Below are 72,089 nucleotides of genomic sequence, written 5' to 3' on the forward strand. Positions count from 1 at the left end.
CCACCTCCTCTAACATAAGTGTCACAACTTCATCTAGATACATGTATATATATGTATGTCTTTTACTGGTACATACATCTGTATCTAAATAAAGTTACGATAGTTAATTTGAAACGGATGGGTAGGATCTTTTTCTTGTGAAAAATAGAGAAATACAGATGAAATTAGCATATTTCACCCTCCGAGTCAAACTCAACTTTATCTACCTTGGGATTTGGAACTATATTCCATGCAAATGCATATTTCTTGCTCCCGTTGAGTCGACATCCACTCTTTAAAAATAATGGAAGTTTTGTTCCCCCGCCAAACGGGAATGCACAAAGATAAATATGGGTACCTGATTTGCTGCAAGACTTAAAGGAATAAGAAAAGGGGTAAACAACAGAAGACTTATACACACTACAAAAAGCCATTCACCAGCAGAAACTCAATTCGGCACATAGGAGCATATGCTCCTGCCACCCAAAAATATCTTGTAATGTTAAAAAAAAATTGAACAAAAATTTCCGCGCTTATGTACCAAAGTAAAATTTAAAAACCGGGAGCATATACTCCCGGATGCCAAAACACCACTCCCATACGCACAAGTGTTTCCATTTTCCCTGCAAGCAAGCAAACTCAGCCTTCTAATACCACAATTTTCTTCACCTTGTACTTGTTGTGCTTCTCTGTGTTCTTGCATTTTCTTGGTGTCCCATTGTCGGCAGTAGTGGCCACCATGGTGACCAGCAGACCACTTGTCAAAGCCGTTTTTTTCTCTCTTCATCACATTTCACGTTTCTAGTTATTAAAATTTACTTTGGGATTACATGTAAGAAATAAACTCAACTTTTGCAATTATAAACTATTACAGGATCTGAAAATAAATTCACTTGTCACATTATAAATTCCATGGTTTATTCCGCCACCGCCCCAGCTCTCTAGGTTCGACCCTCTCCCGATTGGCAACGGAGCAGGCGGGAGGCCACGCCGCCTCTCCGGGCCTTTTCCGGCACCAACGAGTAGCAGGACCCTCACCGGCAACCAAGCAACACGAGGTCACCACCGAAAATCCAGCAGCACGAGCTCACCACCGGAAACCGAGCAGAAGGGGCAGCTCAGTGGCACTGCGCAGCGGAGTAGGAGGGACTCGACCTTTCGGCGACGGATCCTTTCACCGGCGACGTCTCCTCTCGTCGGCGGCGCGCGCATGAGTAGCTCAGCCTTCTTTCCAGGGACCTGATTTTTTTTGTTTTGTATGCAGGGACCTGATTGCTTTTCAGTTTTGTATTCAGGGACCGGATTGCATTTTTATTTTTGTATGGCATGACTCAAGGCATACAGGACACCAAACAGGATCTCAGCACAGCTCAGCTCATACAACCTACCAAACACAACACAAAAAGGACATTTGTATGTGGTCAATTTAGCTGGGCTCATCTTGTATAACATGAGATGGGCCAGCCGAGCTACCAAACACACCCTTAGTCTTTCCTCCTACATGTGCATATCTTATATGGAACTGTCAAGAGTTTCCGACCGCAATAAAGTTGGGAAATGCACTTTGGCTCATAGGAGCATATGCTTCCATTATGTGAATCTACATTTCAAAGTGTCAAAAAATTCTAAACTAAATTTTTACATGTACATCTAGATATTTTATGTTGGTACACAAGTTTTCAAAAAAAACTAAAATCAATTGTGGCTCCTGTAAAAAAGATAAGTTTTGATGCTATAACACGACTACGTACAGGATATTTTTTTGTCTTTTTTGTACACGACATATAAAATGTTGTTTCTCCACGAAAATTTGTGCACTAACATAGAATGTCAAGATGTACACCAACAAATTTATATCAGAATTTTTTAACATTCTTAAAATTGTTTTTTAATTATTTTATATAATGAGAGCATTTGCTCCTATGAGCCAAATTGCCACCTCCAATAAAGTTCCCCCTTTTATTTGTATTCAGCAACCATATTTTCCAACTTGTACCGTATTGTGTATCATTAAATACTCATGTGAGATATTTCAATTACTTAGGACGATGCAGAATCAGATTTTTTTTTGACTATTTGCTGTAGAGAAAAATCAGATCTTGCTCACACATTGTGCATATGTCAAGGAATACTTATCTTGTGTCTCCAATTTTTTGTTGAAACATGAACTAGATGAAAGCAAAGATGAAGTATGGGAGGGTGATACACATGATGTGAAGTTATGATGACTAATTTCTCAAAAATGATGGCGATGACACCATTTGTGGAGGAACAGTTTTGTGATATACTCATGCAATTTAGACTTTATTATCCTCTACGCACCTCCCGTCCATTCGTCCTCATGCTTATATGTATGTATTACTATTCATTGGTTCAAGGACAAAAGCTTCTATATATATCCCCAACTGAATGGGAGAATTGGATCCATACCATTAAAAGATTCCATCTTTAGAAAAATACCACTGAAACATTGTGCATTAGAAAAATACCATTGAAAACTAGCTCCGTTATTGCTTTCTACCACTGCCGTGATCTTTACATGAATTGGACCTTTTGTAGCGTCTGGGAGCCATCGCGCTGCCGCCACCGGCCACCGTTGCTCCGGCCATGGCGCCGCACGGGCAAGATACACCAGGGGGCGGCGCGGGCAAGCTCCGCCGTGGCCGGCATGGGCGACCATGGCCAGGTGCCGGTGCAGACGATCTCTGCGACGGGCAGCGCGGGCAAGATCCTCGAGGGGCGGCGTGGGCGAGCTCGGCCATGGAGCGGAGCGGGCGAGCTCGGCCATGGAGCGGAGCGGGCGAGCTCGGCCAAGGCCGACGCCGGAGAGGTCCTCTAGGGGGCGGCGTGGTCGACCACGGCGAGGTGCCGGCGCCGACGAGCTCCGCGACAGGGTGGCGCGGGCGAGCTCAACCAAGGCCGGCGCGGGAGAGGTCCTCCAGGGGCGGCGCGGGCGACCACGGCGAGGTGCTGACGCCGACTCGCTCCGGGACGGGGCGGCGCAGGGGGGAGCTCCTTGAGGGGCGGCGAGGGCGAGCTCAGCTGGGGCAAGCTCCGGCTCAGGGGCGGCCGCGGGTACAGGCAGTTCCCTCCGGCCATCAGGCCATGGCGTGTGCCGTGCGCGTGCGTGCCTGTGTCTTGCGTTCAGGCCCCTGGGTTTGTGTCTGATTGATTTTTTTTGACGGGAGAGTCTGATCGATTAGTCTCAGTTAACGTCCAGTTTCACGGTAGTGGTAGAAATCAGTAACGGATCTAGCTTTCAATGGTATTTTTCTAAACCATAATGTTTCAGTGGTATTTTTCTAAAGATGGGATCTTTTAATGGTATGGATCCAATTCTCCCCAACTGAATCCATTCGCTACTTGATTGTATGTCACGGAGATTTAGCTACCAACTATTTCTTTTTTGCTTAGTTATTGTCCTCCATGTTATTATTCGGTTCTACCAGTATATTATCAATGCTGAGGTGAGAAATTGGAGGAAACCAAAATGACAGAAGGGAGACACTACATACAGAACAAGGAGTTTGGATTCCTCTCCATTCAGCAGATCAGATCCACGACAACAGCTACACAAATAACGCCTGCGTGAGTGGCATTGTTGCGAGGGACTTCGGTTACGCTACCGTAGATGTCCTCGAGGCATGGGAGACCATGCCGTTCGTGTTGCCCTGGAACAACAAACGTCCCCTGATGCGTGTGTGGCGGTGCAGCCGATGGTGGTTGCCCTATACAGAACACCTAGTTCAGAGAGCATATACACGACATCTTTAGAGGATCCTTCCAAGGGCTTCTTAACCACCAATCTACTGTTATGGGCTGCGGGATCACCCTATAAGATTTTTCGATAAAGGGAATATATTAATATCAAGAAGATACCAATTACACCCAGCCTCTGCAACAACGCACCACCCTAATGGCACTACGGATGCACACAGCCAAAAAACAAGAAAAGAAAACTAAGAAATAAAAGTCCCGCTACAGTATCTCGGGCCTAACAACAGCAATACATCCACCGCCAAGACAACACTTGAATTACAGATTCTCCAAAAACGACGCCTCCAACAAGGGAACAGTGCTCAAACACCATCGTCGTCCGATCAAAGATCTTAGGTTTTCACCCTGAAGATAGTCCCCGCTCTCAAAACAATGCCTCCAACAAGGTCATTGCCAGGCACAACCAATTAAGGCCAGACCTTGGGTTTTCACCCTGAAAGGTAGGACTCTGCACTTCACATGTGTTGTCGCCCCCACTTTCATACCGCTGTTGTGAAGCCCGGAACACCAAGCAAGTCCCTCAAGAGCGCAGAGACTTGAACCTCCCTTAGCTAGTCCTCCCCTCCGGCCTTCATGAAATTCTCTTCTTCCGACTTTCATCATGGATCCATAGTCACTTGATGTCAACACAGAAAAAAGAGCTTCTCGCCGCTCCCTCCAGAACCAATCGGTCGGAATAAAAACATGGATGCGCATGACCGAATACCTCCGATCCAGCAAACTCCAGGCAAAAGCATTGTTACATTCGCTGGCGGAGCCTTCCGGAACTCAACACTCCGGCCAGATCACGAGTCCAGGCCTCCGGTAAGTCCTCCTCTTCACGCAAGAGAGGCCCTAGGACCGCCGTCTTTATTCAGGTCGGACCCCCACGTCGGCGACCATCCTGGGCTGGCCACTCCAACCCTCCACCGACGACACCATCGCCGGCTTCCAAGCTCCTCCATCTCGCCGCCGGAACGCGGTGATAGATCAAAAGATCCACCACCACCAACCGCAGGTCGATCCTCTCCGGCGAAGAAGAGGGTCACCTCCACCGTCAAACCCAAGGCTGCTGCCCCGGGCGTCCTCGTATCGCGGGAGAAGCCCAAGATCATCGCCCCTCACCGGCGAGAGGCGGAGGAAAAGGCGATGTCCGCCTCCACCAGCCACCACCGCCGGCATGCCGCCGATGGGAGGCGGGGAGGCTGCAGCCCGCAGCTGGATCGTCCCCGGGAGGACCGCCGCCGCCCCTCCATCCTCGTCCGACCGCCGCCGCCGCGGGAGGCGGAAGGGCCGCCGCCGCCCCTCCATCCTCGTCCGACCGCCGCCGCCGCGGGAGGCGGAAGGACCGCCGCCGCGTGAGAGACTCCTTGGTCGCTGTTCCCGACGCGTCACGAGGGAAGCCCCCCGCCGCCGCCACGCCCCGAGATCTTTGCCCCGGCGGCGCTACCGGCGGCGGCGGCGGCGGCGGGAGGGTTGGGAGGCTGGGTGCGGGAGGCTAGGGTTGGGAGGCTGGGTGCCGGCACTGTTTGGTCATCTCAACATCGCGACATCAACGTCGTGCTTGTACTTGTCACCCTATAAGATGAAATCTTCGGAGATCCACAAGAGTTTGATTTATGGTCGTGAAAAATTCGTGGGATGCAGACTTCTCCGAGCAAAGTTACAGTAGAATTGAGAGGGGAAACAACATTCGTAGACTGGTTTATGGGAGTCGACAAAGGCGTAGCCTGCTTTAGGCGCGCCGTGCCATACCAGGTGTATCTGACTGAGTTGTTCGAGTCTGTTGCTCGTGGTGCATAGGTACTGAGAGCGTGTGTACATGCTTGTATACGTGAGATTGTAAACCAGGTTGTAAAGGAGACACATTGGTGCGACCGAGTTTGGGCAAAACCCAACGACTAAATGTTAATCTCCCAGGAATATACTGAACCGATGCCTGATTCGCTGCAGGCCGTTCGTTATTCAATCGTGCCGGCCGTTGTACTTCCGGTTTCTTCACTTGCTCGCCCACGCTGCAGGGCCATCATCGTCGTCCAGAGCATTTCAATCCGCACGAGACCGACCTACCACCCTGCGAGTGAGTGAGCGCGAGGCCATGGCGGGGGAGGCGTACATGCGGCAGCTCCGCGCGCACCCGCTCCTCACCAAGGCAGTCACCTCCGGCGTGCTCGCCGGATGCAGCGATGCCATCGCCCAGACGATCGCCGGCGCTAAGAAGCTCCAGCTCAGGAGGCTCCTTCTCATAACGGTACCTGCTACGGCTACTACCACCTTGTTCGCTCTACCGGCTTAATTTCTAGCTTACTTTAGTTTACGGATCGATCCATGCTAGAGCAGTAGAGCACCTAGGGTTATTTGCACGAATCAAGATTAACCAACATACAAATCTTGTATTTTCAGTTAACATAAATGTACTAATTACTTACGCAAAGTTCAGATATGTTCGGAAACAAGAATCACAGAAAAACCGACACAGAATAAAATTACGACAAATTTTTGGCAGTTCCTAAAATATAAATTCATTGAAATTTTTTGGATTAGAATCTCATGAAAAATATAATTTGGTTAAAAATAATTTAAACATGATGAAACTCGGATGACATCAGTCCGAAGTTTTAAAAAATCCAGTGTTCAGAACGTTTTTTAAATATTATTTATGTTTTGTTTATTTTCACAAATGTTATAGTATGTTTTTTTTGAAAATATTAAACCATTGGGTTAGCCTAACCCGGCTAGTATCTTTCGTGCTAGACGAACCCGACCGGTCCCTTTCGGGATTTCCGAACCTGACGGTGTAATATTTTTGAAAAAAAATAAAATGTGAAATATTTGTTGAACTAAATAAAAAATAGAAAACAATTCGCGTGTTCAGGTGGGTCTTGAAATTTCGTTCAAACCATTACTCAAAACCCCAAACTCCAGCCCCATCGTCAATATACGTTTTCTGATCTTTTTAAAAATGCAAAAAAATCATACATGTGAATATGCTATATTACAAGCACTTGAAAGAAATCATAGAAATGTACCGAAACCCTAAAATGGATCCCAAGCTCCATGGAGCCCTTGAAAGTAATATTATCTAAATTTGAGAAGAACATTTTGAAGTTGTTTTTAATGTTGTACTTTTGCAGCATCCGAGATCCTAGATGTAGATAATGTTGTACTTTAGCAGCATGCAAAATCTCAACTCAAAATACCTTATATTTGGAGCTATACAAACATAACAAAATATGATAGATTTTGACAGGTTTGAAATTTTGCAATGTTCAGTACATTAGATGTCAGATTTTTTGCGATTTTTTTAAATAATATTTTTTCCGTTAATTTTATAAATAATACTCGATTTTGAACTTTTTCAAAAATAATACACCGTCGGGTTAGTGTTTCCCGATTAGTACTAATCGGATTCGGAACCCGATTAGTACTAATCGGGAAACACTAACCCGATTAGCACCAAGCACATGCATGCATGCACATGCATCCTAGGGGCAGTCGGGTTCATCTACCCCGACTAGTACTAATCGGGTTAGTTTCCCTAATCCGACGGTGTATTATTTTTGAAAAAAATAAAATCGAGTATTATTTGTAGAATTAATAAGAAAAAAGTATTATTTAAAAAAAGTCGTAGTTTTTTTAGTTCTATGTAGCCCTGAATATAATAAATTTTGAGTTGAGATTTTTCATGTTGGCAAAGTACAACATTATCAACATCTAGGAATTTTCTTTTCATATTTGTTTTGATCTTTTTTCAAAAGGGTCCATGGAGACTGAGCTCCATTTGTCCACACCCAACAAAGTATGATGACTTTTGAAGGAGATATGCCCTAGAGGCAATAATAAAGTGGTTATTATTTATATCTTTATGTTTATGATAAATGTTTATATATCATGCTAGAATTGTATTAACCGAAACATTAGTACATGTGTGATATGTAGACAAACAAGAAGTCCCTAGTATGCCTCTTAAACTAGCTTGTTGATTAATGGATGATTAGTTTCATAATCATGAACATTGGATGTTATTAATAACAAGGTTATGTCATTGTGTGAATGATATAATGGACACACCCAATTAAGCGTAGCATAAGATCTCGTCATTAAGTTATTTGCTATAAGCTTTCGATACATAGTTACCCAGTCCTTATGACCATGAGATCATGTAAATCACTTATACCGGAAAGGTACTTTGATTACACCAAACACCACTGCGTAAATGGGTGGCTATAAAGGTGGGATTAAGTATCCGGAAAGTATGAGTTGAGGCATATGGATCAACGAGTGGGATTTGTCCATCCCGATGACGGATAGATATACTCCGGGCCCTCTCGGTGGAATGTCGTCTAATGTCTTGCAAGCATATGAATGAGTTCATAAGAGACCACATACCACGGTACGAGTAAAGAGTACTTGTCGGGAGACGAGGTTGAACAAGGTATAGAGTGATACCGAAGATCAAACCTCGGACAAGTAAAATATCGCGAGACAAAGGGAATTGGTAATATATGTGTATGGTTCATTCGATCACTAAAGTCATCGTTGAATATGTGGGAGCCATTATGGATCTCCAGATCCCGCTATTGGTTATTGGTCGGAGTGAGTACTCAACCATGTCCGCATAGTTCTCGAACCGTAGGGTGACACACTTAAAGTTGGATGTTGAAATGGTAGCACTTGAATTATGGAATGGAGTTCGAATGTTTGTTCGGAGTCCCGGATGAGATCCCGGACATCACGAGGAGTTCCGGAATGGTCCGGAGAATAAGATTCATATATAGGATGTCATTTTATGTGAAATAAAATGTCGCGGAAGGTTCTATGGAAGGTTCTAGAAGGTTCTAGAAAAGTCCGGAAGAAACCACCAAGGAAGGTGGAGTCCACAAGGGACTCCACCTCCATGGCCGGCCAGCCCTAGATGGGGTGGAGTCCCAAGTGGACTCCACCATAGGGGGCCGGCCACCCCCCACATGGGAGGTGGGAATCCCACCTTTGGGTGGGAGTCCTAGTTGGGCTAGGTTTCCCCTCCTATGGAAGGTTTTGGTTTCGGGTCTTATTCGAAGACTTGGACACCAACACTTGGGATCCACCTATATAATGAGGGGCCAAGGGAGGGGGCCGGCCACCCCAAGACCATAAGCTGGCCGCCCCCCATAGAGTGGCCGGCCACCCCTCCCAAACCCTAGCCAAGCTCCTCCACTCCATATTGCCCGCATTGCTTAGCGAAGCTCCGCCGGACTTCTACACCGCCACCGACACCACGCCGTCGTGCTTGTCGGATTCAAGAGGAGCTACTACTTCCGCTGCCCGCCGGAACGGGGAGGTGGACGTCGTCTTCATCAACAACCGAACGTGTGACCGAGTACGGAGGTGCTTGCCCGTTCGTGGCGCCGGAACCGATCGTGATCAAGATCTTCTACGCGCTTTTGCAAGCGGCAAGTGATCGTCTACCGCAGCAACAAGAGCCTCATCTTGTAGGCTTTGGAATCTCTTCAAGGGTGAGACTCGATACCCCCTCGTTGCTACCGTCTTCTAGATTGCATCTTGGCTTGGATTGCGTGTTCGCCGTAGGAAAATTTTTGTTTTCTATGCAACGTTATCCTACGAGTGGTATCGGAGCCGTGTCTATGCATAGATGGTTGCACGAGTAGAACACAATGGTTTGTGGGCGTTGATGCTCTTGTTATCTTTAGTTTGAGTACTTTGCATCTTTATGGCATAGTGGGATGAAGCGGCTCGGACTAACTTTACATGACCGCGTTCATGAGACTTGTTCCTCGTTCGACATGCAACTTGTATTGCATAAGAGGCTTTGCGGGTGTCTCGTCTCTCCTACTATAGTAAAGATTCAATTTACTCTTCTATTGAAAACATTAGTATCAACGTTGTGGTTCATGTTCGTAGGTAGATTAGATCTCTCTCGAAAACCCTAAACCACGTAAAATATGCAAACCAAATTAGAGACGTCTAACTTGTTTTTGCAGGGTTTGGTGATGTGATATGGCCATAATGTGATGATGAATATGTATGAGATGATCATTATTGTATTGTGGCAACCGGCGGGAGCCTTATGGTTGTCTTTAAATTTCATGTTGAGTAGTATTTCAAAGTAGTTGTAATAGTTGCTACATGGAGGACAATCATGAAGACGGCGCCATTGACCTTGACGCTACGCCGACGATGATGGAGATCATGCCCGAAGATGATGGAGATCATATCCGTGCTTTGGAGATGAAGATCAAAGGCGCAAGAACAAAAGGGCCATATCATATCACATATGAACTGCATGTGATGTTAATCCTTTTATGCATCTTATTTTGCTTAGATCGCGACGGTAGCATTATAAGATGATCCCTCACTAAAATCTCAAGATAATAAAGTGTTCATCCTTAGTAGCACCGTTGCCAAGTCTTGTCGTTTCGAAGCACCTCGTGATGATCGGGTGTGATAGATTCAATAAGTACATATAACGGGTGCAAGACGGTTTTGCACATGCGGATACTAAGGTGGCCTTGACGAGCCTAGCATGTACAGACATGGTCTCGGAACACGTGATACCGAAAGGTAGAGCATGAATCATATGGTTGATATGATGAACACTTTGAGTGTTCGCCATTGAAATCACACCGTTTCTCGTGATGATCGGGTTTAGGTGCGGTGGATTTGGTTCGTGTGATCACTAAGACAATGCGAGGGATATTGTTTTGAGTGGGAGTTCACTTAGGTTTTTAATTATGTTGAATTAAAATTTGAACTCAATTTGTCATAAACTTAGTCTAAACTATTGCAAATATATGTTGTAGAGATGGCGTCCCCAATCAATTTTAATCGGTTCCTAGAGAAAGAGAAACTTAAGAGCAACGGTAGCAACTTCACCGACTGGTTCCGTCATGTGAGGATCTTCCTCTCGGCGGAAATCTGCAATTTGTGCTTGATGCACCGCTAGGTGACCCTCCTGCGAGAAGATGAATCCGATGAAGTAAAAGCTGTTTACGCGACTCGGAAAACTCGGTACTCTCAAGTTCGGTGTGCCATCCTGTGCGGTCCGGAATCCGATCTTCAAAAACGTTTTGAGCACCATGATCCTCATGAGTTGATGAATGAGCTGAAAGCTATATTCGAGACTCATGCGGCGATGGAATGCTATGAAGCATCGAAACATTTCTTCAGCTGTATGATGGAAGAAGGCAGCTCCGTTAGTGAGCACATGCTCGCCATGACCGGGCATGCGAAGAAACTCGGTGACTTGGGAATAGTGATTCCTAACAGACTGGGGATTAATCGTGTCCTTCAATCACTGCCACCAAGTTACAAGAACTTTGTGATGAACTACAATATGCAAAACATGAACAAGGAGTTACCTGAACTTTTTGGCATGCTAAAAGCTGCTGAGATTGAGATCAAGAAAGAGCACCAAGTGTTGATGGTCAACAAGACCACCGAGTTTCAAGAAACAGGGCAAGTCTAAGGGAAAATTCAAGAAGGGTGGCAAGAAAGCTGCCACGCCTCCTATGAAACCTAAGAACGGCCCTAAGCCCGATGCTGAGTGCTATTATCGCAAGGAGAAGGGACACTGGAAGCGTAATTGCTCCAAGTATCCGGCTGATCCGAAGAGCGGCCTTGTCAAGAAGAAGAAAGAAGGTATATTTGATATACATGTTATAGATGTTCATTTCATCGGTTCTCGTTCTAGTACCTGGGTATTTGATACTCGGTTCGGTTGCTCATATTTGTAACTCGAAACAGGAACTAAAGAATAAACGACAAGCTGCTGAAAGATGAAGTGACGATGCGCGTTGGAAACGGATCCAAGGTCAATGTGATCGCAGTCGGCACACTTCCTCTACATCTACCTTAGGGATTAGTTTTAAGCCTAAATAATTGCTATTATGTACCTGCGTTGAGCATGAACATTATATCTGGATCTTGTTTAATGCAAGACGGTTATTCATTCAAGTCTGAGAATAATGGTTGTTCTATTTTTATGAATAATATCTTTTATGGTCGAGCACCACAAAAGAATGGCTTATTTCTATTAGATCTCGATAGTAGTGATACGCATATACATAACATTGATGCTAAGCGAATTAAACTTAATGATAATTCTACTTATATGTGGCATCTGTCGTCTTGGTCATATTGGAGTGAAACGCATGAAGAAACTCCATACTCGATGGATTACTTGAATCACTTGACTTTGAGTCACTTGATAGATGCGAAGCATGTCTAATGGGTAAAATGACAAAGACTCCATTTTCTCGGTATGATGGAGCGAGCTACCGACTTATTGGAAATCATACATACGAGATGTATGTGGACCAATGAGCGTAGCATCGCGCGGTGGTTATCGTTATGTTCTAACCTTCACGAGATGATCCGAGTAGATATGGGTATATCTATTTCATGAAACATAAATCCGAAACTTTCGAGAAGTTTAAGGAATTTCAAAGTGAAGTAGAAAATCAACGTAACAAGAAGATCAAATTTCTACGATCCGATCGTGGAGGTGAATATCTGAGTTATGAGTTTGGCATGCATTTAAAGAAATGCGGAATACTTTCACAATTGACACCGCCGGGAACACCTCAACGAAACGGTGTGTCCGAACGTCGTAATCGAACTCTCTTAGATATGGTTCGTAGTATGATGTCTCTTACTGATTTGTCGTTATCATTTTGGAGTTATGCATTAGAGACAGCCGCATTCACTTTAAATAGAGCACCATCAAAATCCGTAGAAACGACACCGTATGAATTATGGTTTAATAAGAAACCTAAGCTGTCGTTCCTGAAAGTTTGGGGTTGCGAAGCCTATGTAAAGAAGTTACAACCGGACAAGCTAGAACCCAAAGCGGAGAAATGCGTCTTCATAGGATACCCTAAGGAAACTATAGGGTACACTTTCTATCACAAATCCGAAGGCAAAATCTTTGTTGCTAAGAACGGAACCTTTCTTGAGAAAGAATTTCTCACTAAAGAAGTGACTGGAAGAAAAGTAGAACTCGATGAGATTGATGAATCTATACTCGTTGATCGGAGTAGCGCGAGTACCGGAAGTTGTACCTGTACCGCCTACACCGGCAACGAGAGGAAGCTAATGATAATGATCATGAAACTTCGAACGAGGAAACTATCGAACCTCGCAGATCGACAAGGGAACGTGCCACTCCTGATTGGTATGATCCTTGTCTAAATGTCATGATTGTAGATAACAATGATGAGGACCCTGCGACGTATGAAGAAGCGATGATGAGCCCGGATTCCAACAAATGGCAAGAAGCCATGAAATCCGAAATGGGATCCATGTATGATAACAAAGTATGGACTTTGGTAGACTTACTCGATAGCCGAAAGGCTGTCGAGAATAAATGGATCTTCAAGAGAAAAACAGATGCTGATGGTAATATTACTGTCTATAAAGCTCGACTTGTCGCAAAGGGTTTCCGACAAATTCAAGGAGTTGACTACGATGAGACTTTCTCACTCGTAGCGAAGCTAAAATCTGTGAGGATTTTGTTAGCAATAGCTGCATTTTTCGATTATGAGATTTGGCGAGATGGATGTCAAAACGGCGTTCCTTAATGGAGATATTGAGGAAGAGTTGTATATGGTACAACCCAAAGGTTTTGTCGATCCTAAAAATGTCGACAAAGTATGCAAACTTCAGCGTTCAATCTATGGACTGAAGCAAGCATCAAGAAGTTGGAACCGACGCTTTGATAAGGTGATCAAAGACTTCGGGTTTATACGAGTGTCATGGAGAGGCTCGTATTTACAAGAAAGTGAGTGGGAGCTACGTAGCATTCCCGATATTATATGTAGATGACATATTATTGATCGGGAATGATATAGAACTATTAAGCAGTGTTAAGGGTTATTTGAATAATAGTTTTTCAATGAAAGACCTTGGTGAAGCATCGTATATATTAGGCATCAAGATTTATAGAGATAGATCAAGACGCCTAATAGGGCTATCACAGAGTACATATCTGGACAAGATTCTAAAGAAGTTTAGAATGGACGAAAGTAAGAAAGGGTTCTTACCTATGTTACCGGGCAAGGTATTGAGTAAAACTCAAGGACCGGCTACGGCAGAAGAAAGAGAAAGGATGTGTAACATCCCCTATGCCTCGGCGAGTAGGATCTATCATGTATGCCATGCTATGTACTAGACCGGATATAGCACATGCTCGTTAGTTTGACTAGCAGATATCAAAGTGATCCGGGAATGGAACACTGGACAGCGGTCAAGAATATCCTGAAGTACTTGAAAAGAACTAAGGATATGTTTCTTTGTTATGGAGGTGACCAAGAGCTCGTTGTAAACGGTTACACCGATGCAAGTTGGAACACTGATCCTGATGACTCTAAGTCACAATCTGGGTACGTGTTTATATTGAATGGTGCTGCAAGATAGGTCGGGCAAGCTCGAAGCGGTGCACGGTGGCGAAGTCTTCAACGGAATCGAGTACATAGCGGCTTCGGAGGCTTCATCGAAGCGGTATGGATGAAGAGGTTCATTGTAGAGCTCGGTGTGGTTCCTAGTGCATTGGACCCATTAATCATTTACTCGTGATAACATGGGTGCCATCGCCAATGCACAAGAGCCAAGGTCACACAAGAGGCTGAAGCATATCAAGCTGCGTTACCACTCGATTCGCGAGTACATCGAAGATGGAGAAGTAAAGATTTGCAAAGTACACACTGATCCGAATGTAGCAGATCCGTTGACTAAAGCTCTCCCTAGGGCAAAGCATGACCAACACCAGAATGCCATGGGTGTTAGGTATATTACAATGTAATCTAGATTATTGACTCTAGTGCAAGTGGGAGACTGAAGGAGATATGCCCTAGAGGCAATAATAAAGTGGTTATTATTTATATCTTTATGTTTATGATAAATGTTTATATATCATGCTAGAATTGTATTAACCGAAACATTAGTACATGTGTGATATGTAGACAAACAAGAAGTCCCTAGTATGCCTCTTAAACTAGCTTGTTGATTAATGGATGATTAGTTTCATAATCATGAACATTGGATGTTATTAATAACAAGGTTATGTCATTGTGTGAATGATATAATGGACACACCCAATTAAGCGTAGCATAAGATCTCGTCATTAAGTTATTTGCTATAAGCTTTCGATACATAGTTACCTAGTCCTTATGACCATGAGATCATGTAAATCACTTATACCGGAAAGGTACTTTGATTACACCAAACACCACTGCGTAAATGGGTGGCTATAAAGGTGGGATTAAGTATCCGGAAAGTATGAGTTGAGGCATATGGATCAACAGTGGGATTTGTCCATCCCGATGACGGATAGATATACTCCGGGCCCTCTCGGTGGAATGTCGTCTAATGTCTTGCAAGCATATGAATGAGTTCATAAGAGACCACATACCACGGTACGAGTAAAGAGTACTTGTCAGAGACGAGGTTGAACAAGGTATAGAGTGATACCGAAGATCAAACCTCGGACAAGTAAAATATCGCGAGACAAAGGGAATTGGTAATATATGTGTATGGTTCATTCGATCACTAAAGTCATCGTTGAATATGTGGGAGCCATTATGGATCTCCAGATCCCGCTATTGGTTATTGGTCGGAGTGAGTACTCAACCATGTCCGCATAGTTCTCGAACCGTAGGGTGACACACTTAAAGTTGGATGTTGAAATGGTAGCACTTGAATTATGGAATGGAGTTCGAATATTTGTTCGGAGTCCCGGATGAGATCCCGGACATCACGAGGAGTTCCGGAATGGTCCGGAGAATAAGATTCATATATAGGATGTCATTTTATGTGAAATAAAATGTCGCGGAAGGTTCTATGGAAGGTTCTAGAAGGTTCTAGAAAAGTCCGGAAGAAACCACCAAGGAAGGTGGAGTCCACAAGGGACTCCACCTCCATGGCCGGCCAGCCCTAGATGGGGTGGAGTCCCAAGTGGACTCCACCATAGGGGGCCGGCCACCCCCACATGGGAGGTGGGAATCCCACCTTTGGGTGGGAGTCCTAGTTGGGCTAGGTTTGCCCCTCCTATGGAAGGTTTTGGTTTCGGGTCTTATTCGAAGACTTGGACACCAACACTTGGGATCCACCTATATAATGAGGGGCCAAGGGAGGGGGCCGGCCACCCCAAGACCATAAGCTGGCCGCCCCCATAGAGTGGCCGGCCACCCCTCCCAAACCCTAGCCAAGCTCCTCCACTCCATATTGCCCGCATTGCTTAGCGAAGCTCCGCCGGACTTCTACACCGCCACCGACACCACGCCGTCGTGCCGTCGGATTCAAGAGGAGCTACTACTTCCGCTGCCCGCTGGAACGGGGAGGTGGACGTCGTCTTCATCAACAACCGAACGTGTGACCGAGTACGGAGGTGCTGCCCGTTCGTGGCGCCGGAACCGATCGTGATCAAGATCTTCTACGCGCTTTTGCAAGCGGCAAGTGATCGTCTACCGCAGCAACAAGAGCCTCATCTTGTAGGCTTTGGAATCTCTTCAAGGGTGAGACTCGATACCCCCTCGTTGCTACCGTCTTCTAGATTGCATCTTGGCTTGGATTGCGTGTTCGCCGTAGGAAAATTTTTGTTTTCTATGCAACGTTATCCTACAACTTTTTCATACTAATCCTTCTCTTGTCTTCTTTAATACATAAAAGGTCATATTTTGCACAAATTTTGAGTTGAGATTTTTCATGTTGGCAAAGTACAACATTATCAACATCTAGGAATTTATTTTCATATTTGTTTTGATCTTTTTTCAAAAGGGCCCATGGAGACTGAGCTCCATTTGTCCACACCCAACAAAGTATGATGACTTTGTCATACTAATCCTTCTCTTGTCTACTTTAATACATAAAAGATCATATTTTGCACAAATTTTAGTAGGGTTCGTGTCATAGAACATAGTACATCCATATGCATAAAATAAGCAGTATTTATAAACTCTAACGTGCATATTATATGCAAAATATGCATTCATATGCAAGTTCATAGCTTAGTTCTCTAGAGAGTCTGTGTATGTCCGAATTTTTAGTTGAATACAGCACAAAGAACTGAATCATCGCTTAATCTTCGGTAGATATAAATTAGTTTTTTCTTGTATAGTTTCAAACTTCTATATACTGACATTGTGATTTGTAAAAAATATTAACAGCTCTATGGATTTGCATACGCGGGGCCATTCGGCCACTTATTCCACAAGCTTATGGACTGGATTTTCAAGGGGAAGAAAGGAAGAGAAACTGCAGCCAATAAGGCACTTGTCTTGTATCTTGGTATTTTGTCATGAATAATGCTGATCTTATGCAGCTCAATTAATTACATGGTACCTCTTGGACGCAGATTTTTGGCTCTCGGGTGCGCCAGAACCCGTTTTCAACAATAAATTTCTAAAAAATACTAAAATTAATTATAAAAAATCGGTATAAATCATGTGTGTAGAGAATGTATTCAGGTATGGACATGTCAAGTTTGAACCGAAAATATGAAAGTATGTAACCTACACAAAAATAACAAATCATACTGTTTACAGTATAAGAAGTACACGTACACTATTTACAGTATAACAAAGTTCAGTTTTCTCTTTTTTGTGTAGGTCACATACGGTCGTATTTTTCTTGAAAATTTCCACAGGCAAGTATCAAGGTGGCATATACACGCGTGAATTATTTCAAAAAATTTCTAAAATATTTAAATCGCAATTTTCAAAAACTTTGAAACCAGGTGCGCTGGCCCCAGGTGCTCCACCATATTTTCGGGTACCTCTTGCACTATATATGCAGGTCATAGTGGAGCAGCTAACTGCATCACCACTGAACAACTTGTTGTTCATGGTATATTATGGTTTGGTGGTCGAAGGTATTCAGTGCGATATCTTGCTATCCAATATATGGAGTATATACGTCTCTATACTTACATATACTTAACTGTTCAAATTCTCCTTTTTGTAACTAATGCATATCAAAGAGTTCTTTTTTCATTTGCATGTACCAACATCAGATGAAATAATATTCATAAAATTTCAGGGAGGCCATATGAGCAAGTAAAGAGAAAGATCAAGAACGACTACGCCAACATCCAGTTGACATCTTGGAAGGTACTAACTACCTTCTATTCATCACCTATTTTGGTTTTGTTTTCTGTCAATATATTGTTCAATCTGTTTTCTGATCATCTAAACAAAATACAAGGCAAATAGTGTATAGTACTAACATATATATACCACAATTATTGTGCAGTTCCGACCAATCGTTAGCTGGATCAACTACGAGTACGTGCCGCTCCAGCACCGAGTTCTCTTCGCCAGCTCGGTCGCATCATGCTGGTGAGGCCTCTGAGTTTAATCTGTCCGTCGATTCTTTTTGGCAATTTTTAACTACCGGTAATGCTTGATGAGCTCACTGAGCTCAAACCCCTCCTATATCCGCTATATGGAATAAAAGTTTTGGTATACTGTGTGCTAAGTATTCTTGATCAATAAACTTTTCCTAATAGAATTCTCATAATAAAATATGAGAATTCTATTAGGAAAAGTGGAGTCTTCTTGCAATAAAACTTACCACTTACATCTATTTTCTCCAAAATAATTGGTTTAAGGTTAGTAAATCCTATTAATAAGAGCATAAAGACTTTCATTCCATAAAAAAATTCCATTTTATTTTGATTGAAAAAATGTAATTTTAGGGAGAAACTAATTAGAAAAAAAAATTAGTTCTATATTGCAACTTATAAAAGAGGAGTTCCAAGTCTTTCAAGCGGTGTTTCCGGTTTGGATTTACAACCAATTGCAGGGCAGTGTTTCTGAACCTGAAAGCAGCAAGATCATCCTCGTTGCCGGCCACTAGCAAGAATGCATAAAGGAGGAAGGGCTACTCTGGTACGGTGCAGTAGCGCTGCAATATATATCTTGGCTTAGCCAATAGTGTTTCGATCATTTTGTTTCCTTTCATCACTTGATTTGTATGTGAACCACTTGGCTTCAAAAACATTCTTGATTCCAACTTTCACGGGGAGAGGACAGCAGCTGTCTCAAAACTCCACCATCCATGCATGATGCATCCACGCAGGGAATATATGCTTATCTAGCCAGTTGTTCAATAAAAAGTAGAGAGATGAAATATCATGATAACCAAAAAGAGAGAATATATACGAAAGGTAAATTAGGTCCATCGGTGTGATTTGTTCTTTGCCTGCTCGGTTTGGATTCGATTCCGCGGCCATGGCTTGCAACCAATCGTCCACCGATCAATGCTTATCACGGTCAGTAAAACTTACAAAATTTCAGCCATCCCTTTTGGTCCTTTTGAAGAAAAGAATTTGCATCTTCGATTGATGTCCCTTGCAAGCTTCCACCATAGCTATGATTGAGACAAGAACGAAAGGAAGCAAAAACAATTGACTACGAGCAGCAAAGAGAGTACTAAAAAGATCTTGCAGACAAATTTTCGGGCCTTGGGAATTTTTCTAATATGTACATATATTTGTTCACCGATTCAGCTATGCACAATGGCATGAGCATCATCCAGTCACAGGTCTTGCAGCCCTCCACCTTCAGCTTCAGGGGAGTATAGTATAGGTAACTGTTATTACACATCCACACATACGGCACAAAACTAAGCACCAGGGTAAAACCAAAATTAGCTTGGCTAAACGCGTACATTAACCTTACTTAGCTCCTTAATCACCGAGCAAGGAACTCCGGCGTGTCAGAAGGACAGGAGGAGGTCGTCGTCGAGCTGGGCGGCGTCGGCAGCAGCGGTGGCGATGGCCGGCTGGGAAAGCATGTGCACGACCTCGCGCATGGTGGGCCGGGCCGTGCTAGCCTCCTCGACGCACGCGATGGCCACGTCGTAGAGGCCCACCAGCAGCGGCACCGGCTCGGGGGACAGGCGGCGGTCGGCGACGGCGAGGACGGCAGCGGCGGAGTCGGGGAGCTCCGCGGTTACCTTGCGAACCCAGTGCACGATGTCGACGCCGTCGCCGAAGCTGCCGACAGGGCGGCGCCCCGTGATGAGCTCCAGCAGCACCACGCCGAAGCTGTACACGTCGCTCTTCTCGTCCACCCGCAGCGTGTAGGCGTACTCTGCAACGTCAGACGGTGATCATCATCGGTTAATCAGCCAGGATTATACAGTATAGGTCTACTAATCATGGTTAGCTGAAGCAGAAGCATGTAATCATCCAGCGACAGAAACTATCTGAATTGCTGACTAGGCTGATCACCAAGGGTCCGAGATATATCTCCATGATTAAGTGCAAAAGGAGATCTTTGTCCTGTCTTTTGTTAGAGAGGACACAGGGCAGTTAACAACAAGATCTTCCAGGTCGAGACAAATTTATTAGTCCATTACTATGCTAGGATCCAAGAGACAGGTTCAGGACAAACAGACACAAGCAGCAACCACTAATCACTGTGCCAATGCAACTATCCCAGCTCAAATCTTTGTCCTCTCTCTAGTTGACCTTTGCACATGGCAACAAGAACAGGGCCGGTGTGGGTTGTAGTAGTACTGAAAAACTAAGCTAAAATCCAAGAACAAGAAAGTACAGGTTGCAGTTCAGGTAGGGTCAGTGGGGTGTGCATTCCAGATTGAATGTGCTGATTGAAATTTGTTTGTAAGATTCAGATGAGAACAAGAGGAATTTTGTTCTTTAACTAGATTTTGCCATAACTCTGAATCAAGAATTCTGCTCATGAATTAGATTTTGCTATGGTGCAGAGATTCAGTGACAGAGTGTTATACCTGGCGCGATGTAGCCGTAGGATCCGGCGATGGCGGACATGCACTCGGAGGCGCCGCCGCCGGCACCCCCGCCGCCGCCGAGGAACTTGGCGAGTCCGAAGTCGGCGACGTGGGCCTCGAACCCGGAGTCGAGGAGGATGTTGTTGGACTTGACGTCGCGGTGGATGATCCTGGGCGCGCAGTCATGGTGGAGGTAGCAGAGGCCGCGCGCGGCCTCGAGCGCGACCCTGGCGCGGGCCTCCCAGCCGAGGTGGCCGCCCTTGCCGCCGTGGAGCATCTCCCCGAGCGAGCCGTTGGGCATGTACTCGTAGAGCAGCAGGTTGGTCTCGCGGTTGGAGACGAAGCCGAGCAGGCGCACGATGTTGCGGTGCCGGATCCGCCCCAGCGTGCCCACCTCCGCCGAGAAGCCCCGGTCGCCGCCCACGCCGCGGCCGACCAGGCGCTTGATGGCGAGCTCGGCGCCCGTGTGCGTCACGCCGTGGTAGACGATTCCCGCGCCGCCCTTGCCGATGATGTTGTCCTCCTTGAGGCACTCGACCACGTCGTCTGCGGAGAAGTCGAGCTTCTGGAACACCGTCATCTTCCAGGCTCCAGAACGACGCCGCGCCGCCTCGCGCCACGCCTCGCACCCTTTCCGCCCGCCGAGGAAGGCCGCCACGAGCGCGGCGAGCACGGCGGCGAGGCACACCAGCATCTTCTTGGAGTCCCAGCGACGCAGGGACATGAGCCCCGCGCCGGCGCCGGAGCCGAGGTCGCCGCACGCGAGCGCGTCATCGGCCGCGGCGAGCGGCCCGCCGCAGAGGCCGGGGTTGCCGACGAAGGAGCTCTCGTTGAACACCAGGAACTGGCCCTGCATCGGCACGGCGCCGGAGAGCGCGTTGTAGGACACGTCGAGCGTGGTGAGGCTGGTCATGTTGGACATGCCCGGCGGGAGCTCCCCGGAGAGCGCGTTGCGCGACACGTTGAGCGTGCAGAGGATCTTGAGCGAGGTGACGGCCCCGGGTATCTCCCCCGTGAGGCGGTTGCGGCTGGCGTCGACGGCGGCGAGCGCCGCGCAGCGCGTGAGCTCCGGCGGGATGGCGCCCGTGAGCGCGTTGCCGCTGACGTTGAGCCGGGACAGGTTCCTCAGCCGGCCGAGCTCCGGCGGGAGCGCGCCCGAGAAGTTGTTGCACTCGAGCGACAGCGTCTGCAGCGCCGGCAGGTTGCCGATTGAGGCTGGAATCCTGCCGCCGATCATGTTGTTGCCTAGTAGAAGCATCCCGATCTTGCCGCCGCCGATCACGTCGGGCAGCGTGCCCGAGAGCAGGTTGTCGGTGAGCTCCAGCATGTTGGCCTGCGGCAGGTCGAAGAGGCCCGGCGGCACGGGCCCGCTGAGGAAGTTCTTGCTGAGGCGCACGCGCGTGAGGGTCTTGCACCCGCCGAGGGACGGCGGGATGGGGCCGAAGAATCCGTTGTCCATGAGCACGAGCGTCTCGAGCATGCGCCCGTCGCAGAGGCCCTCCGGGACGGGGCCGGTGAGGTGGTTTGTGGTGACGTCGAGCGTCTTGAGCCGCTTGTTTTTCCCGAGGTTCGCGGGGAGGGCGCCCGTGAGGTTGTTCTCCCACAGCTGCAGCACCTCGAGCTGCGGCAGGTCGCCGATGAAGGCCGGGATGCCGCCGCGGAGGTGGTTGCGGAAGAGGTTGAGGAGCTTGAGGCTGGTGAGTTTGGCGAGGCTGGCCGAGCTGCGGCGGGATGGGGCCGGTGAGGTTGCAGCTGCTCATGTCGAGCCGGCGGAGGTTTGTTAGGTTGCCGAGTTCCGGCGGGATGGGGCCGGAGTACTGGTTGTAGTAGCCGAGGTAGAGGTCTTCGAGGAGGGCGAGGCTGGCGAGGGTGGTGGGGATGGCGCCGGAGAGCGCGTTGCCGTTGAGGCCGAGGTAGCGGAGGGAGGAGAGGTGGCCGTAGGTGGGCGGGATCGGGCCGGAGAAGTAGTTGCCGCCGAGCTGGAGGTAGGTGAGGGTGGCGGCGTGGGCGGTGGTGAAGGGCGGCAGCGGGCCGGTGAGGTTGTTGTTGTAGCAGTCGAGGAGGGCGAGGGAGGGGAAGTAGGGGGCGGTGGTGGGGGCGGGGAAGGGGCCGGAGAGGTTGTTGTTGGAGAGGTTGAGGTGGCGGAGGGAGGGCAGGGCGGGGAGGGTGGCGGGGACGTGGCCGGGCAGGGCGCAGGCGGCGATGGTGAGGTTGGTGAGGGCGTCGAGGAGGGCGAGCTCCGGCGGGAGCGTGCCGGCGTGGAGCGGGAGGGCCGTGAGGTTGAGGGAGATGACCCGGGCGGTGGCGGCGTCGCAGGTGACGCCGGTGAAGGCGCAGTGGGCGGGCGAGGTGGCGGCGGGGTCCCAGTCTTGGAGGATTGCCGGTGTGGCGGCGGGGTTGGGCACCAGGGCGGATTTGAGCTTGCCCAGCGCGTAGATGTCGCGGTCCGGCGATGCAGACGACGAGGAGGCCGACAGGAGGAGGAGGAGCACGGTGAGGAGGATGGGTGGAGGCATTGTGCCGGCGGCGGCGCGGCGGGGTGTGTGGAGAGCGAGCAGAGGAGGCGGGAATAAAAGGGAAAACGGAGGTGGTGGAACAGGGAATGAGAATTTGGAATGGATTCGGACGAGTCGAGTGGAGGCGCAACACCAGCAGTGCCGTTGGCGATGGGTCAACGAGCGAGAAAGGCTGTGGAGTGACGGGTAATAGTAGTGTGGGGAGTGTCAGTGAGTGAGAGGAAGTGCAGTTAATACAGGCTGACTAACGGAGGCGTACTGTACTTGTAGCTCCTGCCGCTGCTGCGGCTGCGGCTGCTACGCTACGGGGAGTAGTGCGTGGTCTGGATTTGGACGGGACGGGACAAGGGACGGCCATCATCTGGCTACGTTGCAGCTGCAGGATGGCTGTAATCACTCTACGGGCCATTTGTTTCATGGCCAAGCTCTGGTGGTGTGGTGACCTAAATCTGGCAGTTCGCATCTCTCTTCAGTCTTCGGCGTGAGCCCAGGGTCCTCATTTCCAGCCGCGGCGGAGCCTGCGCACATCTGCGGCGGCTTCCGGCCGTGTCCATCGTCCGCCATGACGGAGGTAAGGGGAAACTCCCCTGCTCTACCGTAGTGTTTGATTCATGTTGGTAGAACTAGTTGGGTTCGATGAGACCGTTCATAATGCATAGGTCTTGTTTGAGTAGACCGACCAGCTCCAGCTTGTGCATCGCGCCGCAGCACCCATCGTTTGCATACAATCCTGGATCCTGATGGCGCACAAGAGAGCGGTTAGGCATGCTGCTTTTTCTCGTGTGACTTACGGTCCTATGTTGCAACGAGATCAGGAGAGGATTGCCAACGTAAACTACATGTACAACTGCAACGATGTAGAGGCTATCCAGATGCTTCGGATGAGAAGAGCTCATTTCTATGCACTTGTTAAAACGTTCAGGGAGAGAGGACTGCTAGTTGATACCATCCACGCGTCTGTCGAAGAACAAGTCACAATGTTTCTTCATATCGTGGGTCATAACCATAGGTTCAGCATAGCACTTTCAGGCGATCCACGGAGACTATCTCTCGGTACTTACAGCAGCTGTTGTACACAATTGGGGAGCTAAGAGTTGAAATGATCAAGCCAGCATCAACGAACACACCAGCCAAGATCAAGAACAGCTACATGTGGTTCACCTATTTCAGGGTGAGTACAAAATCGTGTTCCTTGTACCTATCAGATGTGTGGTACTGTCAGAAACATGATTGTGCTAAAAAAATTACAGGATTGCATTGGGGCTATTGATGGTACTCATGTCACTGCAAAGGTACCGAGATCAATGTCTGCAGCATTTCGCGGGAGGAAGCACTACACCAGCCAGAACGTGCTGGCAGTTGTGGGTTTTGATATGAAGTTCACCTACGTGCTTGCTGCGTGGGAGGGCTCAGCTCATGATCCGAGCATCCTGGCCGACAGCTTGTCAAGGCCTGATGGGTTGCAAATCCATGACGGTAAGTTCTACCTTGGAGATGCTGGATATGCATGCCGACCTAGAATTCTATCTCCCTTCACGAAAACAAGGTACCACCTCAACGAGTTCTCTGCGAAGCACCGACCTCTGAATGCGAGAGAGTTGTTCAATCTGAGACACTCAAGCCTTAGAGTCACCATTGAGAGGTTCTTTGCTGCATTGAAGAACAGGTTCAAGGTCCTTGACCAGAAACCATTCCACAAGTTTGACACTCAAGTAAAGTTGGTCCTTGCTTGCTGCATTCTTCACAACTGGATCCTAGGTTGGGGCGAGGATGAGTTCTTCGAAGAGGTTGTCAATTTTGATGAAGTAGAGACCCATGGCGTGGAAGCAGGCGAGAATGATGCCTGAAAGGTGAAGAGGCAAGAGTGGGCAGACGCAATGTGGGAAGCCAGAGGCAACACCACCATCTGAGAAGAAGAAGTGAAGAAGAACCCCTCTTTGATCCCCCGTTTCTCGAACCCCAATTTGATCCCCATATGTTGAACTACCCCGTGATGATAAACCGCCATTCGTAGTAGCTAGGGAGCATCGTGTTATGAACTACCATTCGTAATAGCTAGGGCTGATTTCCTGAACTGATATGCTTCGTAAGTTTGCAATTGTCATGAACTGTGATTTATCTGTGATGGGAGGTGAGAGCATGGTAAGGCTACCCGTTGTAGAGAAGAGGTAACTTAGGCATGCCTGGATGGTACCAAACAGGCCTAATCTCATCTCCATCGAGATTTGGACTTGCCTGCAGGCAAACAAACAGAACTCATTTTTGGCCCAACCGATGCAGCCTGACCTACCAAACAACAGGTAAATTTTGGCCCGTGGCTGGTTTTCGACGCGCAAGTGTGCTTGCACCGCTGCGCTAGTGAGCCACGAATCAGGCCTAGGCTACCAAATGCGCCCCTAGGGCATATCTTCCGACCTATCCTTTTCAATAGTAGGATTTTAAAAACATGAAAATGAGATATCATTCAGTGCAGTACTCTCGGGTTGCTCCCGAGCGGGCGACCCGGGAAGAACCCCAGCGCTGGTGGCCTCGATCCCCCCACCCCGTCGCCGATGTTAGAGGTCCTGTCGGGCGAAGCTCGGGTGGTGAAAGTAGCGGGGCCTTCTCCCTCGCACACAGGCTGTACTCTCCACTAACGGGGCAGGGCGACGATTTGGCGGCGAGGAGCTTCGGGATCCCGGTGGACATGAGCAATTTATATGAGCGTTTAGTATCACGAGATGAGCCCCACCATCCACGTCATGAATCCATGGTACTGTAGCTTGCGTCTTAGCCATTCGCCTATGCCCATCGTTGACAAGAGGAAGCGACTAGTAGAACCAAAATTGCTTTATCCTCTTCCCGTCATACCACTCCCTCCATTCCATCGAAATTCAAGCCTCAAACCTTAACCTTCCTTCTATAAATACGAGGAGGGGAGAGCCTGCCGCGTGCGGCTAGCCGCGACCGACCGACTTAGACTTTGATCTTTGTCGAGGAGAGGAGAGGAGAGGAGAGGAGAGGCCAGCCACGCTTGTCAAGGAGAACGAGCTAGGCGAGGGTTGGCAAGGACTTTAGGCGACCGTGTGGCTGTGTTGAACGCGAATGAGCTCCGCCCTCACGGCCGTCCAAGTGCAAGCACATGGAGATGAAGAGGAAGATGCTGCAAGCACATGGAGATGGAGGGAAGGAGCACTAGTCGTGCGAGCCGGGCAGCAGCAGCAGGTACTCTTGATCCCCTTTTCTTGTTATGGCCAAATTACCCAAACATAATGGGTGCGAGCCGGGCAGTTATATAATTCCGGTTTCTTCACTCGCTCGCCCAGTTTTAGCTGCAGGGCCATCGTCGTCGTCCAGAGCATTTCATTCCTAGCTACTACCCTGCGAGTGAGTGAGCGGGAGGCCATGGCGGGGGAGGCGTACATGAAGCAGCTCCGTGCGCACCCGCTCCGCACCAAGGCCGTCAGCTCTGGTGTGCTCGCCGGCTGCAGTGACGCCATCGCCCAGAAGATCGCCGGCGCTAAGAAGCTCCAGCTTAGAAGGCTCCTCCTCATAACGGTACCTGCTACGGCTACTGCCACCTTGTTTGCTCTAGCCGCTTTCTAGCTTGCTTTAGTTTACTGCACGATCCGGGTCAGAGCACCTAGAGTTAGTAGCACGAATGAATGTGTTAACCAACATGCAAATCTTGAGGTTTTAGTTCAAAGAAATATACTAATTTAGTAGCAACACTTCCACACTATTATGTAATATAAGAGACAAAACAAGAATCGCAGGAGCAGGAACACCACCGGGGATTAATATTTCGATAAAACTTCGATGGCCTTTCGAATGTATATTCGTCGAAAATTCTAGATTAGATTCTGAAAAAACAATTGATGTTATTAAAAAAGACATTTAAAGTTAATGAAATTAGGACGAAATAATTCTCAAACTTCAAAAGAAAATGGAGATTCTGGTGGATTTTGAAAAAAAAAATCAAACCAAAATTGAAAACACCGAACACCAGCCCACTTGTTATATACATTTTGTGAATTTGAAAAAAATCATACATGTACATTATGCTATAGTACACCAGCGTTTGCAAAAACATCATACAAAAGTATGATTACTTTGCCATACTAACGCTTCTTTTTTATTTTTTATTCATAAAAGGTCATATTTTGCATATTGTTTGTAGGTATTTGTTGTCACAAAACGTAGTACACCCATGGAAATCCATTTTGGCTCATAGGCAATGGCGGACGCAGGAAAAAACTGGAGGGGGCACACCTCCAAAAAAAAAAATTGCGCCCCCAAATTGTGAAAAACCTTTACATATTGAACAATGTATAAGAAAAAAAAACTCCCAAAAAAGTGAAAAGCCTTTAGCAAAAAAAAATTTGCCCCCACCCCCAAATGTGAAAAACTTTTGCGCCATTCTTCATACTAACGGTGTTGAAGAAGATGCAATCTTCTTTGATACTTGTTTATGTAGCACAATTTCGCTCTTCCTCTTCATTTTTACACAATTGAAACATTAGTAATTTACAAATCAGTCATACACACACTGAGGATTTAACACGGATACAGAGAGAAATGAGAATTCAGTGCGATATCTTGCTACCAATATATGGAGTATATACGTCTCTATACTTACATATACTTAACTGTTCAAATTCTCCTTTTTGTAACTAATGCATATCAAAGAGTTCTTTTTTCATTTGCATGTACTAACATCAGATGAAATAATATTCATAAAATTTCAGGGAGGCCATATGAGCAAGTAAAGAGATTCTGGTGGACGAAATAATTCTCAAACTTCAAAAGAAAATGGAGATTCTGGTGGATTTTGAAAAAAAAAATCAAACCAAAATTGAAAACACCGAACACCAGCCCACTTGTTATATACATTTTGTGAATTTGAAAAAAAATCATACATGTACATTATGCTATAGTACACCAGCGTTTGCAAAAACATCATACAAAAGTATGATTACTTTGCCATACTAACGCTTCTTTTTTATTTTTTATTCATAAAAGGTCATATTTTGCATATTGTTTGTAGGTATTTGTTGTCACAAAACGTAGTACACCCATGGAAATCCATTTTGGCTCGTAGGCAGTGGTGGACGCAGGAAAAAACTGGAGGGGGGCACACCTCCAAAAATAAAAATTTACGCCCCCAAATTGTGAAAAACCTTTACCTATTGAACAATGTATAAGAAAAAAAAACTCCCAAAAAAGTGAAAAGCCTTTAGCAAAAAAAAATTTTTGCCCCCACACCCAAATGTGAAAAACTTTTGCGCCATTCTTCATACTAACGGTGTAGAAGAAGATGCAATCTTCTTTGATACTTGTTTATGTAGCGCAATTTCGCTCCTCCTCTTCATTTTTACACAATTGAAACATTAGTAATTTACAAATCAGTCATACACACACTGAGGATTTAACACGGATACAGAGAGAAATGAGAATTCGGGCTCACCACGCTCACTGCTGGTCATCGGCGGGAAGAGCACTTAGAGCAGGGGTCCAGGGGAGAGAGGCGGCCGGCGGGATGAGGTGGGGGGCGAGGCCGAGCCGGCGAGCCAGGGAGCGGGCGGGAAGAGGGACTGAGGGAGTCCGGTGAAACGCAGACGCGGTGAAGCCGGTGGGCGAGCGTTGGGCCGAGAGGCGAATTGAGGTAGCGGACGGAGGCAGCGCAGGGGCTGCGGCAGCCGGGCGGGCGGCGGTCGGGGCGGTCGGGGCTCGGGGAATCGCCGTCAGTCCATGAATCGCGTGGGCAACTGGGCGAGCAGGTGTGACCGCCGTTCGCGACTCCGCGTGAGGCCGTTCTGGCTAATTGGCCTTTTGTCCAATGGGGTACTACATTTTCTTCCAGGAAATGTGGGTGGGCCATCCCCCCCCCCCCCCGCTGGGTCCGCCCATGCTCATAGGACAGATTCTCCCATTGTGAAACAACATATTTTTTAAAAGACAATATGTTGTTCCGCAAAAAAATACTTTCTAAAGATTTATTTTCAGCATGTTTTGAACATTTTAAAATACGATTTTCATAATGGGATCATCTACTACCATGAGCCATCTACTTCCATGAGCCAAAACGACAGTTAGGTGCAGAAAATCTGCATTCATATGCGAGTTCATCTCCTTGTTCGCTAGAGAGACTAGTCTATGTTTAATACAACACAAAGAACTTAAGCAACTCTTACACCTCTTTAGACACCATCAGTTTTGTCTTGTTTAGTTGCTAACTTATGCACTTTGGCGTTGTGATTTGGTAAACAAATTGACAGCTCTATGGGTTTGCGTACGCGGGGCCATTCGGCCATTTCTTCCACAAGCTTATGGACTGGATTTTCAAGGGGAAGAAAGGAAGAGAAACTGCAGCCAATAAGGCACTTGTCTTGTATCTTGGCATATTGTCATGAATAATGCTGATCTTATGCAGCTCCACTAATTACCTGGTACCTCTTGCACTATATATGCAGGTCATAGTGGAGCAGCTAACTGCATCCCCATTGAATAACTTGTTGTTCATGGTATATTACGGTTTAGTAGTCGAAGGTATTCACTGCGATATGCTATCCAGTATACAATATACATGCGTCTCTACGGTTACATATACATAACTGTTCAAATTATCCTTCCTCCATAACACATACATATGAAGAGTTCTTTTTTCATCCGTATGTACCAACATCAGATGAAATAATATTCATAAAATTTTAGGGAGGCCGTATGAGCAAGTGAAGAGCAAGATAAAGAAGGACTACGCCAACATCCAGTTGACCTCTTGGAAGGTGTACTACTACCTTCTATTCCTCACCTAATTTTGTGTTTTGCTTTATGTCAATATATTGCTAAGTCTGTTTTCTACTCATCTAAACAAAATACAAGCCAAATAGTCACATATATACCACAATTTCCGTGCAGTTGCGACCAATTGTTAGCTGGATCAACTACGAGTACGTGCCGCTCCAGCACCGAGTTCTCTTCGCCAGCTCCGTCGCATCATGCTGGTGAGGCCTCTGAGTTCAATCTGTCCGTCGATTCTTTTTGGCAATTTTTAACTACCGGTAATGCTTGATGAGCTCACTGAGATGGTTTGGATTTACAACCAATTGCAGGGCAGTGTTTCTGAACCTGAAAGCGGCAAGATCATCGTCGTCGCCGGCCGCTAGCAAGAATGCATAAAGGAGGAAGGGCTACTCTAGTGCAGTAGCGCTGCAATATATATCTTGGCTTAGCCACTAGTGTTTCGATCATTTTCTGTCCTTTCGTCACTTGATTTGTATGTGAACCACTTGTCTTCAAAAACATTCTTGATTCCAACTTTCACGAGGAGAGGACAGCAGCTGTCTCAAAACTCCACCATCCATGCATGATACATCCACGCAGGGAATATATGCTTATCTAGCCAGTTGTTCAATAAAAAGTAGAGAGATGAAATATCATGATAACTAAAAAGAGAGAATATATACGAAAGACAAATTAGGTCCACCGGTGTGATTTGTTCTTTGCCTGCTCGGTTTCGATTCGATTCCGTGGCGATGACTTGCACTCATTCATCCACTGATCGATCCTTATCAGTTATCACCATCAGTAAAACTTACAAAGTTTCAGCCATCCCTTTTGGTCCTTTCGAAGAAAAGAATTTGCCTTTCCGATCGTCTCTTGCTTGCTTCCACCATATCAACGATCAATAGAAGAACAAAAGGATGCAAAAAACAATTGACTACGTACGAACAGCAAAGAGAATATAAAAAGATCTTGGAAATATATACTACAGGAGCAAATATTTGGTCTTGGGAATTTTACTAATATGTACATATATTAGTTCACCGATTCAGCTATGCACAATGGCATCAGCATCATCCAGTCACAGGTTTTGCAGCCCTCCACCTTCAGCTTCAGGGGAGTATAGTATAGGTAATTGTTATTACACATCCACACGTACGGCACAAAACTAAGCACCAGGTAAACCAAAATTAGCACAGCTAAACGCGTACATTAACCTTAGGAACTCCGGCGTGTCAAAAGGACAGGAGGAGGTTGTCGTCGGGCTGGGCAGCATCGGCAGCAGCGGTGGCGATGGCCGGCTGGGAAAGCATGTGCACGACCTCCCGCATGGTGGGCCGGGCCGTGCTAGCCTCCTCAACGCACGCGGTGGCCACGTCGTAGAGGCCCACAAGCAGCGGCACGGGCTCGGGGGACAGGCGGCGGTCGGCGACGGCGAGGACAGCCGCGGCGGTGTTGGGCAGCTCCGTGGTGACCTTGCGGACCCAGTGCACAATGTCGACGCCGTCGCCGAAGCTGCCGACGGGGCGGCGCCCCGTGATGAGCTCCAGCAGCACCACGCCGAAGCTGTACACGTCGCTCTTCTCGTCCACACGCAAAGTGTACGCGTACTCTGCCACGTCAGATGGCAAATTCATTAGTCAGACAGAACTATATTTACATTCTTCTAATCATGCTAGTGTGAGGCAGTTCATATAATCAGACACACAAAACTAGCTGGAATGCTGACCAGTGGGTCCAAGACAGATATCCCTATCATTGATCACGCTTAAGCGAGGCACAAGCTCATAATCAGCCAGACAAAAAACTATCTGGATTGATGATGAGTCCAGGATATCCACGTTCTTAAATGCAAGAGGAAATCTCTGTCTTGTCTCTTGTTGGCATATGTTAAACACAGATGGCAACAAGATCTTCCAAGAAACAGGGGCAGGACAAATAGACACTACTAACAGCCACCACTAATCACTGTCCTGTCTCAAAAATTTGTCCTGTCTCTAGTTGACCTTTGCACATGGCAACAAGAACAGAGCCGGTGTGGGTGCAGACAGTACACTGAAAAACTAAGCTAAAATCCAAGAAGAAGAAAGTACAGGTGGGTCAGTGGAGTGTGCAGTTCAGTTGGCCTTCAGATAGAATATGTTGGATGAAATTTGGAGTAAAAGTTCTTGGTAATTTCTAGTACTACTATGTTGCCACAAGTTTTGAATCGACACTGTTCTTCAATTAGATTTTGCTATCCAGGGTGTGAATTTGCTATCCAGGGTGCGGACATGCATCATTGGTTAATCAGACAGGATTATAGCTCTAATAATCACGATTAAGTGAAGCAGAAGCACATAACCATCCAGAGACAAAAACTATCTGAATTGCTGACCAAGGGTCCAAGATATATCTCCATCATTAAGTGCAAAAGGAGATCTTTGTCCTGTCTTTTGTTGAGAGGACACAGGGCAGTTAACAAGAAGATCTTCCAGGTTGAGACAAATTTATTAGTAGTCCATAGTACTATGCTAGGATCCAAGAGACAAGTTCAGGAGACAAAAAGACACTAACAGCAGCCACTAATCCCCAGCTCAATTTTTTGTCCTCTCTTTGGTTGACTCTTGCACATGGCAACAAGATTCACAGGGCCGGTGTGGGTTGCAGATAGTACTGAAAAACTAAGCTAAAATCCAAGAGCAAGAAAGTACAGGTTGCAGTTCAGGTAGGGTCTTTGGGGTGTGCATTTCAGATAAAATTTGGCATAACTCTGAATCAACAACTCTGTTCCTCAATTAGATTTTGCTATACAGGGTGTGAATTTGTGGAACACGAAATGGTGCAGTGATCAGTGATTCAGTAGTAACAGATTTTGCTATCGAGGATGTGAATTTGTCGAATACCTGGCGCGATGTAGCCGTAGGAGCCTGCGATGGCGGACATGCACTCGGAGGCGCCGCCGCCGGCACCCGCGCCGCCGCCGAGGAACTTGGCGAGTCCGAAGTCGGCGACGTGGGCCTCGAACCCGGAGTCGAGGAGGATGTTGTTGGACTTGACGTCGCGGTGGATGATCCTGGGCGCGCAGTCATGGTGGAGGTAGCATAGCCCGCGCGCGGCCTCGAGCGCGACCCTGGCGCGGGCCTCCCAGCCGAGGTGGCCGCCTTTGCCGCCGTGCAGCATCTCCCCGAGCGAGCCGTTGGGCATGTACTCGTAGAGCAGCAGGTTGGTCTCGCGGTTGGAGACGAAGCCGAGGAGGCGCACGATGTTGCGGTGCCGGATCCGGCCCAGCGTGCCCACCTCCGCCGAGAAGCCGCGGTCGCCGCCCACGCCGCGGCCGACGAGGCGCTTGATGGCCAGCTCGGCGCCGGTGTGGGTGATGCCGTGGTAGACGATCCCCGCGCCGCCCTTGCCGATGATGTTGTCCTCCTTGAGGCACTCCACCACGTCGTCGGCGGAGAAGTCGAGCTTCTGGAACACCGTCATCTTCCAGGCTCCAGAACGACGCCGCGCCGCCTCGCGCCACGCCTCGCACCCTTTCCGCCCGCCGAGGAACGCCGCCACGAGCGCGGCGAGCACGGCCGCGAGGCACACCAGCATCTTCTTGGAGTCCCAGCGGCGGAGGGACATGAGCCCCGCGCCGGCGCCGGAGCCGAGGTCGCCGCACGCGAGCGCGTTATCGGCCGCGGCGAGCGGCCCGCCGCAGAGGCCGGGGTTGCCGACGAAGGAGCTCTCGTTGAACACCAGGAACTGGCCCTGCATGGGCACGGCGCCGGAGAGCGCGTTGTAGGAGACGTCGAGCGTGGTGAGGCTGGTCATGTTGGACATGCCCGGCGGGAGCTCGCCCGAGAGCGCGTTGCGCGACACGTTGAGCGTGCAGAGGATCTTGAGCGAGGTGACGGCCCCGGGGATCTCCCCCGTGAGGCGGTTGCGGCTGGCGTCGACGGCGGCGAGCGCGGCGCAGCGCGTGAGCTCCGGCGGGATGGCGCCCGTGAGCGCGTTGCCGCTGACGTTGAGCCGCGACAGGTTCCGCAGCCGGCCGAGCTCCGGCGGGAGCGCGCCCGAGAAGTTGTTGCACTCGAGCGACAGCGTCTGCAGCGCGGGGAGGTTGCCGATTGAGGCTGGAATCCTGCCGCCGATCATGTTGTTGCCGAGGAGCAGCATCCCGATCTTGTTCCCGCCGATGATGTCGGGGAGCGTGCCGGAGAGCAGGTTGTCGGTGAGCTCCAGCATGTTGGCCTGCGGGAGGTCGAAGAGCCCCGGCGGGACCGCGCCGGTGAGGAAGTTCTTGCTGAGGCGCACGCGCGTGATGGTCTTGCACCCGCCGAGGGAGTCCGGGATGGGGCCGAAGAAGCCGTTGTCCATGAGCACGAGCGTCTCGAGCCGGCGCCCGTCGCAGAGGCCCGGTGGGACGGGGCCGGTGAGGTGGTTGGTGGTGACGTCGAGCGTTTTCAGACGCCCGTTCTTGCCGAGGTCCGCGGGGAGCACGCCGGTGAGGTTGTTCTCCCACAGCTGCAGCACCTCGAGCTGCGGCAGGTCGCCGATGAACTCCGGGATGCCGCCGCGGAGGTGGTTGCGGAAGAGGTTGAGGAGCTTGAGGCTGGTGAGTTTGGCGAGGGTGGCGGGGATCTCGCCACCGAGGTCGTTGACGGAGAGGTCGAGCGACTGCATGCTGCGCATGTCGCCGAGCTCGGCCGGGATGTCGCCGGAGAGCCGGTTCCAGAGGAGGAAGAGCGTGTCGAGGTTCTGGAGCTGGCCGAGCTGCGGCGGGATGGGGCCGGTGAGGTTGCAGCTGCTCATGTCGAGCCGGCGGAGGTTTGTTAGGTTGCCGAGTTCCGGCGGGATGGGGCCGGAGTACTGGTTATAGTAGCCGAGGTAGAGGTCCTCGAGGAGGGTGAGGGCGGAGAGGGTTGTGGGGATGGCCCCGGACAGCGCGTTGCCGTTGAGGCCGAGGTAGCGGAGGGAGGCGAGTGCGCCGTAGGTGGAAGGGATCGGGCCGGAGAAGTAGTTGCCGCCGAGCTGGAGGTAGGTGAGGGTGGCGGCGTGCGGGGTGGAGAAGGGCGGCAGCGGGCCGGTGAGGTTGTTGTTGTAGCAGTCGAGGAGGGCGAGGGAGGGGAAGTATGGGGTTGTGGTGGTGGGGAAGGGGAAGGGGCCGGAGAGGTTGTTGTTGGAGAGGTTGAGGTGGCGGAGGGAGGGCAGGGCGGGGAGGGTGGCGGGGACGTGGCCGGGGAGCGCGCAGGCGGCGATGGTGAGGTTGGTGAGGGAGGTGAGGAGGGAGAGTTCCGGCGGGAGCGTGCCGGCGTGGAGCGGGAGGGCGGTGAGGTTGATGGCGGTGACACGTGAGGTGGCGGCGTCGCAGGTGACGCCGGTGAAGGCGCAGTGGGCGGGGGAGGTGGCAGTGGGGTCCCAGTCTTGGAGCAGCGTGGGTGTGGCGGCGGGGTTGGGCACGAGGGCGGATTTGAGCTTGCCCAGCGCGTAGATGTCGCGGTCGGGGGACGCCGACGACGAGGCCGACAGAAGGAGGAGGAGCATGGTGAGGAGGATGGGCGGAGGCATTGTGGCAGGCTGCGCCGGCGGCGGGGTGTGTGGAGAGCGAGCAGAGGAGTGGAGTGGAGGCGGGAATAAAAGGGGAAACGGAGGTGGTGGAATAGGGAATGAGAATTTGGAATGGATTCGGACGAGTGGCGGAACCGGATGCCGTTGGTGCTCTGCTGGTGTTGGGGTCAATGGGGAGTGACGGGTAGTAGTAGTGTGGGGAGTGTCAGTGAGTGAGAGGACGGGGCAGTTAATGCAGGCTGACTAACGGAGGCGTACTGTACTTGTAGCTCCTGCTCGTGCTGCTGCGGCTGCGGCTGCTACGCTACGGGGAGTAGTGCGTGGTCTGGGTTTGGACGGGACGGGACAAGGGGACGGCCATCATCTGGCTACGGTTGCAGCTGCAGGATGGCTGTAAGGCTGGTGCCAATGCATTATCCCACTATAGCCTCGCCACGTCAGCTTTTTCCTCACTTTCATCCCACTCTCACCTCACTCTCACTTCACGGTGCCAGTGCACGGGCTATTGGCCCAGCTCTCAGGGCATCTCCAACCGGGCGACCCAAACGGACGCGCTGGGCCGTCCGTTTTGGGCCGTTTGCGTGCCCGAGCGGACGCGCGGACAGCGCCCCGCGTCCGCGCGTCCGTTTGGGTCGCGCGGTGCGCCCAACGCGGCAGATTTGGGTCGCGGCGCCATATGGTATGTTTTTCTTGTAAATTCACTAGAAAAACGCAAAAAAATATTATATAAAATATATAAAATAGTACAAATGCTCAAAATGTATTACACATTACATAGTCCATGTAATCAAGGATAAAGTATTATTGAAATAAAATGAAAAACGATACAAATGCTCTAGGCTTCAGGATTTCCTTCATCATTGTTGTTTGCAGCATTGTTGCCTACGTGTTGCCACATGTGCTCGACCAAATCAGCCTGAAGCTGGTTGTGTACAGCTAGATCTCGAATTTCATGGTGCGCATGAAGAATGTCCCGCAATGATGCCGGAGCTCCTTGTCTGAGGAGTAACCAACTCTCCTTGGCCTTCCCAGTCAATATCAAAGAGTGAATCATCCCGCTCTACCTCAACAATCATGTTATGCATGATTACACAAGCGGTCATCACCTCCCACAGAGTTTGCACATCCCGGGCTACGGCAGGGTGTCTGACGATAGCCCAACGAGCTTGGAGGATGCCAAACGCCCGCTCGACATCTTTTCGGGCTGCCTCCTGCTCTTTGGCAAACCTTGCCTCGTGGATGAGCAGCGCAGCATCCGTGAAAAAATCGTCTTCTGACTCCTCTTCTGACGACGTGTCGATGAAGTTCTTGAAGTAGTACTCGTCGCCGCTGTCCACCATGATCTGAAAAGGGACACATTTTAGTTCGAGCATTTGACCGAACACCTCGCAGGCGGAGGCCATCCAAATGCTTCGTAGCGACTGCAGAAGCGGCCGTCTCGAACGACGTCCGGTCCGGATACGCGATGCGGAGAGAGCTCACCTCCGGCGGAAACGGCGCAGCCTGCGAACGGCGGGAGGTGTCGCGACGGTGAGAGGACAACAGCGCCGGCGGCGGCGTCCTCCGACTGCGCTACGACGCGGCGAAAGCGGCGCGGGATCTCGACCTATGCTTCCGCCCCCGCTTGCCGGCGTCTCGACGACGATGGCCGGCGGCGACGCGCTCCCAAATCGCCGGTCCGTGGGTGGCGGCGGAGCGGTGGGGAGATGTGGGCGACGGGCTTGTGTTTTGGGAGGCGGACGGGCGGGCCGGGGGCGGACAAGGGAGGACGCGAGCGACCCGGCCTTTCGCGTCCGCGGCCACGCAAACTCGTCCAAGATTTGGGCCGGGTTTGGGTCGTCCCGGACGCCGCGGCCATCCGTTTTAGGGATGGGTCCGCGCGCTGGGCCGCGGTTTTGTCCGTTTCGACCCATCCGGACGCGCGGGCGCGGGATGGGTCGCCCGGTTGGAGATGCCCTCAGTTCTCTCTCCTTCCTACCGTCTTTCTACTGCCTCCCTATCGCCCCCACTAGCACCGCTATCGCCTCCCTCTCGCCCCACTCTCGCCTCCAACGCGGGCTATAGGCGGTACCGCGCCCTAACGCCGGGCGCCCGCGCCACCGCCCGGCGCTACCATCTCGCCTGCCTACCGCCCCGCTCACGCCCCGCCTCGGGCGGTAGCGCCCGCACTACCGCCCCGGTTGGCACCAGCCTAATCACTCTATGGGACGTTTGGTTCCTGGGCTCACTCGTGTTCTTGCACAGCACGGGTCTCAAAGCACCACTCGAATAGGCTCCGGAGTAACGTCCGGTTTAACAGTTTCTTTATGGCTAGACTCCGTGAGACGAAAATCGATAACGTTGTTCGCGCGGGAGCTCCGTCTCGGCATGGCGGGAGAAGCCAAAATCCCAGCGGCGTTGCGCGGCAAAGGTACGGGTAACCTCCCTCTTCGGTTACCCTCTCCATTAGCCCCCTCCCAAATTTTGCGTTCCCCCAATTTTCGCACCGGCGGTGGCGGCGATCCAGATCTTGCAGCGCGCATCTCCCTTCGGTCTCCGCCGTCGGCCCAGTGTCCTCATTTCCATGCGCGGCGGAGCCTGCGCACATCTGCGGCGGCTTTCGGCCGTGTCCGTTGTCCGCCATGACGGAGGTAAGGGGAAACTCCCCTGCTCTACCGTAGTGTTTGATTCATGTTGGTAGAACTAGTTGGGTTCGATCAGACCGTTCATAATGCATAGATCTTGTTTGAGTAGACCGACCAGCTCCAGCTTGTGCATCACGCCGCAGCACTCATCGTTTGCATACAATCCTGGATCCTGATGGTGCACAAGAGAGCAGTTAGGCATGCTGATTTTCCTCGTGTTACTTACGGTTCTATGTTACAACGAGATCATAAGAGGATTGCCAACCTAAACTACATCTACAACTGCAACGATGCAGAGGATATCCAGATGCTTCGGATGAGAAGAGCCCCTTTCTATGCACTTGTTAAAACGTCCAGGGAGAGAGGGCTGCTAGTTGATACCATCCACACGTCTGTCGAAGAACAAGTCACAATGTTTCTTCATGTCGTGGGTCATAACCAGAGGTTCAGAGTCATCCATAGCACTTTCAGGCGATCCACGGAGACTATCTCTCGGTACTTCCAGCAGTTGTTGTACACGATTGGGGAGCTAAGAGGTGAAATGATCAAGCCAGCATCAACGAACACACCAGCAAAGATCAAGAACAGCTACAGGTGGTTTCCCTATTTCAGGGTGAGTACAAAATCGTGTTCCTTGTACCTATCAGATGTGTGGTACTGTCAGAAACATGACTATGCTAAAAAATTACAGGATTGCATTGGGGCTATTAATGGTACTCATATCACTGCAAAGGTACCGAGATCAATGTCTGCAGCATTTCGCGGGAGGAAGCACTACATCAGCCAGAACGTGCTAGCAGCTGTGGACTTCGATATGAAGTTCACCTACGTGCTTGCTGGGTGGGAGGGTTCAGCTCATGATGCGAGCATCCTGGCCGACAGCTTGTCAAGGCCTGATGGGTTGCAAATCCATGACGGTAAGTTCTACCTTGGAGATGCTGGATATGCATGCCGACCTAGAATTCTACCTCCCTTCAGGAAAACAAGGTACCACCTCAACGAGTTCTCTGCGAAGCACCGACCTCTGAATGCGAGAGAGTTGTTCAATCTAAGACACTCAAGCCTTAGAGTCACCATTGAGAGGTTCTTTGCTGCATTGAAGAACATGTTCAAGGTCCTTGACCAGAAACCATTCCACAAGTTTGACACTCAAGTAAAGTTGGTCTTTGCTTGCTGCATTCTTCACAACTGGATCCTAGGTTGGGGCGAGGATGAGTTCTTCGAAGAGGTTGTAAATTTTGATGAAGTAGAGACCCATGGCGTGGAAGCAGGCGAGAATGATGCCTGGAAGGTGAAGAGGCAAGAGTGGGCAGACGCAATGTGGGAAGTCAGAGGCAACACCACCATCTGAGAAGAAGAAGTGAAGAAGAACCCCTCTTTGATCCCCTGTTTCTCGAACCCCAATTTGATCCCCATATGTTGAACTACCCCGTGATGATAAACTGCCATTCGTAGTAGCTAGGGAGCATCGTGTTATGAACTACCATTCGTAATAGCTAGGGCTGATTTCGTGAACTGATATGCTTCGTAAGTTTGCAACTGTCATGAACTGTGATTTATCTGTGATGGGAGGTGAGAGCATGGTAAGGCTACCCGTTGTAGAGAAGAGGTAACTTAGGCATGCCTAATGGTACCAAACAGGCCTAATCTCATCTCCATCGAGATTTGGGCTTGCCTGCAGGCAAACAAACAGAAAATCCTTTTTGGCCCAACCGATGCAGCCCGACCTACCAAACAACATGCAAATTTTGGCCCGTGGCTAGTTTTGGACGCGCAAGTGTGCTTGCACCGCTGCCTCTAGTGAGCCACGAATCAGGCCTAGGCTACCAAATGCGCCCCTAGGGCATATCTTCTGACCTATCCTTTTCAATAGTAGGATTTTAAAAACATGAAAATGAGATATCATTCAGTGCAGTACTCTCGGGTTGCTCCCGAGCGGGCGACCCGGGAAGAACCCCAGCGCTGGTGGCCTCGATCCCCCCACCCCGTCGCCGATGTTAGAGGTCCCGTCGGGCGAAGCTCGGGTGGTGAAAGTAGCGGGGCCTTCTCCCTCGCACACAGGTTGCTGCTCAAGAGGCAAGAGGAGAAGATGGAGATGAAGAAACGCAGGGATGACATGTTCCTGCTGAGAGCATCGACAGAAGGAATGTCTCTCCGGACGCGGGCGGCGCACAACTTTTTCAAAGGCTAGATCCTCGACGACATCAAAGACAAAATGGCGGCGGCCGAGGCGGAGTCCGAGGCGGCGGCCCAGCTGCAACGGCAGCGGCAGCGGCCCCAACCCCGGAGCAAGAGCCGGCAGACGCATCCGCTACTACACCTGCGTCGGCCTCTGCCTCGACGTCGGCGATGGAGCATGCACACCGGGTAGATCATGACGAGTTCATCATGATCGACGGGCCTACGTCGACTCAGGATGCGCCGTCGGCGTCGGTGATGCGTGTAGTTGACACGTCCGTTGGGAACCCCAAGAGGAAGGTGTGATGCGCACAGTAGCAAGTTTCCCTCAGTAAGAAACCAAGGTTTAATCGAACCAGTAGGAGTCAAGAAGCACGTTGAAGGTTGATGGCGACGGAGTGTAGTGCGGCGCAACACCAGGGATTCCGGCGCCAACGTGGAACCTGCACAACACAACCAAAGTACTTTGCCCCAACGAAACAGATGAGGTTGTCAATCTCACCGGCTTGCTCGTAACAAAGGATTAGATGTATAGTGTGGATGATGATTGTTTGCGAGAAAACAATAGAACAAGTATTGCAGTAGATTGTATTCGATGTAAAAGAATGGACCGGGGTCCACAGTTCACTAGAGGTGTCTCTCCCATAAGATAAATAGCATGTTGGGTGAACAAATTACAGTCGGGCAATTGACAAATAAAGAGGGCATGACCATGCACATACATGATATGATGAGTATAGTGTGATTTAATTGGGCATTACGACAAAGTACATAGACCGCTATCCAGCATGCATCTATGCCTAAAAAGTCCACCTTCAGGTTATCATCCGAACCCCTTCCAGTATTAAGTTGCAAACAACAGACCATTGCATTAAGTATGGTGCGTAATGTAATCAATAACTACATCCTCGGACATAGCATCAATGTTTTATCCCTAGTGGCAACAGCACATCCACAACCTTAGAACTTTCTCATCATCGTCCCGATTCACTGGAGGGTTTCTATCGAGTAAGCGACATGTCTGCCTAGATCGCATCTTGCGATCTAGGCAAGCACAAGCCCCACGTTGTTCATGCGTTGCTCGTCATCGAAGCGCTTTTGATGGCGAGCAACGTAGTTATCATTAGATGTGTTAGGGTTAGCATTGTTCTTCGTTTAAGCATGCTTACGTAGTGCAACCCTTGCATATCTAGCCGCCCTCACGCCTGTCTCAGGCGTGGGGGCGGCACCCCGCTTGATCATTATTTGGTAGATCTGATCCGTTACGATTGCTCCTTGTTCCACAAGGATTAGTTTAATATCTGCAATAGTTAGGCCTTACAAAGGGGGGGAGGATCCAGTGGCACGTAGGGTGGCGTTCGCAGGTCCTAAACGGGATGTTCCGGGGATCAACTTCATGTTGGTTTTTAGGCCTTGTTTAGGATCGGCTTACGAGCACCGTGCGTGGCCGCGAGGCCCAACCTGGAGTAGGATGATCCGATTATGCGGTGAAAACCCTAAATCGTCGTAGATCTCATTAGCTTCATCTTGATCAAGCAGGACCACCAAGTATTCGTGCACCCCGTACGAATCATGGGTGGATCGGCTCTTTGAGCCGATTCACGAGATAACCTGAGAGCCGATCGAGGCTCGTATTTAATGTTTACATGTATGCCTCCGCAGAAACTAAGCGAGGCATCCCCATCACCTTCCCGACCAGGTATAGGTCGGGTGGCACGCCCTTGCACTTCGCATCGCCGCGTGTGACCGAGAAGAGCATTGCGGGCCGTCGCTCGGAGGGGTCTCAGCCAGCCGCAGCTCTAGGCTCTTCCCGGCTCTACAGTGTTGACAAGGCCGCTGCCCGCCGGTGGGTTTTGGCAGTCAACAACAGTGAGGTTGTCAATCTCACCGACTTGCTGTAACAAAGGATTAGATGTATAGTGTGGATGCTGATTGTTTGCAGAAACGATGAGAACAAGTATTGCGATGAGATTGTATTCGATGTAAAAGAATGGACCGGGGTCCACAGTTCACTAGAGGTGTCTCTCCCATAAGATAAATAGCATGTTGGGTGAACAAATTACAGTTGGGCAATTGACAAATAGAGAGGGCATGACCATGCACATACATGATATGATGAGTATAGTGAGATTTAATTGGGCATTACGACAAATGACATAGACCCCTATCCAGCATGCATCTATGCCTAAAAATTCCACCTTCAGGTTATCATCCGAACCCCTTCCAGTATTAAGTTGCAAACAACAGACAATTGCATTAAGTATGGTGCGTAATGTAATCAATAACTACATCCTCGGACATAGCATCAATGTTTTATCCCTAGTGGCAACAGCACATCCACAACCTTAGAACTTTCTGTCACTGTCCCAGATTTAATGGAGCCGATCGAGGCTCGTATTTAATGTTTACATGTATGCCCTGCAGGAAACTAAGCGAGGCATCCCCATCACCTTCCTGACCAGGTATAGGTCAGGTGGCACGCCCTTGCACTTCGCATCGCCGCGTGTGACCGAGAAGAGCATTGCGGGCCGTCGCTCGGAGGGTCTCGGCCGGCCGCAGCTCTAGGCTCTTCCCGGCTCTACGGTGTTGACAAGGCCGCTGCCCGCCGGTGGGTTTTGGCAATCAACACATTCCGGCACGCCCGGTGGGACAATCGTCTACATCAACCACATCGCCATCTACATCTGAGATGGCGGACGGCACGCCGGTCACCTACGAGGATCCGCTCGATGAGCTCAAGAAGCAATACAACGAGATCAAGGCCACCCTCGAAGCCGACCTCATCGGCTCTTTTCAGAGAACCCGTTCCCATGGCATCAGATGGAAGGGGTTCTCACCGCAAGGTGCGCTCGATGGGATAGACCTCTCTACCCCGTCGGAGGAACGCACCGGGAGCTGCGGCGAGGAGATCAACTACCGGTGGCTCACTCGCTACACCGCCACTCTGAGAACTTGGTCAACGTGTTGGAGCGTGTCGCTCTGCGCGTGATCCAGGAGATCATGAGCCACCGGTACTCGCCGTCAGGACCAGCTCTCGGGACTCATCAAGGAGAGTTGCCACTCCAGTCCCGTCCACCGCTGCCATATGCGTTGGCAGCACTCGCTGAAGTGCCGACTACACCGGCATTCCTCGTCTACGAGGATTGGTGGCGACCCTAGTGACTACCAGTTCTTGATGGAGGCGCCTAAGGAGATCCCTCATGGATACGCGTGCATGTATGTGCCGGATTGTGGTGACTGGGCACTCACAAACCAGGCCACAACATCAGGGACTCCGGCGAAGACGGGAGGAACGTCGGCGACAGAGCAGACGTGGCTAACTAAATACGCCACACCGACGAAACTCCCAAGCCCAGCTCCTGCAGTTGGCCCAGAGCTGGAGAAGCAAACATGGCTGGCCAAGTATGCCACCCCGGCGAATCTTCAGAGTGCAACTCCTACGGCCAGCACAGCGGATCAGATCAGTACCATACTGAGAGATCAGTTCGGCATGATGCCGAAAAGAAGGGCAATCGGCTATTCCAAGCCGTACCCTGACGATTACGAGATGATCCCGCTGCCACCTAAATATCGGCTCCCGACTTCTCCAAATTCGGTGGATCGAGATGGCTCCGGCTCCATCGAGCACGTCGGCCGATATTTGGCTCAACTAGGACCGGCTTCGGTGTCGGATCAGCTACGCGTGAGGCTCTTTTCACGGTCCCTCACGGGATCGGCTTTTGGATGGTACACCTCTTTGCCGACCAAACTCCATCCAGTCTTGGAAGCAATTGGAAGAACAGTTCCATATGCAATACCATTCGAAGCTTCCGAGTCCGGCATTGCCGATCTAGCACAACTACGTCGAAGCGCGGGAAACGGTGACGGAATACATCCAGGCGCTTCGGGAATCTTAGGAACCGATGTTATTCGGTTCGTATAAGCTGAAAAGGAAGCGATCGAGTTGGCGGTAGCGAGGCCTTGCGACACAGCTCAAGGACATGGCCTCCCAAGCAGATTATCCCTCGGCGGCGCACATGGTTCGAAACTATCGGCATATGAACAGCGCCACCCCGACACTGTACCAAGACAAGTTCAAGCGTGCAGTAGTTATGGTCGATACGAGAGGAAGATGAAGTGCTCGCGGGAGACCAAGAAATAGCAGTGGCTGAGTGGACTCGGGGAGGAACCCCGTGGCCTCGCAAATGGGTAAAGCCACCAGGGCCGCCCAGGGGATTTGATTTTGACGTGACCAAGACTGAACAAATCTTCGACCTCCTGCTCAAGGAGAAACAGTTGACCATTCCTGAAGGTCTCAAGTTCCCCACGGCGAAAGAGCTAAACGGAAAGCCGTACTGCAAATTCCACAACTCGCTTTCCCATGCCACCAACGACTGCCGGGTGTGGCGTCAGCACATCCAAGCGGCGATAGAGAAGGGGCGGCTAATTTTCAACCGAGTACGCCATGAAGGTCGACACCCAACCCTTCCCCGCCGTTAACATGGTGGAAATCACCTACCCCGAAGGTTGCCGGCCGGGTCCCTCGTTCGGCATCAACATGGTAGGACCCGGAAACCACTCGGCAAAGATGGAGATGAGGGCAGCTGCTCTCATAGCAAGGATACAGAGGAGGCCGCTCCACGCGATCGGCTCCGTCATGATGGCAAGCGCTATGTCACAGAGGGAGAGGTGAAGAATATAAGATATCAGCGACCCCTTTCTGATCACCTCCTCAACAAATATGTAAGTCAGTATGACCAACGCCGACGGTCCAATTACGATGATAGAAGAGATCGTCTGGCTAGAGAAGCCAGAAGATATCGTCGGCAGGATCGCGATGAGGAGGAGCACGAGCGCCGTGCCACGGAAGCATCAAGGGAGCAAGATGACAACGCCAGACATTGGGACTGCCCCTTCTTCGGACACTCGCTGGGATTCAGGAATGAGCCGATTGCCCACAATCGGCAATTGCCCGGAATGCAACAATAAAAAGAAGGAGGCAGCCAACGTGTCCGTGTTCGAGCGCCTAGGGCCTCTCCCGCCACGAAGCAAACGCGGCCGAGTCACCTCGTTGGGCAGATCTTGAGGATTCGGAAGACGAGGGAGAAGTGGAAGAAGACGGGTACCACCGGCCAAGGTGGTGCCCTGACGGACTCAGCCGTTCCCAGAAGCGCAGGGTTCAGCGATTGCGCGGCTTGGAGGAAGCCGAAAGGTTGTACCTGCATACGCTAAGGAAGGCACGGCCTGATCTGGCTGCAAAGGTTCAGCGAACCCTGGATGAAGAGGGTCGTCCACGGAAAATGGAGTGGCGCCCCAAACGAGAGAAAGCCGATGATGAGACATCGGCTGGCACAAACATGGTACTCGTCTTGCCGACAGAGCTTAGCGCTCCACGACTCTACGGAGCACTCAAGGTGGACGACAGCAAGCGCATCAAGTCAGAAGTTGGGTTGGTTTTATCCAGCCTGACCAAGTAGCAAGGTCAAACCAATGAGCAAACCAGGAGAGGCTGATCCTTGTGATCGGCCCCAAAAAATTTATGAAGGGTACTTACAAAACCCTCAACGAACAAGCAACGTGGAGGCCGATTCCAGCAATCGGCCAAAATTATCCTCACCCACCATTCTGCCTGGGTTTAACATGTTATCCAGCAGAGCCGATACCATCAATTCTCTTGACAGAATCGGCTCGGGGGGCACCCAGGTAGATAAAATACGAGGATATGCAACGGAAGCATCTCATCTTCTGTTGATGGGTATTGGAATATGGGGGCCGATGCACAGGTCGGCCGTAAAAACAAAAATTCGAAAAAATTTCGAACACAGCCGATGCAGCAGGCATCGACTTAAGGATATAACAGCCGATGCATGGCCATCGACTCAAGGGAAATTTCTTCAAGAACACTGTCAGGAGCAGCATGGGCGTGCGGATCAGGTCAAGGATGGATTGCATCAGGTCCATCAAAGGAAAGGAGCCTATCTGGCCGGCAGGAACTGAAGGAACTCGGGGGGCAGCTCGCCTTGAAGGTTCTCTGCTTTGGGAAGCCGATTTATGTTCAAATCGGCTAGCTCGGCATAAGAAGCTCCCTCAGACATGATCGAGCCCAGGTCCATACAGCTCTGTTTTGCCTCGGCTAAAACTCGGGGGGCAACAAGCCTGGAAGGTGCCCTGTGGTTAAGGACCGATTAGAGTCACCTCGGCTGCGGCTGCGTCATGATCGTCTCAGGGAGGAACTGGGAAGGAAAAGCCGTCGTCCAGTACAGGGCTTGGACTGTGCTGTTGCTGCGAGAAAAGGAGGGGATTGGTTCCTCGAATTAGCCGATGAATAGTCATCGGCTGCGGGGCTGTAAAACGCCGCGATTGAGAAAATCAATGATGACCCGATTCGTCACTATCGGTCTTGGTGTGGCAAGCGGAGGGATGGAGATTGGATTAATGAAAGGAGAAATTGGAATAACAGTTCTCATTAATTCAAAGGGACAGCTTTACAAGAAGAGCCGATGGCTCTCAAAAGAGGGATCTAGTGCCTATTGCACTGCTACTGCTAGCCCTATTCCACTAGTCATCGCTGTCCTCATCGTCGCCGTCGTCGAGGTCGTCGGCGCTGCTCCCAGGAAGCTCCTCGCCGTCGCTGCCCCAGCCGTCCGCTGGAGCATCCTCCTCCTCCTCGTCATCATCATCGTCCTCGCTATCCGCCCAGCCGCGGAAGCGCTTCGTTGGAGGATACCCGATGGAGGCGGAGGAATCATCTTCCTCCTCTTCATTTTCTTCCTCGTCGTCATCTTCGTCCTCGCTGTCCGCCCACATGCGGGGGCGTTTCTTCGGCGGGAGCTTGGCGGAGGGGGAGGCCTTGGCCTTCGCTGCTTCTCCTTCTTTCTCCTCCTTGTCGGAGGAGAAGGGATTCACTGCGGGGTGGAGGCTGTCCTCGTTCTTCTTCTTCGGCGAAGATTGGGGGAAGAGTTTTGAGAAGGAAGAGGAAGAGGAAGACATTGCTACAGGAGGAGAGGGTTTTTTGGTGCCGATAGCTGGGATGAAATAGAGGATAAAGAGAGCTCCCAGTCGGCACGGTTAAATAATGAGAAATCTGGTGAAGGTAATGCCATCACAGCTTCCAAGGGATCGATGCCAAAGCTGTCAGAATTTTTAGAGAAGCTGAGAAGACAGGGCATAATGATGACGGATGCTGTAACGGCTCTGCTTTGCCACGACATGACCCTTCGAAGAGAAAGCATAATGATTTTGGAAATGATATTTCCAAAACCAGGGGGCATGTGTTATCACCAGATTTTAGACAAATCCAGAGGTGGGCCGGGCTTGGAAGATTACATGTGGAAGATTTCTGAAGCGGCCTGGCATGAAGGGTTTTGGGCTGAATTGCCCGTGTATCTTTATTTAGCAGTTTATTATATTAGATAAGGGTTAGAGTTTGTATCGTGCACGATGGGATATTCCCACGTTAGAAAGTCCGCTGGACTATAAATATGTACCTAGGGTTTATGGAATAAACAACAACTCACGTTCAACCCCAAAACAAACCAATCTCGGCGCATCGCCAACTCCTTCGTCTCGAGGGTTTCTATCGGGTAAGCGACATGCTGCCTAGATCGCATCTTGCGATCTAGGCAGCACAAGCCCACGTTGTTCATGCGTTGCTCGTATCGAAGCGCTTTTGATGGCGAGCAACGTAGTTATCATTAGATGTGTTAGGGTTAGCATTGTTCTTCGTTTAAGCATGCTTACGTAGTGCAACCCTTGCATATCTAGCCGCCCTCACGCCTGTCTCGGGCGTGGGGCGGCACCCGCTTGATCATTATTTGGTAGATCTGATCCGTTACGATTGCTCCTTGTTCCACAAGGATTAGTTTAATATCCGCAATAGTTAGGCCTTACAAAGGGGGAGGATCCGGTGGCACGTAGGGTGGCGTTCGCAGGTCCTAAACGGGATGTTCCGGGGATCAACTTCATGTTGGTTTTAGGCCTTGTTTAGGATCGGCTTACGAGCACCGTGCGTGGCCGCGAGGCCCAACCTGGAGTAGGATGATCCGATTATGCGGTGAAAACCCTAAATCGTCGTAGATCTCATTAGCTTCATCTTGATCAAGCGGGACCACCAAGTATTCGTGCACCCCGTACGAATCATGGGTGGATCGGCTCTTTGAGCCGATTCACGAGATAACTCGAGAGCCGATCGAGGCTCGTATTTAATGTTTACATGTATGCCTCGAGGAAACTAAGCGAGGCATCCCCATCACCTTCCCGACCAGGTATAGGTCAGGTGGCACGCCCTTGCACTTCGCATCGCCGCGTGTGACCAGAAGAGCATTGCGGGCCGTCGCTCGGAGGGGTCTCAGCCAGCCGCAGCTCTAGGCTCTTCTCGGCTCTACAGTGTTGACAAGGCCGCTGCCCGCCGGTGGGTTTTGGCAGTCAACAACAGTGAGGTTGTCAATCTCACCGACTTGCTGTAACAAAGGATTAGATGTATAGTGTGGATGCTGATTGTTTGCAGAAAACAGTAGAACAAGTATTGCAGTACATTGTATTCGATGTAAAAGAATGGACTCAGGGTCCACAGATTCACTAGAGGTGTCTCTCCCATAAGATAAATAGCATGTTGGGTGAACAAATTACAGTTGGGCAATTGACAAATAGAGAGGGCATGACCATGCACATACATGATATGATGAGTATAGTGAGATTTAATTGGGCATTACGACAAATGACATAGACCGCTATCCAGCATGCATCTATGCCTAAAAATTCCACCTTCGAGTTATCATCCGAACCCCTTCCGGTATTAAGTTGCAAACAACGGACAATTGCATTAAGTATGGTGCGTAATGTAATCAATAACTACATCCTCGGACATAGCATCAATGTTTTATCCCTAGTGGCAACAGCACATCCACAACCTTAGAACTTTCTGTCATCCATCGTCCCAGATTTAATGGAGGCTGATACGTCCAAAACGTATCTACTTTCCCGAACACTTTTGCTGTTGTTTTGCCTCTAATTTGTGTATTTTTTATGCAACTAACACGGACTAACGCTGTTTTCAGCAGAACTGTTCTGGTGTCTCGTTTTTGTGCAGAAATCCAACTTTCAGGAAAAACCTCGGGATTTTGACAGAAGGCCCTATTTTCCCAGAAAACTCACGGAGCCAGAAGGGCAAGTCAGGTGGAGGCCCGAGGGCCCCACACCCTAGGGCGGCGCGGCCCTAGCGTGTGGCCCCCTCGGCCGGCCTCCGACGCCCTCCTTCGGACTACTTATCGGCCTCGACCTAAAAACGCACGGAGAGAAGTCGAAGTCGCCAGAAACCCTCCAGAACGCCGCCACATCGCGAAACTCCGTCTCGGGAGCCAGAAGTCTCCGTTCCGGCACTCCGCCGGGACGGGGAATTGGAGGAGATCATCGCCGCCATCACCACCGACACCTCTCCATCAACCAGCCATGTTTCCCCCATCCATGTGTGAGTAATTCCCCGCTTGTAGGCTGAAGGGGATGGTAGGGATTGGATGAGATTGGTCATGTAATAGTGTAAGATTGTTAGGGCATAGTGCCTAGTGTCCGTAATTGGTACTTTGATGATATTGTTGCAACTTGTTATGCTTAATGCTTGTCACTAGGGCCCGAGTGCCATGATCTCAGATCTGAACATGTTATTATTTCATCATGATATTCATTGTTTATGGACTGCAAGTTGTATACACATGTCGCTGTCCGGAACCAATGGCCCCGAAGTGACGAATCGGGACAACCGGAGGGGATGGTAGTGATGTGAGGATCACATGTGTTCACGGAGTGTTAATGCTTTGCTCCGGTGCTCTATTAAAAGGAGTACCTTAATATCCAGTAGATTCCCTTGAGGCCCGGCTGCCACCGGCTGGTAGGACAAAAGATGTTGTGCAAGTTTCTCATTGCGAGCACGTACGACTATAATTGGAACACATGCCTATTGCTTGCTTTGTACTTAGACACCGTTTTATTATTATCTCGCAAATGCCCTGCTTGATTGTTACATGAGTTTCTCTCATCCATGCAACGCCCGTTATCCGTCCCCGTGCCTACGGTATTTTAATCCTCGTTGTTTACTATAATCACTACTGCTGTCTCTGTTACTCTGCTGCTGTTATTTCACTACTGCTACTGCTATAAAACCGTTACTACTAATAAACTCTTGCGAGCAAGTCTGTTTCCAGGTGCAGCTGAATTGACAACTCCGTTGTTAAGGCTTTCAAGTATTCTTTGTCTCCCCTTGTGTCGAATCAATAAATTGGGTTTTACTACCCGCGAAGACTGCTGCGATCCCCTATACTTGTGGGTCATCAAGACTATTTTCCGGCGCCGTTGCCAGGGAGCATAGCTTTATTTGGAAGTTCACTTGGATTGATATTGTTCGCTGCAAATTCTCCATCATGGGTAAATCTCGCGATCCTAAAGTCGCCATATTACCATCCAATACAAGAAAAGGTACAACTCTGAGTACCTCTCGCTGCTCTTGATTCACCATCTGTGATTGATAAACTTGTTTCACCACCACATGCTTCACATGTTGGTACTTCTGCTGAATCTGAAAACTCTCATAATATTGATAATATTTCTGTTGTGCTTGATGATAGTGGTTCATTGGGATCCTTTCTAGATGCTACAATTGCTAGGTCTAGACAAATTGAAAATGCTGAAACTCTGATGCTACTACACCTGTTAGTTCACTCGAACTTGATTATTTTAGTGATGATCCTGATGAAGATTATGTGGAGCTTAATGATGATCTTATTAATAGATGCAATGCTACTGCTGATGCAAGTAAAATTAAAAAGTTTCTCACACAATATACTTTTAGACATAAGTTATCTCCTGATCCTAAATTTGCCACATCTCCTATATGCATTAAGGATAAAGATTATGATTTTTCTCTTGATCTATCTCATATAGCTATTGTAGAGAAAGCACCCTTTTGTGGTACTGAAAAAGAAAGTGTTGTAGAACACATGATTGAACTTTCTTCTATGAGTAGTTTGTTTTCTGATGATATCAAGATGCGTACTTACTTTGTCGCTAAAAATTTTCCTTTCTCATTAAAGGATGATGCTAAAACTTGGTATAATAATTTGCCTCCTGGTTCTATTAAAAATCCAACTGATTTGCGAGATGTTTTCTTTCGAAAATACTTTCCTGCTAGTGCTCAACATATTGCTTTACAGAGAATTTATATATTTGACCAGGGAGATGAAGAGAAATTGCCTGAGGCTTGGGCAAGATTTTGTTCTCTTATCAGAGCTCGACCTGGACATGATTTAGAAAAGAATGATCTACTTGATATATTTTATAGTGGACTAACCATTGAGTCTAGGGCATACCTGGATAGTTGTGCTGGTTGTGTTTTCAGGAAAAGAACTCCAGACGAAGCTGAAGAATTATTGGCTAAAATAGGCCGGAATCATGATGACTTGGACTACGCCTGAACCAATTCCAACGCCAATATTGAAGAAGATGGGTTTAATTAAATTGAATGATGAAGATATGAGGGAAGCCAAGAAGTCTCTCAAGGAGAAAGGTATTAAATCTGAAGATGTGAAGAATCTACCTCCCATAGAAGATATATGTGAGATAATTCCCCCTTCATCCATGATTGAGGTAAACTCCCTTCGAGCGCTTTACTAGGGAAGATATTCCGTATTCAAAACCTCCTGCGCAATGCTTAGATGAGTTTGATAATTATATTGTTAAGCAAGAAAATTTTGATATGAGAGTAGAGAATCATCTAATGGAAAATTCTCAAGCTATTAGCAATTTGCATGATATTGTGGAGAGAACCTCCAATGATGTTAAGATGCTTGTTAAACATTTTCAAATGGTTCAAACTCAAATTGATCAACTCACTAAAGTGCAAAATGACTTATTACAAAATAATTCTAAAGAGAAACATGCTTATGAAGTAACAACTAGAGGTGGTGTCTCTACCCAGGATCCTCTATATCCTGAAGGGCATCCCAAAAGAATTGAACAAGATTCTCAACGCATTGAACCTAGAGCTCCTTCTAAGAAAAAGAAGAAGAAACATAAAAATGTTGTAGAATCCTCTGAACCTGTTAATGATCCTAATAGTATTTCTATTTCCGATGCTGAAGCCGAAAGTGGTAATGAACATGATAATAATAATGGTAATGATAAGAATGATGTTTCGATAAAGAAGAGGTTGAAGAAGAACCCGAAAAGCAAGATAAAAATAAAAAGTATACTAAAGAAGATTTTATTGCTAAGAAACATGGTAATGAAAGGGAACCTTGGGTGCAAAAGCAAATGCCTTTTCCTGCTAAGAAACTAAAATCAAAGGAAGAAGAACACTATAATAAATTTTGTGATTGGATGAAACCTTTATTCTTGCAAATTCCTTTGATTGATGCTATTAAATTGCCTCCTTATTCAAAGTATATGAAAGATATTGTTACTAACAAAAGGAAAATCCCCAATGAGGAAATTTCCACTATGCTTGCTAATTACTCTTTCAATGGCAAAGTTCCAAAGAAGTTGGGCGACCCAGGTATACCTACTATTCCTTGTTCTATTAAGAATAATTATGTTAAAACTGCTCTATGTGACTTGGGAGACGGTGTTAGTGTTATGCCTTTTTCTCTTTATAAGAGACTTTACTTAGATAAGTTGATACCTACTGATATATCTTTGCAAATGGCTGATAAATCTACTGCTATTCCTGTTGGTATGTGTGAGGATGTTCCTGTTCAAGTTACTAATAACTGCTTGATATTAACTGATTTTGTTGTGTTGGAAATGCCTGAAGATGATAATATGTCTATTATTCTTGGGAGACCTTTTCTTAACACCGCAGGGGCTGTTATTGATTGCAATAAAGGAAAGGTTACCTTCAATATTGATGATAGGGAGCACACCGTCTATTTCCCCAAGAGGATTGAAAAAGCATGTGGAGTTAATACAATTTCTAATGTGAGAACTATCAAAGTGGGAACTATTGATTGTCCAATATATGAGCCTAAAGAAGAATATCAAACTCTTGTGATTGGATCCATATCAATAAAATTCAAGGTAACATGATTGATTTGAGGTTTATTTCTTCTTATGCTATGTAAAATTTATTTGGTGGCAAGACTTGATCAACCTTGTTAACAAATACTTTTTATATGCATATAGGAGGTAAACAACATCTCTTTCTTCCTCCACTTGCTCTAGTTGCTGTAGCACTTTTATTTTGCAAAGTTCCTTAGTCATTTAGAGATTTCAAAATATTTCCTGGCCAGTAATAATAAACTTAATACCCAGAAATGTGCATTTTTCAAAGTTTTCAAAAATTCGCAAAAATTATACCGTTGGTCCTATTTTTCGACGAGGCACCTGGGAGCACCCGGCGATGACCGAGTGGGGCACCCCGGGTGGCACCCCACGGCTGGCGCGGCCAGCAAGGGGGGCGCGCCACCCTGGTGTGTGGGCCCCCCTTTACCCCACTTTAGCATCTTTTCCTCCCACACTCTTCTCTCTCCCGAAAAAATTGACACCAGCTTCCACTCACTCGTGTTTTTGCTCAAGAACTCCAGATTTCTCGATCTCTTTGCTTAGCCCAGATTTCTGTCTGAGATTTGGCACATTTGCTCTTCGGTATGTGACTCCTTCGATTATCCAAGTAGAATTTTGTTTGGTGGAGTATATCTTGCGTATTTTGCTGCTGTAGGTAACATGTTTAGTGAGCTTGCATGCTTGTTCTAAGTGGTAGAAACTAATTTTGATGCATGATTAGTACTCTAGCAAGTTCCTATGGTAGTTTCCCTCAATTATATGTCACCAAATCAAGTTTTATATTGTTTGTTGAAAAATTCAGAAAATGGAAGGAAGTAGGCACCAACTTAACCAACAAGAATTGGAGGTGCAACAGGTCATGAGAGTTCACCGAGAAGAAGGAGTATACCCCACTTACTATCCGTGCGTGGATTTTATGAGAAGTGCAGGGATCTTGCAGGATGTTCAAATTTTAATCTCTCGTGCAGGGTTGGATGATTTTGTTGATGGTGAACCATGCCAATATGCAAAACTGACTATGTCAGTAGTGCAGGATTTTAAATTCAATTGGTCACGATCTAACCCTATGGTCCAATACAAAATTTATAAGAAAACTGTCAACTTGCCATTCAATGATTTTTGTGCAGCAATCAGAGTGCCGCAATGGGGATCATGCGAGAAGATAAAGGGATCGCCGCAAGAGTTCTTGGACCTTTTCAAGATGATTTGTCATGGAAGAAGCTTCTCAGAGGATGGTGGTAAAATCAGTAGCATTCATTTCCCAGCTATTCGTTACTTTGCTTATTTCATTACCAAGTGCGTTCTAGCAAGAAAGAATGGAAGTAAAATATATATCCAGGATCTAGCCTTTCTAGCTGTTGCATTACAAGGTAATAGGACTTATAACTTGAGTGCTTTGATAGCCAACAGACTTGCTACTAACCGTGAGAAGGGAGGAATTTGTGGAGGTCTCATCGCCTCTCGCTTATTAGCTATGCATAATGTAGAACTTCACCATCTTGATATTCAACTCCCCATAGAGAAACTTGACATAGTCTCCATGATTAAGCATGAATTTGTTTACGATTCATCTAATTTGAGCAACCTGTCTTACAGAATAACATTTTACAAGAAATCTTGGACAATAACTAAGAAAACTGAAAAATTAGTAGGATTGCCTGCACCTACTCTGTTTAACCTTGATTCCAGGGAGGATTGGTCAATCACTGAAGGTGAACTGAAAGCATACATAGAGAGAAATGGCCATCGTGCAAGAGACAACACGGATGAGGTCGAGGAACACCTCGACTCGTCATCAGATGCAGCAAGCTCTTCGCATCAACAAGTTGGGCATGAGGAGCCTCCACGCTTTTCTTCACGCATCGGTACCTTATTATGACTACTCCATGTACGATCCACCGGCATGGAACCCAGACCCTCGATGGGGTTGATCTCCACTTAGGCCAAAAGCCTAAGCTTGGGGGGAGGTATACCGACATCACTCATTCTTTGCATATTATGGTTGCTGGATACTTGTACATACTTGTTTAGTTTCTTTGAGTGGTTTTCTAATGAGAGGAAGATGATATTTGGGAAGTGCTGCCTAAAAACAGATTCTGGACTGTTACTAGAAAAATTCGTGCGCACAGCCAGAACGTTATTTTGAGCTGCCAATTTTTGTGAATGTTCCCCAGATTGTTATCTAACTTTCATTAGTTGAACACTTTTCGAGCTAAGCAACGGAAGATTTTTGTAAAAATCGATTTCTGTACTGCTGTCAAGTTTTGGCAGATTTCTGCCATCTTGCTTTTCTGTGTTTCTTTTAGTTTGCCATTTCTTGTTTTTGCTTTGTTTCTTTCCCAAAACACAAAAAGACCAAAAATATTTCTGTTGTTTCTCTTCACCACTTGTTTACTTTAGTTTCTTGCATTTGTTTCGCTTTATTTGCTATTGCTAGTTTGCTATAAGAAAACCCAAAAAGATTTTTGCTTTGTTTGCTTGTTTCCTTTTATTCTTGTTCTCAAATTCGAAAACACCAAAAATATTTGCTGTTCTTCTTTGGTTTGTAAAGCTCATTATGAGTTCAATGGTCTTCGGTGGCTGGAGCGTGGTTTTCATTTCATATTATCCAAGCTACACAAGTGAAAAGGCAATAATGACGATATTCGACAATCTGATTGTGGTGAGAGGCTGGTATGAACTCTATTTGTTTTCATTTTTGTACATATACTCATCCATGTGAGCATGCTTAGTTGGTTCATGTGAGGTATATGTCATTTAAGAAAGTCTAGTAGTTCATGATCTCTCATGTTTAGCTCCAATTTATTAATATGAGTAGCATGTCATGGATGTTTGCTTGCATTGTTTTATTCATAGATAGGTATGATATTATGGTATCCTCCTCTGAATAATTCGTTTGAATTAACTTGGCACATGCTCACGCATGCATATGACTGAACAAGAGTCAATTAAGCCTCAATGATTTACATTGCTTCAGAGTTCTGGTATCACTTTTATGCCTCAGTTAATTTATTTTGCCGCAAGCATGATTATGACAGTTACTGCTCTCTTGATTTGTCGCTCCCTAGTCTTTTGCTAGCCTTCACTTGTACTGAGCGGGAACGCTGCTCGTGCTTCCAAACACATGAAAACCAAGTTATTCCAGAGTGTCCACCATAAATACCTATGCATGGCATTTCAAACCATTCCAAGTAAATTCTCATGCGCTACCTTTAAAACCTTCAAAAATGCTTCTCAATTTGTGTTAATGTTTCATAGCTCATGAGGAAGTATGTGGTGTTTAACTTTCAACCTTGTCATTTACTCTTGACGGACTTTCATATGGACTAGTGGCACATCCGCTTATCCAATAATTTTGCAAAAAGAGCTGGCAATGGGGTTCCCGACCCGATTAATCAACTTTCACTAATAATTCTCTTCACATGTTTTGCTCTGATTCATCAGTAAGCAACTTAATTTTGCAAATAGACACTCCTCCATGGTATGTGATTGATGGAAGACACCCGAGGATTCGGTTAGCCATGGCTTGTGTAAGCAAAGGTTGGGGGGAGTGTCACCCATAATAAAACTAAAATACGTGTGTAAACAAAAGAGAAGAGGGATGATTTACCTTGCTGGTAGAGATAACGTCCTTCATGGGAGCCGCTCTTGAAAGTCCGGTTGGCAAGGTAGTTGGTGTACCCATTACCATTCGTTGACAACAACAAACACCTCTCAAAATAATTTTACTCCTGCTTTACAAATGAAAAGCTCTAGCGCATGTTAATCCCCTGCTTCCCTCTGCGAAGGGTCAATCTTTTACTTTTATGTTGTGTCTCCGTCCTTTCTTTGAGCACTGTCTTGAGAGCACAATTGTCATTCTTAGTGTAATATGCTTGTCTCAAAATATGATTGATTGTGGTATAACTTTGATGCTTTTACCTTTGACAATCACTATTTCTAGTCTTTCTATGAACTTCAGAGGTGCCTGAGCATTTATGTTTTGCTGATCAAATATGGGCAAGCGAGATACCACTCTATCATATTCTTTTCGAACATTGCAATCCTGCTTATATACATGATTCATGATGCTTATTATTAATTGTTGGTACCTTTCCATGATTGACATAGCTATTGGATGATCTTATTTGCATGTATCTTATTATGAACTGCCTAAGTGTTAGCCATAGCATGAGAATATTTACATCATATGAACAAATGTGTTCGTGAAAGTTCTTTTATCGCTCGGTTGTTAACTGAATTGCTTGAGGACAAGCAATAAGCTAAGCTTGGAGGGAGTTGATACGTCCAAAACGTATCTACTTTCCCGAACACTTTTGCTGTTGTTTTGCCTCTAATTTGTGTATTTTGGATGCAACTAACATGGACTAACGCTGTTTTCAGCGGAACTGATTCGGTGTCTCGTTTTTGTGCGGAAATCCAACTTTCGGGAAAAACCTCGGGATTTTGACAGAAGGCCCTATTTTCCCGGAAAACTCACGGAGCCGAGAAGGGCAAGTCGGGTGGAGGCCCGAGGGCCCCACACCCTAGGGCGGCGCGGCCCAGGGAGGGCGCGCGGCCCTAGCGTGTGGCCCCTCGGCCGGCCTCCGACGCCCTCCTTCGGACTACTTATCGGCCTCGACCTAAAAACGCACGGAGAGAAGTCGAAGTCGCGAGAAACCCTCCAGAACGCCGCCACATCGCGAAACTCCGTCTCGGGAGCCAGAAGTCTCCGTTCTGGCACTCCACCGGGACGGGGAATTGGAGGAGATCATCGCCGCCATCACCACCGACGCCTCTCCATCAACCAGCCATGTTTCCCCCATCCATGTGTGAGTAATTCCCCCGCTGTAGGCTGAAGGGGATGGTAGGGATTGGATGAGATTGGTCATGTAATAGTGTAAGATTGTTAGGGCATAGTGCCTAGTGTCCGTAATTGGTACTTTGATGATATTGTTGCAACTTGTTATGCTTAATGCTTGTCACTAGGGCCCGAGTGCCATGATCTCAGATCTGAACATGTTATTATTTCATCATGATATTCATTGTTTATGGTCTTACCTGCAAGTTGTATACACATGTCGTCTGTCCGGAACCAATGGCCCCGAAGTGACGAAATCGGGACAACCGGAGGGGATGGTAGTGATGTGAGGATCACATGTGTTCACGGAGTGTTAATGCTTTGCTCCGGTGCTCTATTAAAAGGAGTACCTTAATATCCGAGTAGATTCCCTTGAGGCCCGGCTGCCACCGGCTGGTAGGACAAAAGATGTTGTGCAAGTTTCTCATTGCGAGCACGTACGACTATAATTGGAACACATGCCTATTGATTGCTTTGTACTTAGACACCGTTTTATTATTATCTCGCAAATGCCCTCGCTTGATTGTTACATGAGTTTCTCTCATCCATGCAACGCCCGTTATCCGTCCCCGTGCCTACGGTATTTTAATCCTGCTTGTTTACTATAATCACTACTGCTTGTCTCCGTTACTCTGCTGTTGTTATTTCACTACTGCTACTCGCTATAAAACCGTTACTATCGATAAACTCTTGCGAGCAAGTTCTGTTTCCAGTGCGGCTGAATTGACAACTCCGCTGTTAAGGCTTTCAAGTATTCTTTGTCTCCCCTTGTGTCGAATCAATAAATTGGGTTTTACTACCCGCGAAGACTGCTGCGATCCCCTATACTTGTGGGTCATCAGAGGCATGAACCCACTATCGAGCATAAATACTCCATCTTGGAGTTAAGAGTAAAAACTTGGCCAGAGCCTCTACTAATAACGGAGAGCATGCAAGATCATAAACAACACATAGGTAATAGATTGATAATCAACATAACATAGTATTCTCTATCCATCGGATCCCAACAAACACAACATATAGCATTACAGATAGATGATCTTGATCATGTTAGGCAGCTCACAAGATCCGACAATGAAGCACATAAGGAGAAGACGACCATCTGCTATGGGCCCATAGTCCAGGGGTGAACTACTCACTCATCACTCCGGAGGCGACCATGGCGGTGAAGAATCTTCCGGGAGATGATTCCCCTCTCCGGCAGGGTGCCGGAGGCGATCTCCTGAATCCCCCGATATGGGATTGGCGGCGGCGGCGTCTCTGGAAGGTTTTCCGTATCGTGGCTCTCGGTACTGGGGGTTTCGCGACGAAGACTATATGTAGGCGGAAGGGCAGGTCAGGAGGCGTCACGAGGGGCCCACACACCAGGCCGGCGCGGCCAAGGCCCAGGCCGCGCCGGCCTAGTGTCTGGCAACCTCGTGGCCCCACTTCGTAAGTCCTCCGGTCTTCTGGAAGCTTCGTGTAAAAATAGGCCCCTGGGCGTTGATTTCGTCCAATTCCGAGAATATTTCCTTACTAGGATTTCCGAAACCAAAAACAGCAGAAAACGACAATCGGCTCTTCGGCATCTCGTTAATAGGTTAGTGCCGGAAAATGCATAAATATGACATAAAGTATGCATAAAACATGTAGATATCATCAATAATGTGGCATGGAACATAAGAAATTATCGATACGTCGGAGACGTATCAGTCGGCATCGCCCTACCCCAACCCCTTCATTTAATTCATCTGTCAGCCTGTAATATGATCGCGTGTCCAGTACTTTGATCGCCGCTACTCTGATCGCGATGATTTTGGCGGAAACGATCTTTTTTGAATGTAAACTATTTGAATTCCTCATTAGGGACGGTCTTTGGGGGACGCGACTGACATAGGCATCCCCAATGAGCCTGCCAAAGATGGTACTCGGGGTTTACTCAAGGTCCACAAGTCGAAGAATATGAAGTTCGGAAGCCCAGTTAGTATTAAGGAAAGTTAGAGTTGCATTAGGAAATATAGAGACTTGTAACTTTACGGGTTGAACTCAGAGAGTCTCCCGGAATCTGTAATCTTGTGTAACACGGTATCCTCGGCTCCGCCTCCTATATAAGGGGGAGTCGAGGGACAAAGAGGGGATCGAATCCATTGTCACCACAACCCTAGTTTCTTAATCATCGAGTACTTTTCGGCTGAAACCTTCGAGATCTACTTGCCCTCTACTTCCAACTAAATCCTAGTCTACAATACGTAGGCATTGACAAATTAATCCTTTGTCAGCGACGTTCTCCAGACGCGGCACGAACAAAACTCATCCCCAAACGTTTGATCCAGCGTCGTTTGAGGGATGCATGCTCTTAGCGGTTTCACTCATTAGATCCAAACACAGGCTAATGAGTCAAAACTCAAAACGAATTGAAGGGAAGAAAGAAACACACTTCCATGGCGGCGAACAGGCGCGCGCTTTCCTACACCGCGGTAGAGGACGATGGATCAGTAAGGGCATCTCCAGCGGTGCGACGCAAACGGTCGCTGAGCGACCGTTTTCGTCCGCCGTGATCGGAAATGCGTCTGGGGCCTATTCCAACGGGGCGACGCAAAGTGACCGGGCCGTCCGCGGAGACGCAAACCTGGCCCAAATATGCGCCAGGTTTGCGTCTCCGCGGACGCTCGGCGGTCGCGAAATCTATCCGCGTTGGGTACATCCGGGCCCGATCGGCAGTGACTAGGTAAGAAAAAGATTTTTTCATTACTATTGATTGGCCAAAAGGACCATCAGAGATGGTTAGTCCAGTTAACCTAAGGGCATCTCCAGCGGCGCGACGCAAACGGACTCTCAGCGACCGTTTGTGTCCGCCGTGACCGAAAATGCGTCGTGCACCACCTCCAGCGGCGCGACGCAAAGTGACTGGGCCGTCCGCGGTATGCGCCAGGTTTGCGTCTCGGCGGACGCTCGGCGGTCGCGGAAAATGTCCGCTCGGTCCTCGCACGGGCCCGCCTGGCAGCGGCACAACTGCTTCGTCTTCCGCGGCATTACTTCCGGGCGGCGCGCTGCAGCCTTTGCAGGGCCGCGTTAATGGCGTGCCTCGACTTCCACGAGCGTGCGCGGCGGTCGATGCGTCTTCTCCGCCGCATGCGGCACCGAGGCGTCGCTTCGGCGGCTCGCGGCCGCGTTAATGGCGATGCCTCGCGTGGCGCGCGGCCGTCGCCTACCTCTGCGCACGTAGTAATAGCGATGCCACGCGTGGCGCGGCCGTCGCCCTGCCTCCGACCTATATATACAGGGGCGCGAGCATCTCATCTCCTCCCCACAAACCCTAGCCGCCGCTGCCGTATCGCCGCTTCCTCTCAAGCAGATCCACCATGAGCAGCGCCGGACGCGGCCAGGCTGCCGCGCCTCCACCTCCACCTTCATCTCCCACTCCACCTTCTCCGGCATCGAGCTCCTCCGAGGAGTTCAACTCCGAAGATAGCACCGATCTCCTCCACCCGGTCAGGGACGCCGCGGCCCTGGCACTCGCGGCGCAGGAAGCAGAGGAGGAGCTGGCGGGCCACGCGGCGTTGGACGCCGAGCTGGAACAGCGCAGGCTGGCGGCCGCCGCTGCAGCCGAGGACTCCGACTCGGAGATATCTTGGTCCTCCGATGACCCTGATGCGCCGACGCCGGAGGAGAAGGCGGCGGAGCAGCGGGCCCTCGTCGAGTCTTTCGAGACGCTCAAGGACGAGGCCGCCAACGCGAGGCTGGAGCAGTGCCTGCTAGAGGACGCGGCGGCGCACCGAGCCATAGCGGCCGCGCGGGAGGCGGCGGAGAAGCAGGCGGCAGAGCGACGCAATGACGGTGCCGACCCGTCAGGAAGCAAGTAGTCTAGGCCTATAGATCTACTTTGTCTAGTTTTTATGCATTTTTATGTACTACTTTCAATATTTGTACTATGTTGCAATTCAAAAAAATGGGTCGCCCCGGTGGGAGCACACCCAGACGCAAACGGGCGAGCGGACAAAATATGTCCGCGGGGCGACGCAAACGGACGCTCGCGACCACTTTTGAACGTCCGAAATGCGTCGCGCCGCTGGAGATGCCCTAAAACTACAACGGCCGTACCTACTCGCCATCACGCGGCCTACACCGGCCTCGGTTACTCGCAGTCGCGCGCCCTACTACTGGCCGCCGAAAGGGCCGGCGGCGTCGTCGAAGCGGGAGCGCTTCGCACAGCACGCCGGCGACTGGACACCTCGTCCTGCCGCCTGCGGCGTTCGAGGCCCTCGGCCAGGGAGCTGTCCCACAGGGCCTCCGGCTGGGCGAACGCCACCTTGGTAGCCTCCGCCAACGCCGTCGCCTGGGCCTCCTCCTCCTCCGCCACCGCCGCCCGGTCCTCCTCCTCCGCCGCCGCGTCCTCGTTCGCCTGGACCGCCGCCTGGATCGCTGCCATGTCGGTGACGAAGCGGGCCCTGTCCCTAGCCGCCGCCACCACCGCTTCGTCCCTGGCGGCCTCCAGCTCGCGGTTCTCCTGTTCGACCCGCGCGGGAGAAGGGCCCCTACGCTGGAGCGAGTCCAGGTCGGAGCACATTAACCCCGAGCCATGGCCATCGCATAGCTGTGGGTTTCCTCCTCCGCCACCCAAGCCTGACGCCGCTGGGCGTCCCCAGCTAGGGACTCGAAGGACGCGAGCAGAATCCGCTGGTCGCCGGCGCACTCGAAGCGCATGGGCACGGGGACGTCGTCGTCCGCGATGTCGTGGATAACGGCGTCGGCCGGAGGGGCCGCGATGGCCGCCCGCGCCTCCGCGAGCTCGGCCCTGGCGTCGGCGAGCTCGGCCATGGCGTTGGCGATCTCCGCCCTGGTCGCCGCGAGGCGCCCTTCCGCGCGCTCTGCCGCCTCCGTGACCTCCGCCTCCGCCGCCGCCACCTCCAGGTCCAGCTGCTGCGCCTCAACGCCGCCGGCGGCTACCTCGTCCTCCTCCTCCTCCGGGTGGAGCTGGCGGCACATGTGAACAACGTGCTCCCAATTCATGTGGTCGGCCATGGATGGATGGTAGCTTGAGGTGTGCCCGTCGCCCCCGCCGGTGTCCACCATATATAGCCACGACGGGGCGGGAAACGGCTTTGGCGCGCAGGGCCTTTCCCGCGCGCGCGAAACGCCGCGAAACTTGCCAATGTATTGGGCAAGCGCGGTAACGAGCGTCGTCGCGCGGGAACAGTTAATCGCCGGCGGCAGTCCTCGACGGAACGTAAAACACCATTAGCGAGCTTGACGCTGTCCCCGGTCAAAAAATGCGTCGGCACCGCTGGTCGCTGGAGGTACCCAAGACGCAAACGGTTGCCCTGGGCCACATCGCGTCCGCGGGCCGACGCATACGGACATTTCGGACGTCCGAAATGCATCAGCCTGCTGGAGATGCCCTAAAGGATATAGTAGGTTTTTCCCTGTGCTGCCTTTTAAAAAGTCTCTCGGTAGCTTCTCCCGCTGGATATGATCGCCCGAGCCCGAAAGAAAGGCAGAAGCAGCTGGCCAGAAAGAAAGTCTTGCTTTCTTTTCTCCTCCAGCCGCTGCGCTGCAGTCAGCTTGCATGCAACTGCCTGCCGGGGACAGACAGTGCTAGCGTACATGCATTTGTCCCCGCAACCTAGCTAGCTAGCACCGCACAGGCGCAGGCGCAGTGGTAGTGGTACTCCCAGGCAGGCTAGCTGCTGCCATATCTGTTCTCCAACGCCTCGAGTAGTAGCGATCGATGCGTCTCTGCGTTGTGCGGCGCTATTGATCGATCGCTTGTTTTCGGACAGGAACCCATGGAGCAGAGCAGAGGTATGGATCAAAGGAGCGCCCTGGCTCGTCATATTGCCCGAGGTCAGCGGCACGACCAAACTATCTCTATGTCCGTAGGGAAGTAAACGTGATCGGTCGTGGTGTAGAACTTTTTGGTCTCTTGTTGGATGCATGACCAACTCTTTTGGATTGAAAGTTGGCCACGACAACTATGCATTCGGAAGGGAGAAAGGTAGTCGGCGCTAAAATATTGGGCAACCTTTCTCCAACAAGCAATGCCTTTTTTGCTTGGCACCGCATATAAGATCTTGGCTAGATGCCAGCACAACACGAGGCCCTCCTTGCTGGTGTAGCCATAGGTTCTTTGGCTCACTCCCTTCTTCTTTCCATCATCCACGCCCTCGGCGTCGACTTCGATCTAACCATCCTCAAAGACCTCGCCCTCACCATCATTAAGCATAAATATGCCTCGGTCTATTGGTTGGAAAAACTGGGAAAATAATGTCGTACCCTTGAGTCTGTTGCTCGGTCCCAAGGATGTCATCGAGGATGAGGCCGTCGCCATTGAGCACGGTCTGTAGGGAGGTCTTGCGGGGAGGTCTCTTCGTCCTCGGCATAGTAGGGCTATGTATCATTGGTCATCACAGGGAAATGCCATGTGATAATGGAAACACGGGCATACCTCGTGGGCCCATGTTGGGAGGGCCGGTGTTTCGATGAACATGTTGCGGGGCGAAGAGCTCAGTCTACTAACTTATGGTGTTTACTGTTTTTCCAAAGGCCATAAGTGGTTTACTGTTTTTCCAAAGGACGAAGAGCTCAGTCTACTAACTTCGGAAACACATGAAGATTGTAGCCGGGATTATGTAATACCACTACCAGTAAAAGGACTTACTTTTGAAATGGACAAAGCTGTAAACAGGTGCTGAAGATATAAAGCCGGGTAATTATGAATTTAGTGGAAGGATTTCTGTCAGTCAGGGGTCAGTTGACAAGTAAACCAGCACACTGTTTATGATTGAGAATCAGGAACCCCTCTCCACCACGTAATATCTTACCATGCTATCCGAACTTTGTCTCACTTTGGCACATAAACGCTCGACAGCATCAAAATGCACTACCTACACTCAATCGATGGCCACCCATAGATGGTGGCACCTACTAGCTACAGAGCAAGACTTCAATGATTCACCTAAGTAAGCAATTATCACATAGAAATTCAATTCGCTTTGCTCCCTCCACCCAAAATAAATATTTTAATTATGAAAAAATTATGACAAATTTTTGACATGTACATCTTAATAATCTATGTGCTCTCCTACAGTTTCACGAAAAACTGATACTTTTGTGGTCGGTGTAAGAAAAAGAACATGGCTCACAAAAGTATTTTTTTTAGCACCAAATTTGAGTTTTCTTATAAATATATCAAATATGCATTTCAAAATAAAGGGAGCATATGCACCCAAGAGCCAAAACATCATTCCCATTATCACACCCCTATAGGAGAAAAAAGGAGTTGAAATGTTGTACATATATGTAAGAATAAATTAGGTGCGACATCTCTTTAATTAAATTGTGATTACAGGTTTAGTCAAGTCAAACTTTATAAAATTTGAACAAACATATATGTAAAAATGCAAACATTTAGCATATAAAATGTAAATGGAATCACTATAAAATATATTTTCACAAAATATGAATATCAAATTGTAGATGTTGATTTTTTTTCATATAACTTGATCAAACGTTGTAAAGTTTGACTTTGAAAAAACCCAAAACGCTGTGTAATTATAAATGGAGAAAGTACTATGTTCTTGACAAGAAAATTAAAATGGATGTGATGTGGGAATTTGTATGACGACGACATTCGAGCACCATTAACCTGTCTTTGTTTCTTTGCTGAGTTTAATAATAACTTACATGAACTCTTACTTCCATTTAATACATGTGTCAGCCAATTAGAGTACACATGGGTGATCACGACTTAAACTAAGTCTATCCAGCTGGACGCCTGGAGATATAATTAGAACAATAAGGATCACACCAGAGTAAGATAAGCGTTTTATGTTACATCTTTTTTCAAAAGACAGTGTGGAAGCACAATGAAATATTGCTATAAAATGAGAACCAACCTGTGGTTGGATGGTTAGGAGGGCAGTGGCACCCCCAGCCCACCAGAGTTCAAATCCCAGATTTGACACTTTGGTGTCTCATAATAGGCGGAATATTCTTCAGTGGGAGGCGACGTTCCCGTCGACAGCGAGGCGCCTGTGGTGACTTCGTCAATCTCAAGACCCGCCGGATCAGTTCTTCAACGCAGTCTCTTGGAGGTGCTCATAGGGATAGGGTGTGCGTGTGTGCGTTCATAGGGGTGAGTGTGTGCGCGTATGTATGAGCGCCTTTGATTGTACTGTGTTTCGCAAAAAAAAAAAATATTGCTATAAAATCTCTCCGTGGTGAAGTGCAGTTTGGTATTGGTAAAATATATACGATTCTACATGTAATTAAATACTATGTCGTAGACAATAGAATAGCCATCGAGGACTGTAAACAAATGGCCATGCATGATTCTCTAGCCCGCTAGTGAGCGAAATCGAATATGCGGGTTCAACAATCGACAGCATAAAACTGCAGCACTTACGACTCTCGATCCATCAGCAATCCATGGTGCTACTATCTAGCTACACGGAAAGGCATCCATGATTAACCAAATTATAACGACGCCACTAGAAGACCAACAGGTGAAATGATGCCGTGCATGCATGGATGAACTATTATTAGGTAGCTTATGTTCATGACAATAAACAAACTACGATGTTGGAATTTAGCAACATTCACCCTCCATTTACCTGGCCCCTTTTGTCTTTTGCTCGATTTAAAAACCAAACTTATTCTCTTAGCATCGATGTGTCAGTCTTTGCTACTATACTCAAACCTCAACCTTCTATAAAAATATAGTAGTCTCTGGCGACTGGCGTACTCTCGATTCTTTTTAGCCTATATGTGCATGTATTCGTATCTAAATTTGTGATGCCTAACTTAAGACGAGAAAAACATATATCACTCACACTTCATAAAATAACAAGGAGCTAGCATTTGCTATATGGCAGTAGTGCGTTGCTAGAGAAAGGAGGATGCCCTTTTTTTTTCTCCTTCTCATTTCCCTCTCTTCTCGTTGCTTTGAGAGTAGCCGTGTGCTCCCGGGCTCCTCTATCCTTCTCATCCGACGGTCTTGCTGGCTAGAGTGGGAAGGGGAGAGGAGGTGGGGCTCCTCCTCTGTATATTAATAGTAGGTTTTTCTTTTCATAGTTACTTTATATGGAGTATGGCGTAATGCTGAAGGGGATGTGGTCCAAGAGCAGTCAAGCGGCTTCTAGTGGCTAGTTGAGGTGGTCTGCCTCTCCATGGTGCTCTAGAGGTTGGAGATGAAGGTGAAGAGGGAGATCCAAGATGCCTGCCCTCAAAATAAGCTTGGTACGGCCTTAGATTTGTGGTCAACTGCTGCTGGTGGGGCCTTTTTCTTGTACCTCCGCGTTGGACTGAAGTTGGATGTGGCCATGCATTCAGTTTGGGCCAGATCTTCGGAAATCGATTGGAGTTCATGCTTACCACCTCTGCGATGGCGTTGTGTCGTCCATCTGCTGACTCAAATGGCCGTCAGGCGGCCACTTCGAGCTCTAGCGTCGGCCTTGTCTAGTGCCATCTCACGTTCTCCCTCCCGCCGTCGAGCCAGAGGGGAGGGTCTTTAACAGCTCTGTCATGGCTAGCATCACATGCCCGTTTCGAAGTGGCGTCATCCTCATAGTCATCGTGGGTGGCCATGGCGTCGAGCACGTGTGCATTGTTGGTGGAGTAGGACCTGATCGCGTTCACACTTATATTCTAGGGTCTTTTCTATAAAAGTAGTGAAGTACGTTACTTTAGTATTGGTGGCCTTACAAATTACCTAGAGGACCTCCAAAGAAAAAATTAAAAATTACCTAGAGGACCTCCAAAGAAAAAATTAAAAATTACCTAGAGGACCTCCAAAGAAAAAACAATTACTACATCTGAATTTATTTAATCGACACGGGTTTGCGCATACAAGGTAGTCCTACGGAAAGGAGTATGTGGTGTGTGCTCGTTGGTCGCGGACCACATGCGGCCGGGGTCCCAACTCCTCTTGAGTTCTGCTCTTGCACGCCGCCGCGGCTGCGTTTCAGCGAACTCACCTGGAGTGGAGGCTGTGGTGTGTGTCAACACCAGAACCACTTAAAATTTCATTCGTTAATGTTTTTTCCTTTTTTTTGGTTTGGGTCGGCTAAAGTTCTGTGGGACTTTTTGCCCTCCTCCTGGACTCCTGGTATTGATGCCGTGGGCCCGTGCCAATTTCTGTAGTACAAGCGGATGGACAGCGGGTAGCCGGCGGGAGACAAAAGCTGCACCGCTGCCGGAGCGGACGGACCATGAGCAAGTACGCGCGTATCGCACCGGGTCCCTCTTACTGACTAGCTACCGTGCCATCCCGTGGATGCTGCCTGCCATGCATGTGCTCCGGCGGTTATGTTTCACTGTTTCATCTTTCAGCTAATTGGAAATTTTTCGATTGATTTTGTTCGGCTAATTAAGTCAAATCATATCATTCACTATAATCGAACAATGATTAAGAGGCTGGAAACTATGTCAATCCAGTTGTGTATTCATGTACTGTAATATGGAACAGGTGACCTAATGTGTATAAACATTATACTGTATTAAAGATCGATATAACATGCATTTAAAAAAAAGAATGCAAAAAGTACTATTACTAAAATAGTGTTGACTCTTGGTTTACTTTAATTTTTAGGATCATATTAGTATAGAAAATAATGGTCGATGTTTCACCATAGAGACCATCGTCTAAAAAGTCGAACATTTTAAAACAACACAAGTAATTGTGAGGAAGAAAATTAGAGAGAGAGGTTACAACTATAAATGCCTGATTTGGTCCACCTATTAATGATGATGAACTATTTTCCTCAAAGTTCATGAAGAAATATATCAATGCTAAATAAATCACATTGTGATCTAACACAAAAGTTGTACTACTAACCTAATAATACTTACAAACAACAAATATGGATGTTTTCGCTGTTGACGCAATCTTAATTAGCCACAAATTTAGGTTGATTGAAGCTATTACATGCATATGTGATACTTTATTTACCATAACTTTTTTATGAAGTACAACTGGATTATTGTTTCTTATTATAAAATGTTATATTGATGAAACCATTACTTTATTTTCTTGAACACTCCCAATCCACTACATATGAAGCCCTTGCATGCTATTTGCGAAGGCCACCGCACTAGTTAGATCTTGTTCATCTAATCCCTCGGAGAAGGGGTTAGTAGGGATTGGGTGGAGGGACGGGATCAACCAAATCCAAGTCTAAATCAGTTCCACCTCTCGGTCCATTCCCGAGAAAATGAACGAGGCCTTAAGGAGAAACGCTTTCATGCACCGAATAGCCATACAGGTAAAGGATGATCAGTAGAGAGTGGCGTTTTGGAGCTCATGCTACATGGATCCCGTTTTTCCAAAAAAAAAAGTGAAATTTTGTAGTTCAAAAAGATTCCAAACGAAAAATCTTGAGGTCGACTTCTTGTATTCAACCACTGTGCAAAAGAATCAACACGAAAGACTCAGTATTTGAGGAAGCGTGAAAATTCACAGAAGTGTGGATGTGAAGTAGTGGAAAGTCTACTAAAACCTCCGACATTTGTCAGAATTTGCTACTTTTGTATAGCCTAGAATACAATTTGACCACGAGATTTTGGGCTTTGGCATAATGCATCATTCATCTAGAATTATATGCAGAACATTTTAAACTTTACAATTTCGAATTCGAATTTTAAAAGAAAAAACAGAAACCATGTAGCTGGAGCTACATTTAGGGTTTCCGATGATCAATAGCCTTTTTTTCTCTGCTGTTGCCTTTTTTTAAAAAATCACTCGGTACCTAGCTTCCATCCCGGCAGAAGCTAGGGAGGAAATTGCACATTCCACCAGTTCCTGCTCATAGCATTGCGCATATCACCAGGTTCATGAAAATTTTGCACATTCCACCAGGTCTAATTCCCTATTAACAGCTAGCCTAGCAACACAAATACAACACAAATACAACACCACGTTGTTTTAGCCAAGTGCACGCAAATATTTTTTATATGGTGCAGCCATATAAGAAGACAATAAACATTACATTTCAATATATTAACAGTATACTAGCGTATGATTTATAAAAGAGAAGATGAACAGAGAAACCATAAATGTTGCCTGGGGGTTTATTTTCCTTTTGAGACTTTTTTTTTATCTCGGAGTCTTGCCGCACTATAATTTGTGACCGGCGAGACGAGTCGGAAGGGGCTCCCATTTCTCTATGGGGCAAACTGGGGGCATTGAAACCCTAGCGCTGGCAGCCTCATCATGGCCTCTCCGCATTGCCGCTACCGCCGAACCCTGTCACGCTGGGCCTGCTGGCGGCGAGCCTCATCTCCAAAGGGGGCGGGGCCTATGACTTGTGCACACGCACACAGCACAGCCGACAAGCTGGGGCGGCGCCTCGAGATATATTGTATTTGACCCTCAGTAAAAATGACAAAATTCTCGCAAAATAACAAACTCGAGATATCAATGTATTGCTCAATATTGTTGACGAGTGCCGGATTGACCATCAGTATTTGACCTCGACCTCTACAGCCATGGAATGGCCCTTGACTCCTGAGATGGTGGTGGCTAGGGTTGGGGATTGAGGCGTTAGGGTTTGTGTGAGGGACGATACCCGAGCACCCTTTTTATACGCCGAAGAGAGGCGAGGGAGCGGTGGCACGCATTAACGCCGGCACGGGGAGCTAGGCGCGACGAGACGTGTCGCTACGCCTCTGTGGAAACTGCACCGTCGTTGCGCGCCAATAACTTCCGTCACGAGGTAGGCGACGGTTGCGCGGTGTTCGTGTGTCAATGCCACATCGGGCCCGCCACTCCCCGCCCCGCTTCGCGCTCTGTCTGGCGCGCTCAAAGCGTCCCTGTAGAGAGGTGATGGCCTCGGGGCGTCGGACAACATATTGGGCCGCGCCAGGCGGAAAGGGCCTTTGGGACGCGCGATTGGGGCCGGTTAAATGTTCAGCGCGCCTCATAAAGCTTTGGGGGATGCGACTGGAGATGCTCTTATATATAGGAAGGGAGGGAGTACTAGTACATTTCATTCTGAAATGTTTGAACTAAAATTTTCCAAGGTTCAAATAAATGGCCTCCATATAGCTTGAGCTAAAAAAAATCAATTCTCAAACAAACATAACAAGAATTAGCCTTGCTGCTAAACTTGGGAGTTTGCTGGACTTGATCAAAATTGGTGTGTCCAACTGTGTCACTTTGAGTTTGATGCCAACCAAGTTAAACGCAAGAATTGGGAACCAACCTGAGGTTGGGTGGTTAGGAGGGTGGTTGTACCTCCAGCCCACCAGAGTTCAAACCCCAGGTTTGACATCTGGGTGTCTCATAAAGGCGGAATATTCATTCAGTGGGAGGCGACGTTCCCGTCGACAGCGAGGCGCCTATGGTGACTTCGTCAATTTCAAGATCCAATCCGCTAGCTCAGTCTTCCGGAGATGCTCATAGGGGTAGGGTGTGCGTGTGTGCGTTCATAGGGGTGAGTGTATGCGCGTGTATGTGAGCGTCTAAGTTTGTACTGTTTTTGTCAAAAAAAAAAAGTTAAACGCAAGAATTAGCCTTGCTGCAACTCATTAGAGCAAGACCTGGTGGAATATGCAAAAAAAATTGTGAATGTGGTGGTTTGCGCAACACAGTATATTGTATAAGGAGGTGGTGGAATGTGCAATTCCCTCGAAGCTAGGCAGAAAGTTTTGCTTTGTTTTCTCCCCCGGCCGCTGCGAATCTGCGATGCAGGCAGCATGCATGCAACAGTGGTGGCGTAAATGCATGTGCGCTACGGACTAGTGCCTGCAGCCTAGCTAGCGCAGTGCTGCCCTGCCCTGCCCAGACCTGACCTGAAGCTGAAATGGTCGTCGCGTCAAGCCAAAGAAACGCAGGAGGACAGGATCCATCGGTATGCTGGCCCATATCTGGTCTCCAGGAGGGAAATTGCACGTTCCACCACCTTCTGACCATCTTGTTGCGCATATCACCATGTTTACTGAATTTTTTCATATTCCATCAGCTCTTGTTCTAATGAGTTGCAGAAAGGCTAATTCTTGTGTTTATTTTCATTGACAATTTTGCATCAAACTGACAGTGGACACACTTGGACAAACCCAGGGAGGCTGAACGGCTGCTAACGTCCAATCTGAGAAACATAGATCTGGGGTTTTCGCTGGAGCAGCCCGAGTGAGAAGACAAGAGCTGCA

The 72,089-nt window shown here is 48.5% G+C and overlaps 2 protein-coding genes and 1 pseudogene across 2 annotated transcripts; 1 reads left to right on the top strand and 2 right to left on the bottom strand.

Annotated features, from left to right (window-relative positions):
• Window positions 1-19,182: 19,182 nt before the first annotated feature.
• Window positions 19,183-23,000, bottom strand: LOC124662555 (annotated as a pseudogene).
• Window positions 23,001-26,084: 3,084 nt separating this feature from the next.
• Window positions 26,085-30,305, top strand: LOC124662566 (peroxisomal membrane protein PMP22-like). The gene is made up of 7 exons (XM_047200387.1): window positions 26,085-26,204; window positions 26,271-26,537; window positions 29,258-29,359; window positions 29,453-29,528; window positions 29,694-29,764; window positions 29,898-29,983; window positions 30,092-30,305. Exons 1-7 carry the CDS (start codon window positions 26,085-26,087, stop codon window positions 30,156-30,158), a joined length of 789 nt encoding a protein of 262 aa, XP_047056343.1. The 3' UTR covers window positions 30,159-30,305.
• Window positions 30,306-30,722: 417 nt separating this feature from the next.
• LOC124662576 (leucine-rich repeat receptor-like kinase protein FLORAL ORGAN NUMBER1) lies at window positions 30,723-35,297 on the bottom strand. Its single transcript, XM_047200397.1, has 2 exons — window positions 32,648-35,297; window positions 30,723-31,374 (listed from the first exon to the last, which is right to left on the bottom strand). The coding sequence occupies exons 1-2, from the start codon at window positions 35,295-35,297 to the stop codon at window positions 30,998-31,000; spliced, it is 3,027 nt and encodes a 1,008-aa protein (XP_047056353.1). The 3' UTR covers window positions 30,723-30,997.
• Window positions 35,298-72,089: the final 36,792 nt, after the last annotated feature.

This window comes from Lolium rigidum, chromosome 1, assembly GCF_022539505.1.
Source record: "Lolium rigidum isolate FL_2022 chromosome 1, APGP_CSIRO_Lrig_0.1, whole genome shotgun sequence".
In the NCBI taxonomy this organism is placed as follows: domain Eukaryota; kingdom Viridiplantae; phylum Streptophyta; class Magnoliopsida; order Poales; family Poaceae; genus Lolium; species Lolium rigidum.

What these genes read in the sequence shown, in the direction of transcription:
- LOC124662566 (XM_047200387.1), top strand. Translation starts at nt 26,085, where the DNA reads ATGAGCTCCGCCCTCACGGCCGTCCAAGTGCAAGCACATGGAGATGAA. An exon ending in GAAGGCTCCTCCTCATAACG is followed by an intron (nt 26,538 to 29,257) that starts GTACCTGCTACG and finishes ACAAATTGACAG; the next exon opens with CTCTATGGGTTTGCGTACGC. An exon ending in TCCAGTTGACCTCTTGGAAG is followed by an intron (nt 29,765 to 29,897) that starts GTGTACTACTAC and finishes ATTTCCGTGCAG; the next exon opens with TTGCGACCAATTGTTAGCTG.
- LOC124662576 (XM_047200397.1), bottom strand. Translation starts at nt 35,297, where the DNA reads ATGCCTCCGCCCATCCTCCTCACCATGCTCCTCCTCCTTCTGTCGGCC. An exon ending in CTACGGCTACATCGCGCCAG is followed by an intron (nt 31,375 to 32,647) that starts GTATTCGACAAA and finishes CTGACGTGGCAG; the next exon opens with AGTACGCGTACACTTTGCGT.